Source organism: Emys orbicularis, chromosome 23 (assembly GCF_028017835.1).
Source record: "Emys orbicularis isolate rEmyOrb1 chromosome 23, rEmyOrb1.hap1, whole genome shotgun sequence".
NCBI classification, from domain to species: domain Eukaryota; kingdom Metazoa; phylum Chordata; order Testudines; family Emydidae; genus Emys; species Emys orbicularis.
Window position 1 is genome coordinate 11,703,053 of NC_088705.1, and position 70,683 is coordinate 11,773,735.

At 46.3% G+C, this 70,683-nt stretch overlaps 2 protein-coding genes and 4 non-coding genes across 7 annotated transcripts in view; all 6 read left to right on the forward strand.

Annotated features, from left to right (window-relative positions):
• Window positions 1–9,959: 9,959 nt before the first annotated feature.
• Window positions 9,960–42,313, forward strand: PHACTR4 (phosphatase and actin regulator 4). 2 transcript variants are annotated; one of them, XM_065421676.1, is made up of 13 exons: window positions 9,960–10,374; window positions 21,750–21,926; window positions 22,488–22,568; window positions 25,975–26,139; window positions 26,258–26,626; window positions 31,636–32,218; window positions 33,213–33,439; window positions 34,808–34,964; window positions 36,473–36,528; window positions 37,743–37,804; window positions 38,818–38,955; window positions 39,789–39,865; window positions 40,567–42,313. In XM_065421676.1, the coding sequence occupies exons 1-13, from the start codon at window positions 10,329–10,331 to the stop codon at window positions 40,580–40,582; spliced, it is 2,154 nt and encodes a 717-aa protein (XP_065277748.1). In that variant the 5' UTR covers window positions 9,960–10,328; the 3' UTR covers window positions 40,583–42,313. The 2 variants fall into 2 exon arrangements, with proteins under 2 accessions (XP_065277748.1, XP_065277749.1); XM_065421677.1 differs by lacking the exon at window positions 22,488–22,568.
• Window positions 42,314–45,419: 3,106 nt separating this feature from the next.
• Window positions 45,420–45,623, forward strand: LOC135893946 (small nucleolar RNA SNORA73 family). The gene has a single exon (XR_010562341.1). It is a non-coding gene; the product is annotated as a small nucleolar RNA SNORA73 family (small nucleolar RNA).
• Window positions 45,624–48,009: 2,386 nt separating this feature from the next.
• LOC135893962 (small nucleolar RNA SNORA73 family) lies at window positions 48,010–48,216 on the forward strand. Its single transcript, XR_010562356.1, has one exon. It is a non-coding gene; the product is annotated as a small nucleolar RNA SNORA73 family (small nucleolar RNA).
• Window positions 48,217–49,185: 969 nt separating this feature from the next.
• Window positions 49,186–49,392, forward strand: LOC135893961 (small nucleolar RNA SNORA73 family). Its single transcript, XR_010562355.1, has one exon. It is a non-coding gene; the product is annotated as a small nucleolar RNA SNORA73 family (small nucleolar RNA).
• Window positions 49,393–50,264: 872 nt separating this feature from the next.
• On the forward strand, window positions 50,265–50,471 carry LOC135893960 (small nucleolar RNA SNORA73 family). The gene has a single exon (XR_010562354.1). It is a non-coding gene; the product is annotated as a small nucleolar RNA SNORA73 family (small nucleolar RNA).
• A 16,167-nt stretch (window positions 50,472–66,638) lies between these two features.
• RCC1 (regulator of chromosome condensation 1) overlaps window positions 66,639–70,683 on the forward strand; it is an 11,366-nt gene continuing 7,321 nt past the window's right edge. Inside the window, exons 1-2 of the mRNA XM_065421755.1 lie at window positions 66,639–66,674; window positions 69,356–69,440. Coding sequence (XP_065277827.1) covers window positions 69,368–69,440 — 73 coding nt within the window. The 5' untranslated portion in view covers window positions 66,639–66,674; window positions 69,356–69,367. The remainder of the gene's footprint in view (window positions 66,675–69,355; window positions 69,441–70,683) is intronic.

Here is a 70,683-nt window from a genome sequence, read left to right on the forward strand (position 1 = left end):
TTCTCCCGGGGGTAACCTTAGGCTAAGTGACTTGTCAAAGGATATAGAAGATTTGGTGTCAGATGGTGTTGAACTCAGCAGCTCTTGACTTTCACTGCTGTGTGCAGGCCACTAAACACTGCCTCTGTCAGTTTAAAATACATGGGGAAGTTCTGAGCCGAAGCCAGGAAATGATTGCAATAGTATTATTTGTTATCCTTGACAGTTGTCTCCATTGGTCAGAATTCAGCCCGCTCTGAAACCAAATGTAATGTCCTGGAATAAATAACCTGTCTGGTTGTAACTCCCATGTTGTCTAGATCTGCACTGGGACAGAGTTAGATGGTGGGGCATCCACCAGCGCCTTGTTTACACTAAAGGTTTGTCTTCACGTACAGTGTGACAGCGGCGCCGCTGTAGCCCTTTAGTGAAGTTGTTACTATGCCAACGGGAGAGCGTCTCCTGTTGGCGTAGTTAATCTGCCTCCCCAAGAGGTGGTAGTTAGGTCTTTGGGAGAAGCTCTCCCAGTGACATAGCACTGTCTACACTGGGGGTTAGGTCGGGATAACTGCGTTGCTCAGGGGGGTGGATTTTTCAGCGACGTGGTTATACTGATATAGGCCGCTAGTGTAGACCTGGCCTAAGGCTCCCACTGTTACTGCCAGCAGTAGGAAATTGTAAGAGACGTGTATTGTGGACAGAGGCTATGATTTTCAAGGGGACTGAAGGGGGTCAGGCACCCAACTCACATAAGACTTTCACTCTTTTAGGTCTGTTTGGAAATCCCAACCCAAGGGGATATAGAGAGTGGGGATATCAGAAGATGTGAGATTAAGCAGCACTTTAATCAAGTTAGTGAGGCATTTGGCTGCACACTTATCCCTCACACTACTGGGCAGGAGTGACTGGTGGCTGTGCAGCAGTGTTCTCAGTGAGGGTCCCTCATGCTCTCTTACTAATCACTCTTACACTTGTATGTGTGGTGCTCTGGACACTCACCATCCAAGTTGGTCCTTAATTGTTTTATAAACTGTATTAATTTGAGTGGCTAGATCATCTCCTTAAGTGTTATCTAGTTCCTCAGGTAAATATAGAGTGGGACCTGTATTAACTTGAACCACGAAGTTGATAAACTGGAATGGTTCCTTTTGGAGCCGTGTCCATATTAGTCAAATATTTATTCATGAATTGTTTCAGAAGGCATATTTGTGCAATAGACAGGGAGATCAAACCTGTAATTATGTGCTAGCTTCATGCTGATGGAGATTCCTAGTAAAACATACTTCACTTACGGAAGGAAGCTTTTAAACGTGTTTGTGGATCTAAAATACTATGCTGTAGTTGCGAAATTTCAATGTTTAGAGACGTTTTGAGTTACATGGGTGAAAAAGTATCTTCCTTCCCGAATTTCTGACTCTCTTACAAGTGATGGAGTTTAGCCAAGTCTATTTGCAGTTCCTTTTAAGAGTGAAACTGTGGTGGGGAATGTTGGTTTCTCTTCCAAATGTGTGTGCCCCAAATGATCAGAAGCAGACCCTGTTTATGCCTAACTTGTCTTGCATTTTAACAAGGGGTTCCTAGTCTAGTCAATTAAAATAGAGCAGGTGCCATGTGGAAGTTGGTTGTACCCCAGAAGTTTAAACTAAAGCGCTTTTATCCATTTCTCTAGTCAGAGCCAAGTAAGTGAAGGATGGTAAGATTCCCTTGCATTGTCTGGTTCTGTTTCTCCATGTTTTATTAACTTACAAAAAGAGTGTAATTTCAGTATATCAAATTCTCGGTAACTTTAGGAATCAGGGATAGCAGAGCTTCCGTCTCTGAGGTATACATATAACAAAGGCACTTAAAGTTAGCAGAGTAAATGCTGTAATGTTTCATGGGGTTGACCCTTTCTAGGGCATTGCAGCAAAAGGGGAACCTAGGAAATAAGATTTTAGTTTGTGTAGAAAGCTCTTCCCACCACTCTTCTCTCTGTTACCATAGGCAGTGGGGGGACGCATTCAACTCAAGCTGATAGTTTGCCACCTTGATGCACCAGACTAGAGTAAAGTTAGTTGGGATGGTATCTTAAGTACTTCAGAATGATATGCAAGAGCAGGCCACAAGCTGTATTTATGCTAGGGGTAAAGCTACAGTTTTACTATGTTTAGAAGTTTACAAAGGATTGTAGCCATAAACATTACTAGTAATAATTAGCTTTTATAACTTCTGCATATCTAGTGCCTGGCCATATACTAGTCCTTTTACTATCCTAAAGGTTGCAAGAAAGGTCATGCAGCTTTGCTAAAGGAGTCCTTTTTTAGTTTTGCTATTTTTCTGCATTCGACTCTAAGCTCTTCAGGACAGGGCTCACATACTTTGTGCTCAGTAAAGTGCCTACCATAAACTGGTGATCTAACCCTATCTGGTTAGCATGTTCACACTGTTTTGCAGCAATTATTCCTGTATTTGGCCAGCCGAGTGTTGGGGTAGGTCCACACTACCCGCCCAATTCGGCGGGTAGAGATCGATCTTCTGGGATCGATTTATCGCGTCTCATCTGGACGCGATAGATCGATCCCAGAAGCGCTCCCCCGTCGACTGCGGAACTCCTGCTCGCCGAGAGGAGGAAGCGCTGTCGACGGGGCAGCCTGCCTGCGCCGTGTGGACCCGCAGTAAGTAAAACTTAGTTCGATCTAGGAAACGTCGACTTCAGCTACGCTATTCTCGTAGCTGAAGTTGCGTTTCCTAGATCGATCCCCCGCCCCAGTGTGGACCTGCCCTTGGTATATGAATATATTTTGGTCTTAAAAGGAAAGAGAATGTATGTTAGATGCATGCTACAACTGTTTCTCATACTATTCCCCCTTCATCCCAGTGGTTTGCATTAGGAGGAACTAGATGACCTCCTGGTTTCACTCTGCATATTTTGCTTCTGACAGCTCTTGCTCTTTGAGAGAGGAGATGGTGGTTTTAAATGAGTAAAACGGAGGTGGGGGCGGGCAGGGGAGGGTTAGAAGTTGTGTATAATTTTCAAAGAATGGAAAACTTAAAGGTAACACATGTTTCCATATTCCAGTTTGTGGTGCCCTCCAGTAATGCAACTCGAATGTGACAGATGGGCCCCCTACACCGAGTGTCAGTAGAACATGCTGTCACTTCGCTGTTTGTGTGGTGCTTTGTTGGAATGTATCTGCTGCTGTTCTTTCGTCAGCTTTTGACCACTATTTACTTTAACCCTATTTCAGAATGCTCTGAGGAGCGGTTGGAATCTGCCTAGGAGAGTCCGTGGCCTAGAGACCGTATAGTCATGAATCCTTGAAATTATCATGACTTAGCCAAGATGCGGCTGGATCTCAAAATTCGAGGAAGGAGTGCTCTATTGTCCATCACAAATATTTAGTCCATTTTAACTAGGATGGCTGGAGAAGAATGGAAGAAGACATGAGAATCAGGCCACATAACATCTGCTCTTATTTTGAGTGGCATTTAATAAGTAGAAACAGGCTTATGGCCGTACAACCACGGACTTGGCACCCAGGCATCTATGCACAGAAGTGTCATGTAAGCATTTTAGCTGGGATTGTGACAGGGGTTTGCAAGCATCCTTGGTGCTCTAGCCACCTGATCAGCATCATTCTCAGATGTATGGCCTACCTAGCACTGGTATCCAGTATGTGTTAAGTAGAAAGCAGCAGGACTGTGGCTATCCTCAACTCGTTGGATCACAACGTCTCCTCCCTTTCACTTTGAGATCAGGAAGAAGCTGGAATTTTTGAGTAATCACAGGATACAAGGCCAGCAAACTGCTCGAGGAAATAGGAGTTTCCCAGCTGGTAACTGAATAGGAAGTTCACAAGGAAAGCAGGTGACCAGTAACTGGCTTACTGCACTGACCTCCTAGTGTGCTTCCAGCACAGAAAAGTATGATCAAAGTATCCAAAATCTAAACGGGATGCCAGTTGACTTGTGAATAAACCCTTTCTGTTTCCACAGAGGGTAATGGGCTGAGCTTTCTCATGATCTGGGAGAAGAGGAGGAGGTCACATGCTGCATTAACTGTTGTGACCTTTTCGATTTGCTACCCACCTTTCCAACCACTCACTTTACATTGGTCGGTCAGTCATAGCGAATACCTTTTCCAAATGTTTGTGCAAAGTGTAATGGGAAATCAAGTCAAAATGTCTTTCATAGCACATTCGAGGAAGCTGGAGGTTGAGCCTGAGACTCCCAGAGACCATGGCAACTTTTACAGGTACTCAGCACTCTGGGAGTCTTTGAGTTAATTCATTTCTATGGATTCTCCTAGCTATATACAAAATCCTGCAGACTGGCTAGCATGCAGTGACAACTTTGTCCTTCAGTTGAAGTGAACAATGATGGGGGGGGAAGACGGGGTGTGTGTGCATGCACGTGTGTGTGTGTGTGTGTGTGTGAGAGAGAGAGAGAATTAAACAGAGAAACTTCGTTAAAATATGTTCAGTGTGTTATCACTTCCCCCTACTGATCTTTCCCCTAAAAGGATGTTTATAAATCCAGTATTGTTGCCTTATCTTTTTAAAAATTAGTACCTTTACCTTGGGGTAAGATCCCTGTTTTTTACCTAATCTCCCTGTAAGGTATGTTGTTGCTGACAAGCTCTGAAGGAAAACACCCAGTATCGTTCGTTGGTTTTGAATGGACAGCTCAAGCTTGTGTGGAGTGAGTAATGCAATCCTCTCTTCTTTAACTCTGCTAGGGCTGAATCATGGAGCAGAACGTTCTGAGTCACATGACGGTCAGAATCTAGAGTGTGAATGCCTGTGTTCACATAGAGTAGCTAGTGCTTGTGATCATGATGAGTTTCAAGCTGTAAAGGTAACTCTGTGACCTGTCTCAAAGTAGAGATACGTAACAACCAAGTTCTCAAGTCAAAGTGGTTTCCTTTATATAACGCCAAATAGGCGGCTTTCTGTGGAGGATGTCCCCAGTACCTCTCTGCAGTCCACACCTAGCCATAGTTTGCAGCTCTTTGCTGGGTAATCAATATACTCCTATGTTTGGGAGCAGGTATCAACACTTCCGCTCTGGGAAGCATTACTATGAGCAGTGTTGTCATCCTCCTTGATTATGATTTATAAGAGCTAGTCTACGCACAATTTTTGTACTATTTTAACTAGATTGGCGTAGAAACTATATGGAAAAAGCTGTGCCAATAGAGGTACCTTTATATTGTTCTCACTGCCATCTACACTAGGGAATTGCACAAATGTAGCTAGATCTCTCTTCTTCCCCCCCTCCCCACCCCCACTGTTGCTGGAGGCTCCAGGGAAGTTTCATTAGACTCATTTTTGTTTATAAAAGGGCTTGAAGGTTGAATGTTGCTGCACAATAGCTACTTTTGCTGTCCTGTCACTTGAGACTTTATTGGATTGAATTCAGTCCTGCAACTCCCACTCAGTCACCAGGCCTATAATTTAGGCCATGTCTAAATTGCAAACTTTTGCTGATGGAAGTGACGTCCGCGTGAAGCCGTCGCAGTTAGCACGCCGCTCAGATGCGTGCGTACTTGGCTCCTTGTGTTGATGCTGCACATACTCACCAGGAGTGCTTGTGTCGATGTGCAGTGTCGTTATCCCAGTGTGCAACCTGCCATTGTCCAGCACTCTCTCTTTTGGGGAGTTTTGGCAATACATGGTAGGGCAGAAATGAGTCTCTCGGGCTGACTGGGAACAAGGGGTCAGCTTCCCAGCATGCAACAGTCTCCATCCCATAATGTCATCTATAGCCCATAATTTGTATGTCTTTTTTTAAAAATCCCACTAACCCGTGCAGCCCTTCTAGCTGTCCTCCATCTCTTACAGCAGCATGGAGCCTGCGCAGCTCTCTGCTATTGTCATAAGTGTTGCAAGCACAGGGGTGCACGAAGGTTGATTGCGTGGAGGGCAGATTGCCGTGGGACATAGCGAGAACAAATTAAAGATTGTTTTGTGGCGTTCGTGGAGCAGCTGCAAATGGTGAAATTGCCGCATTCGGGCCGGAGAGATTAGCATTGACTAGTGGGATTGCATCATAATGCAGGCTTGGGATACTGAGCGGTGGCTGCAGAACTTTCAGATGCACAAGCCCACGTTCCTGGATCTGTGTGTGGCTCTTGCTCCATCCCTGCAGCGCAGGGAGGCTGGAATGAGAGCGGCGCTGACTAAGTGGAGAAGCGAGTGGTGATCGCAGGGTGGAAGCGTGCAATGCCAGATTGCTACCGGTCAGTGGGAAATCATTTTGGAGTTTGGAAAATTCACTGTGGGAAAGGAATGGAACATAACATAGGAAAAGAACATTCTTGTCCGTTTCAGGTACACATGCAGCAACCATGGCTTTCACAGGTCAGGGTGTGTGACGCTGTGGTTGTCCTTAATGTCCCCCAGGGTGGAGTGGTCGGGGTAGGGATGTGGTCCTGTGCCTCATGGAATGTTGAGGTGTGGGTGTAGGGAGGTGCTGTAATGGAGTTCTCCATGGCTCGCAAAGGGAGATGAGCCTGTGATTGAACCTGAAGTCCATAAGAGTCTGCAGCATCTGTGTTTGCTGCCGGAGAAACCCCATTATGTCCTGCACTTTTCTTCTGTCTGCTCTGTCCTTCATGCAGTCTGCAATATCACCCTCCAGGCTCTCTGTTCGTGGTCTGATGCAGCACTGGCTTGCATGATCTCGCTGAACATTTCATCCTGTGTCCTCTTCTTTCTCCTTCTTATCTGGTCCAGGCGATTCCAAGAGTGTGGAGGGAGAGCCCCTCAGAAGTGCCATGGTAGCAGCTACAGATAAAAAACAGAGGTACCATTGTCAGGATAGTCACAACAGAAAGCAAAAGCTAAGATTCAGGGGGGGAGGGATAGCTCAGTGGTTTGAGCATTGGCCTGCTAAACCCAGGGTTGTGAGTTCAATCCTTGAGGGGGCCACTTAGGGATCTGGGGCAAAATCAGTACTTGGTCCTGCTAGTGAAGGCAGGGGGTTGGACTCGATGATCTTTCAAGGTCCCTTCCAGTTCTAGGAGATGGGATATCTCCATTAATTTAATTTAATTTATTTAATTTAGCTCGCTTCCCTTGCTCCCCTAAAGTTTGACACAAGATCTGCTTACTGACGCTTCTGCTTTGGAGTGCTTGTGCATGGTTCCACTCACCGCTCCAGCCATGGTGTGTGTGGCTCACCATGGGCAAGGGAAATGAGGAGGGAATTGCTTGGTTGCATGAAACTGAGTACAGTATAGGGCAATGGCAGTACAGTACATCACTGTAATGGAAAATACATGGACACACTTACCCAAGGTTCCTTCCCCTGCATCGGGCTTGCTTGTGCTTGACTTCCAGGACTAACCGTTGTGTGGGGGAGTCTCAAACAGGTCCTGGCTTGTGGCATATCTGGACACCAGCCAGGTTTGGTCAGCTGGGCAGTTGCACGCAACAATGGAGGGAGCATCTAGATGTGCTCGCCAAGTGGGGCAATCCGGGGGGGGGGAGCATTTCAAAAATTCATGGCTCTTTAAAGGGGCTTCCAGTCTCCATGACCCCAGGCAGTGGATTTCACAGTTGTGACCAGAGTAGTCAATATCAGGCATTGTGGGACAGCTGCTGGAGGACTGTTACGGTCAACATAAGTAACGTGGCATCAACACTCACACTGCATGAACCTCAGTACATGGACCATGGCTCAGTGCCACTTGGGGAGGTGGTGTAATGGGGCACTTACATAGGTGGGAGACACACTTAAGTGTAGACACGTGCACAATTAGGTCAACGGAAGGTGGCTTACATTGGCCTAACTTTGTGTTGTAGACCAAGGCTGAAGCTATGCCCTGAATATGGCCTGTCCTTTGTCTTCAGTGTGCAGGCTTTTCTTATTTTACTTCAAATGGGAAGGGAGCATTGGTTCTTGAATCCTGCCACAGACCCTACCCCACAGCTTGCTAAAGTGAGACTAGATCAGTGTTTGGTTCCTGTTGCATTTTTTCCATCGCTGCGGGGATATTCCTCCCAGACCTTTCTCCAAGCCAGACAACTCTCCTCCGCTGATTCAGAGAGAATATGCAGCCCTGTTACCTCTGGACTTTGTCTCCTTCACATAGCTGTGTATTTAAAAGGATTTCTGCATGTTTCAAAGTAAACAGCTCTTGCGAGAAGTGGAGCATCTGTAATTCAGAGGACTTTAATTGCTCATAATATGGATTCAAAGTTCTGTAAAGACACAGTACTTTTGATCCTGTCTGACTCGGCAGCAAGAATAACCATGATACATTTAATTAGAGTATGAAGATAAGAACGGTGCTTTCAAGATTTTGAAGCAATTCTGTGGCGGGGGGACGTTTAGACGTGTGTCTGCAAATCCATTACTCCATTTGGTTTTGTTGCTGCCTTGAAACTGGCCATGGAAACAAGAACCATTTGTTCAGCAGGGACAGTTTAATGCAAAGCGCGTTACATCTACAGGTAGAGCAAAGGGTGAGCACTTCGCTTTGTGCATGTTTTACAGCTGTGCTTAAAGGTGGAGGAGTGAATCTAAAGGTCACATGATTTCACAGGTAACTTGTCAGCATAGGCACCAGAGGTGCTACCACCTTTTCCCACATGCATTAATATAACTTACTTGGTGACTTTTTATTATAAAGCATGTCCCAAGCTATATACAGGCCAGCCAGTCATTGTACAGTACACTGGCTCAATATACCCTCAAGGGTAGCAGAGCAAACACCTGCTCTTATCTAATGCACTAATTTGATCTGTAATATCCATTACGTACCCAGCTACTGATTTGACAGACTGAGCCCTCACTTGGAAAATGGCTATGTCCTTCGGCCACCCGAATCGGCTGCGCGTGACCAGGTCGTGCATTAGGAAATGTGATCACTTTGTCAAGCAGAGCGCTGTGGAGGGCGATTTCTGTTCCGTGAAATAGAAGAGCTGTGATGCAGTGGGCTGTCCATAGTGGACGTTAGTGGTGGTTAGAGCTAGACTAGAGAGCTGGATTTGGAGCAGAATGCTACATTGCAAGACAGTGCCGCAGCAGACTTTGTTAGAGACACTGTCTGATTAGGTGCTTAAAACAAACTCCCTCACCTATGTTACAGATGTCATTTTGGATTATTAAAACAGAATTTTTAAAATAGCATTCACTACTGCTTGGTTTCAGCATTTCGCTCCCTTTGACCACGGAGAATTTCAGGTCGTTTTCATTTTTTTGCTTTCCACTCGCTATTGTGATGCTGCAATGTGGGAATTTTTGTGGGTTTTACAAAAATTGTTTCCATTTCTATTAATCATAGCTTTTTCTGCAAAGAAAATCTAGATGTGGAGATTCTTCTGGGTGAGAGCCGATTCCTTTCAAGGGGCCCTGTCACATTAGGCAGGCCCCACATTTTGGTTTTGGTTACAAAACAAACAACCCAATTATATTTATTATAATATAAATGTATTTAAACTCCAGATGAAAGATTGTTTTGTTGCAATGCAAATATCCCCTTGCAGTGTTTGCAACATAAACATCTCAGCATCGTTCTAGTGCATGAGAACCAGAATAGAGACTCATTTTGTTTTACTGCCCAAACAGAAGTTACAAAAAGTAACCAAACAGCGTAAGTAATGAAAAGAAAACTCAGCTTTTTACAATTCATTAGTTCTGGACATTTGTAACACAAATGTATAGGTTTTTTTTTTTTAAATATGGTCTTAACCTTCTGATGCTCCTTTAATTTTATCACATACCAGGCTTTTGTACAAATATCAGTTGTCTGTATTGTTGTAGCAAAAGGGACTTGATGGGTCCAAACAGCTTATTTTGGTTCATATTTTTTAGGCCCAGGTATACTTGTAGGATCTAGTTGGTTTTGATTGGGAAGTGAAATGGCTGCAAATACTGTTTGCAAACTGTTCTCTGGTAAAATCTCCCTCTCCCCTCCTTCCTGTTTCTCAGCCTCTTGGTGCGTTCCTGCTAAACTTGATGTAAGGAGCAAAGGGTGTTGATTCTTTGGACTACGCAGCTAAGCGGCTAGAGTGTGGTTGGCAGTCTCCTCCCCTGCCTGAGCTTCAGCCCTGGCTAGTGTGCACTCTGGAATGACAGGCATTCCTGCTTGAAGGGAGCTGGCATGGACGCTTATTTATGAGAATCACAAGTGCCTGGGCCTGGGATACAGGAAGAACAGGAGCTGCGGTGGATTGGCTGACACCCAGGCTATTTCCTGAGTTCTGGCAGTCCCCCGGTCGCAAGGCTCTGGATTTCCCCCCACCCTCCAGTGTGGATTTATCTCTTTTAAAAAAGGCTATCGTACTCTCCCAGGGTAGTGGTGTGTGGTCCCCCCGACCCCCGCGCCGCCTTCAGAGAGCTACTTTGAAAAGAATCTAAGCATGGGGCAGACACTGTTCTCGAGACCAGTAAATCCAGCTGCATTCGGTGAGTAATGGAGGGCAGGAGAAGTCTAACAATCTCTGGCTGGGGCTGAGGCAGGGATTGCAGGTGAAGCTGTGAAGTACACAGAAATGGAATGCTAGGATTGTGAAACCTGCATAGATCGCATTAGACTTGGGGAAATGTCTGACTCTGAGAAGAGTAACTAGAGGGGAATTACTTTGTCTCTCTCCTTTCTCTCTTTGCTGTGTTTAAACTTATTTACTATGCAACACGTTGTCCTTGCTGATCACCGTAGTCTGGTTCTGTGCTGCATTCATTAAGGAACGATCTCTGATCTTGCTGTCAGGTGCAGGGACGCCGGTTTACAGAGCCCAGTAAAATTCCCCAGATTTGACTGCAATTAAACATTTTATACAGCCGCAGTGTGGAAATGATGCAGAATGGTCAACTTGTGTATGGCATCACGGAGCTGTTGGGGGCACCTTTAATATTTTAAAAAATGGGGTCGGCAGTCTTCTTTCTACTTGATTCTATCTCTGCCATTTCTTCCCTGCTTTATACAGAGGGACGTCTGTGGTCTTGAATTCTGGGGTACTGATGCTCCGACTACATGGAATGGACAAGTCCTGATGTACTATGGCTATCTAGCAATTAATCACAAGTGCCAGCCCAGTACTTCACATTTTGAAAGCAGAATTTGATTACTTTGCTGTAGACTAATGAATTTAGCATGGTATTGGGAGTCTGTCGTGGGTTCGATTCCTGGCTCTGGGAAAGTGCTGTGTGACTTAGGACAAGTCATTTCAGCTCTGTGCCTTTATTTTCCCGTGTGTGAGAGATAGGGCGAATGCACTTGCCACATTTCACAAAAAGCACTTACATATGTGTAAATTATTCATCCCCTTTCCATTAAATCAGTTTCTCAGTCTTATAACTTTGAATGTTTCTGGTGCTTTTTAGGGGAATAATTCGCTTTAGGTTAAGATAGTGATTTTTTTCCCCTTCTTACCGGACTTGTTCAAGAGCTGCTAAAAATAAGTCGTGTGGGGGGCAGTAAAACTTCAATCTTCTCTGCTGTCAGTGGAGATTAATAGTGCCTTCCCCTTGGATTTATGAGGTGTTGGAAGGCAGATCTATTCAGTCTTGGCTGGGCTGCCCGGGCGCCGGAAACTTTGGTAGTTTTTAGTGAGAAAGAAGGGTGACGCTGTCCTCCCCTGCCCTCAAAGTCTGTCTTCTCCACCTGATTATGTGCCATCTATAGATTCCTCTTATTGCACAACTTGAGTAAAGGTACCAACCCATTGAATAGATCCTGAATTTTTATGGGACAGCTCTCGCGGGCTCTCTTATATTAACACAGACAAGATGTTCTTTCAAATAAAAATCCTGTTAAGATGGCATTGGACAGAGATGTACAAAAGGCAGGGAAGTTAAAGGCTCGCACTGTCCTTACTTTGCCCTGTTATGGTGGAAAAGGTTGGGGAAATGCAGTATGTGTTGTGACGGGAGTCTATTGTTGCTTTTAAGGTGAAAATTGCTTTTAAGGTCAAGACATCTTAGATATATATATATATATATATATATATATATATATATATATATATATACACACACACACACACACACCCTCTCTCTCTCTCCCCCCCTTCTCCCCCTTGCTCGCTCTCTCTCTTCCCCTCCCTCCCAATTCTTATATCGTTTTAATTTAATAGGAAGGTAGAAACACCAAAGTGGTCATCAAAATGGCATCCCCATAGTTAACCGATGGCTACTAATTTTTTTTTTTTGAATCATATTTGCTTACTTTCCTGAAAGACTTAGTTTTGCTACTTTCAGAGACAGCACATCTAGGACAGAGGAAGATAGATACTACTCTGGCTTGTACAGCAGTAGCTGATTTTAACAGTTAAGCGTTAACAGAACTGTTAACTGAAGTCCTAGCTGCAAAATCACTAAGTGATGGCGTTATGCTAGACAGGTCTCCTAGATTCCAGGGTTACTTTGCAAGGCTGGCATATTTCTACTTGTAAACTAAATGGTCTTAGGTCTGTTCTACACAACGAACTTTTGCTGGAATAGCTGTGTTGGTCTGGGGCATGAAGAAGTGTAATCCTGACCCTGACTGACATCAGTGTACCAGCAAAAGCCCCTAGAGGAGATGAAGTTATACCAGCAGGTTTGCTGGTATAGCTTATTTTTCTTGGGGAGTGAGGGGGTGGGAGTGGAGTAAGCGATACCAGAGAAGCAGTTTTGCCTGTGTAAATGGCATCCACACTAGAAGTGGTTTGTCAGTGTAGTAAGCCACTATAGCCTTCCAGGTGTATACCTGGCCTCGCTCTGGAGTCATTGAGGGATGATAAATGGTGGACCCGTCTTCTGAGGGGTTTTTTGGCTGTGAAAGGCTGGGATGTTTTGTGTATGGTGGCCTGACTTTCTGGAGTGTGGATATAGGGAATGGGCTAAAATGCTATCAGAATGTATTTTTCCTTTGTTGTTTCTTTTTCCTGCATAATGGAAATGTTTATAACTGGTCCTAAAGTGTGACATCGGACCAATCTGGTGGCAGTGCTTTATGGTCACGTGGGAGTTCATCTTTGGAAGGTTATCCCATCAATCTGACTTGCTCAAGTGTGTTGGGGGTGATGTTAACCTAGAGGGTGGTGCGACTGACTGACTTTCCTTGCATGATCTGAAGAAGAGCTCAAAAGCTTCTCTCTCACTAACAGAAGTTGGTCCAATATTCCAGATATTACCTCCACCACCTTGACTTTCTTTGGGGATTTCAAAGGTGCAGAAGACCTCTTGATAGAGTCAAAAAGCTTCCCACTCCTGGAACAAATGTACTTAATATTCTGTCAATATGTGGGGCTATTTAATGTTCCAATAGAACTATGCATATCGTTGATGGTTGTAAGGAAGTTACCGCATAAGTGCTGTAGCCAGTTTTCAAACACTTTTATTCAGATGACAAAGGCCTTAGCTTACAGCATGAATACATATGTCCCTCAAATTTAAGGCTTTTTTAAAAAGTCTTTTTAGTCCCATATAAAAAAATTAGAGCATATGAGGTTAAGTGCACCGACAGCAGTGCTGGAGCCATATCCAGGAAAATTAAGGGCAAGATGCATTGGTTTCTATAAAGAAATATGACATGAAAAAGATCAAAATGCCATAAATTTAGGCCTGGTTTACATATAAACTTGAACCAGTTTAGATAAAGCAGTGCAAATCTTCACGTAGACACTTACTTTGAATTTTAGATTAAATATGTTCTACTTAAGCTAAACTGAAATAAATCTGGTTTAACCTGAAATAAGTATCCACACATGGGCAACACATATAGGAGGCTTGGGGAGGCTAAGACTCCCCAAAATAAAGAAGGCTGCCCATGCAGGGGACAAATGCTGGATGCGGGTCGCCTCCCTTTGGAGGTATGCCGGCCTGCTGCCTTTGTACCCTGGGAGCAGGAGTGCTGGACGCTCCCTAGAAGTGTGTGTGTGTGGGGGGGGGGGGGGGCACCCGGACCCAGCCCCTAGCCCTCCCCTCCAAGACCTGCCCTCACTCCACCCCTCCCCCTGTGGTCCTGCCCCGACTCTGCAGCGAGGCCCCGCCCCTGCTCTGCCTCCTTCCCCAAGGCCCTGCCCTCTGCTCGCTCTTCTCTGCCCCTTCCCCCTGTTGCTCACCCTTAAGGCAGGAAAAAAGGTGGGAGGGTATAGCCCTCCCACTTTTAAAAGTGATGGCACCAAAGCTCCCTGGCCTCCCCTGTTCTGGTATCCCTGGCCATGGCCACATCATTTCTTTCCTGCCGTAAGGGCGAGCGACGGGGGTAGAGAGGAGTGAGCAGCAGGGCCTTGGGGGTGGGGGAGAGGCGGAGTGAGGGCGGGGCCTCGGGGGAAGAGCCCGAGAGGGGGCAGGGCCTTGGGGTGCAGCGAGGGCATGTCCTTGGGGTGGTGCAGGGGTGGGCCAGAGCGGGAGAGGGGCCACGATCCGGTCGCTGGTGGCCCCACAATTCTAGAGAGCTTCTGGCACTCCTGGGAATGGCCTCCCCAAACAAAAAACTCATGTGCCGCTTACGTATCCACACAGCCTTTTGCATAGGTTTAAAATACCCCCTTAAATTGAATTTTTGCAACTCTGCATGTAGACAAGCTCTGAGGCTCACAAACAGAGGACTAATCTATAGAATTATCTGGGGGAGTTCTCTAAGAGCAGAAACTCATCTGGTGATTGGTAGATTGCTTGCAGTAACTCCCATAAATAAAAAGAAATTTAACCACTTTTATGTGAAAGGTAATCCTTTAGCATGAAGTGGTACAGGCCAGCAACAAATCCATGAAAGGCTAAATGCAATGCCAGCTCCCAACAAACCATCGGTGTTGCGAAATAAAACCCTGATATCCTGGGTTTGAGGTTATTTCTTAACAAAAGCAAGATTCTAACACATTCCATCTAGCCTGGTTCTTCTTATGACTCCCATCGCTGGTGCATCATCCACCCTGTCACTCAGTGTGATCATCTCAAGAGTGTGTGCTCACTAAGTTCCCGTCTAACACTAGTGTCATAAGAAAATACGGATAGCATTAACATTTCAGCAGGAGGACTGGGAGAGCCTCCCTCAGTCAGGCAGTGTCTGAGACACCTGCCTTGTTCCTCTTTCACACACTACTCTGCAGAATAGGTGGGGGAAGGAGCATGTCCTCTGTATTTAATCTAAAACAGGGGTTCTCAAACTGGGGGTCGGGACCCCCCAGGGGGTCGCAAGGTTATTACATGGGGGGTCGCGAGCTGTCAGCCTCCACCCCAAACCCCGCTTTGCCTCCAGCATTTATAATGGCGTTAAATATATTAAAAAGTGGTTTTAATTTATAAGGGGGGGTCGCACTGAGAGGCTTGCTAGTCGAAAGGGGTCACCAGTACAAAAGTTTGAGAGCCACTGATCTAAAATATGGTAGGAGAAAACAGTATACAATCTGTTCTGACTCTGAATGTCTATGAAAAGTTTCCATTTTTCTTCAGTGGAATCTGGAAATACCTGTAACCTCCCTCAGCTTCATCAAACTTCCTGAACATTTAATACTCTAGTGTGACTCCTACACATCTGGGATGAAATTCCTTGAGAAGATTTCCTTATGTTCTTCAACCTTGTACACTGGCAATGAGCTCTAAGTTGGGTTTGGACTGTGTGGAGACTAAATTAAACTGGCTTTAAAAAAAAATCACTAAAAACTATGCCAGCCTAACATCTCTACCTAGCTTAGAGCTCTTTTCTACCTCTCCTTGGCTTGTGATTTTTGGTGTTTCTTGATCCTGTATATCAGAGGCCCCGGTGTTCTGAAAGATTATCCGGGTACCTATTGCCATTTTAAAGAGGGATGGGAGGGGTCTATGAATGTCAGCTCACAAAATCAAGGATTCTGTTATTGAGGTTTTTGCCTGAAGACTCTCCTATTCCCTTTTTTAAGGTGGGTGCATAGTGCAATACAAAAGTGTGTTGCAATGGGCGTGACCAGATTACACCATTTGAGGGATGATGCCTATTTTTAATAAAACCCAGAGATCCTTGCTCTGTTGCAGGATTTCATCCATCAGGATATCTGACTCTCCATGGGGACTTGAGGCAAAAACGTTGCCATCTTTCCCAGAAATTCCATCACCAAGCTTCTTGGGAATCAATGACACATCTACAGGAAAACATTAAGTCACTAGTTGACTGTGTTGGAGGCAATCAGCTTGGAGTGTGTCAGGAAATCGAGGCCTTGAATATATAAGAAGCTAGCTCCTGTCAATGACATGGTTTCTGTTGGATGAAAAGTACTGTAGGCAGCTTAAGGGCATCTTCATCTTTTAGCACAGCTCTTCTATGTCTAAACAAAATGCAGGAGGAGAAAACAAGGTTGAATCAATTTTAAAATGCCAAGAATAAAAGAGAACTGTAGGACTTCAGTGCAGACAAAAGTGTGATCACGTCTGTGCATCACAAGTGCCCTCGACAAAATTGCTTTTAACTTTAGAGAATCTCATTCATGTGTTTTTACTTTTCTTTAAATGTGCTTCAGATTGGAATGTCCTAAATTTCAGCAGGAAATGGTTGTGTGTTGCAGGGAGAAAGGCTTAGGATGCTTTTGCAAGTGCAGTTTAAGTGCACCGGGAGGGACCAACGTGTGTGTTAAACATGTTGTCAAAAGCTCTAACAATTTGCTCTTAACAGTGCACCGGGAGGGACCAACGTGTGTGTTAAACATGTTGTCAAAAGCTCTAACAATTTGCTCTTAAAAGAATTCTATCAAGTGGTTAAAATATACTTTGTGCCCATCAGGCAAGACTGGCCCACGTTTTAACATGGGCATTGGGATTGCTGTGATGCTAAAACGTGATCCTCCTAAGCACTGTGTCAGCTGTGCGTTCGACAACAGTGAATGTGGACTTGAAGGGCCAGCTGCCTAAAATGTGTGACTGAAACGGGACACTAGTTTTTTAATGGAGGTGCAGCACGAACGCTTGGGTGGGAGAACATGCTGGTTTGAAGTTGTAGCTTTCTTCAGAGTTGTGGCGTGAAAGAACAGCTTTGCTATCACGAGGCAGTCTTACCCAGACAGAGTATTAACCTGTCGTGAAGCATTTGATAGAAAGTGCGGCAACCCTTTTACGCTAGATCTATACAGTTATTCTTTTCGTTAAAATTGGTTAAACAAGGTTCTTCCTAAGGGTGTGGATGAGTATGCGTGTGTGTCAGAGGTTCTTATTTGAAATGGTCTTGACTGGGTAGTGATGATACTTAGAGCCCTGCATGGATACAAAATTTGTATGCGCATCTAATCCGCGATCTGCAAAAATGGTCCGCGGATATCCGCATCCGAGTCTCTCACCTGCCCCCATCTGTATGGCTTGAGCTTGCCACACAGGTGGGTGAGAACTGTGCTCTGGGGAGAACTTTGGAGGAGCCGCTAGAAGTTCACACCCCTAATTTCACTAATTTCCCGTTCCTATTTCCCCCAGTCTCTTTTCCAAAGCACTAAATTGCAGCTCTTTAGCACAGTTCCCCAGCTGTATGACTCAGATAAGGAGGGGTGTGTTCTCTTGGACTCATCATTATAAAACAGCCTACAGACCTCCTACACTTCATTATGCAGCAGAATAAGGAGAGGCCGTGAGAAAAACCACCTTGTCCAGACAACTGTGGTGGAAGACTCAGTGGGTGCCAAAATCTACTCCCCTTGTGCCATTTTCAGAAATTTGTTCACTGGTCCCGACTGGAAATGTGCTGAAACTGAACCCTCGCCTGAGTCCAGATTCTTTCCTTGGTCTTCCAGGGGATTACCCACTGATAGAACAGTCACTGAGTAAGCGAGGCTACTTGGAATACATGTCACTCTAAAGCATGTCTGCAGCAGCTGATCCACCCTGTAATTAAGAATGCAAAGTCAGTATAGCTTATAGTGGCATCATAAGACTGCTGTTTTAAATGGCTGTGTGCACAGGCTCTTCCTTTCACAGTCATTAATAATTAGCGCTATTGGGGAGCATGGCACTTTACAAACCCCAGTGTAAGTGGTCATTTCCTGGTGATGCTTGCAATCTAACTTTGAGCCTGTATGATGAGTCATGTTTCAGACAAAAGAGGAAGGGAGCTGCTCTCATGACATAAATCGTCTCCTGACAGACAAGAATTCTCAGTGAGAGGTTGCTCAGTACAATGCAATGAGCTGACACTGATGGGAGAAATAGTGTAGAGTTTGACTTAAGGTATTTGGGATAGCCAGAACTGAATGACGTGACAGAATTAAATAGTGGATAAATTCTACCTCCATGCTTAAGCCTGTTTGGATTTGTGCTGATTTAACTTGGTTTTGGCTGCTCAGTGTCAAATTTGGAATCTTGTTGGCATCTAGGATTTTGGTCCATCTGCTTGCTTCGCCATGCCCTCCCTCTGATCCCCCCAGAGATGGTTGTAGAAGAAGAGCAGATATGGTCCTCCTGCTAATTGGAAGTGGAGAAATTGCAGCTTTTTGAGCTATGGTCTCAGTTCATTAATCTCTGGACCTGACAGTTAGCTTATTAAAAGAAAACTGAGCCCATTTTGCTTAGTGCAGCACTCTGAAACCTCAGGGGGCAGAAAGCGCTTGAGCTTACATTTCTTATACCGGTCCTGACTGGAGATGTATTTGAAATGAGTTTGACACCGGTCTTCCGTTATGCAGGTATTGCATCGTCAGTCTAGTGATGGTCACCCACCATAGGCTCAAATGCCTTCATGGCACGTCAGTTCCAAATTCAATTCACAGTTTGTTCCTGGCAAGAATTTCTGCTTGCCCTGTGAACTTTCAAAACGCTCTGCTGAGCAAAGTGAATGCAGCTGTTTAAAACTACACTCACGGCTCCAGGACTAATGCTTCGGTCTCTGAAGAAACTGCCTCGTAACATCCAGGCAATCTATCTTTGGTGTTAAGTTTAAAAGTCCAATCTGATTTTCCTGTGACTAACCCAGGTGAACATGAATTAAACTAAAATAGGTATCTTGTGTGCTTGCTTTTCATACAGGTGTGGGACTACCCTAGTCTGTTTACATACTTGCAATAATTCATCAGCTTTGTTTGTAACTGAATCAAGTTTTGAACTTACCTACCTTTCTGAAATGGCTCCTAGCTGTGGCTATGGCCTCAGCTCTTCACTGAGGCTGAGTGAATCAAACTTTTCTAACTGAGAAGGTAGATCATTACTGCATCGAAGCTGGACTCCAGTGAGTCAGGAGGAAGAAATCTTTATAGAGCCGGAAGAATCATGCCTTATAGGTAAAATCAAATTGACCCATGTTTGGGCCTAGGATGTCAGGTTCTAAAATACGTTCCAACTAGTTCAGGCAATGAAATGTTGGGAAATGCCTTTATGTTGGTTGATTTTCCCTTTTCTATTGCTGCCACCTCAGATCTTCATGAAATTGACTCCTATGCAAAACTCTTCCTGTTCTATCATTTCACATCAGACTATTTTTGTCAGTTTGGTTTCTGATCATTTATCCCACTATTAGCAGCCATTAAAGAGCATCCTGTCTTTACATAGAGTCCTGCATGTCCCTGTAGGATTCACTGAAATACTCTTCCTGTTCCCTCTGCGTTATTAAAACACGTTCTGTTGTTCCCTTCTCCCATTGGGGAGGCCTGGTTTTGCATCCTATCACTTCTTCACCCAAGAAGTGGCCACCAGGGGCCCTTCAGCGCTGCTCTTTATGAGCAATATTGCATCACGTAGTAACTTTGCCTGTAGCTGCCTGGGGAGCAAAAGATTCGGACTGTTGCTCTTGCATACCTAATCTTTTTCTATGAGTGTGTCTACACTGCAGGTGGATATGTGGAGCGGGGAGTGATTTGCAGTCCATGTACACTAACCGGTGCTAGCTTTAATCTAATTAGCTCACTAAAAATAGCAGTGGGCATGCGGTGCCACAGGTTACATAGGAAAGTATGTACCCAGGGGGTCACGTAAGCTTATGCAGTCCACACCCCGGCTGCAGTGCAGACATACCTGATGAACAGTGTCATGGCGTGAAGATCCAAGTATCTGTCAATGAAACCCTAGTGAAATACAACACGTTGGCCTTTCCTATTTTCTTCTCTCTTTCTCTGCAAATTTGATCTCCCACATATTGTTAAAACATGTCAAGTTCTGACATCTGGTACTACGTCTTCTGGACGGTGTTACATAAATGTTATGATTAAATGTAGGATACTCTATTTGGGGTGTGCTGGACTTAGAAGTTGGCTCTTTCCAAAACCCTATAGCCCTGGGTGATGGGATTCTCGGTTTGAACTTCCTCTATGTGAATAGCAGATGAGTGAGTTGTCATCGTGGGTCAGGGGTGCTGCCTTTTCTGGAGACGTGTCATGTAGCCTAGTTTGAGATTGTATAGCTCAAGGACTTCACGAGTCCAAAAAGTTTGCATCAAACTCCAAAAAGTGTTTTTATTTACAGTTGCTCAGAAAATAAGGCCCACAAGTGTGATTTATAGCCCAGTGCATACACAATAGAGTCCCCAGTGTATTAGGGTATGCGGTTCATTCTAGTATTACAAAAAGCTTTAGGCCTGGTCTACACTAGTAAATTAGGTCTGCATAACTACATTGCACAGGGGGGGGTGAAAACTCCACACCACTGAGCAGTGTAGTTAAACCAGTCTAAGTCCCCATGGAGACAGCGCCATGTTGACAGAAGAATTCTTCCCTTGACCGAACTACTGCCCCTTGGTAGGTGGATTCTGTAGGCTGATGGGAGAACCCCTCCTGTCAGCGTAGGTAGGTCTATGCTATAGTGTTTTAAGTGTAGACAAGCCCTTAGTAAGGCTCTCTATTCCCAATACTGGGTACCATCCCGGTGTCCTGCAGAGCGACTTGGGTGCTCCCAAGTCACATCTAGCTAGAGGCCAGGGATTCTCAGCCTATAAATTATGACCATGAAGTAGGTCACTAGCGATCTTCGATACGAAGCAAGGCTGCTGAAAGTCCCAGCTGGCCTTTGTGGATTGTGAATTCCCCCTTCCCCTAGTAAGTTCCAGCAAAATTGCCAACTCCAGGCAAGCAAGAAAGGTGACTGGCATATCTTGATGTTTTATGTTCAAATCACTCTTCACAACTTGCCTCATAAGGAGGCTTTTTTGATACAGAACTATGTTCCATAAGTATATCCTCTCCTGCTGCGCTCTCCTGGGAATTCCAGTACAGTAGGTGGAGTGCAAGGTTTCATTGTGTTGCTTTCCTGAGTTTTTGTTACTCTTGGCCCGGTACTGTTAGCTTGTTATGGGGGTGGGGAGTGGAAATCAGTTCTATTGTATACAGCCGTTGAGATGGGCTGATAACTTCAGTAGGTTCTGTCTAAATACAGTCATGGAAGTCTGCCATGCTATAGTACAGAAGGTATTTTATTCATGTAACTACTTGTGTCCGGAGCAGTTGCTTCCAGCTGAGATCAAGAGACTGCAATAAAGCTTTTTGTTTGTGCTCCCAGGGCTAAATTATAGCACTGTACAAATATTAACTAAGTCACAGTTAGACTTGCCTCCGAAGAAGTGGGCTGTAGCCCACGAAAGCTTATGCTCAAATAAATTTGTTAGTCTCTAAGGTGCCACAAGGACTCCTGTTCTTTTTGCAGTTGCACTTGAGGGATTTTTAACACATCGCAGTATGTCTTTAGCCTGTTAGCACTGAAAACTTCACTCGATTGCTTCCCTACTCCTGTTCAATACTGACTGGTTATGTGAAGGCATGGAGTCTTGCTATCTCCTCTGCATGAATTTGCATCACTCACTGCTTATCACTTTCCCGGTATCCACAGGTGGGTTGGCAGGGGACTGGCTGGGTGGGAAAGGAGGGACCTCACGACTGTTTCACTGGAATAGATCCGTGACTTTGCTTTTTCTTTCTGTGTAGCTGAGGAAGTGGATCATCCACCATCTGACATGGGGATGGGGGCTGATGTTCTGGAATCTGGAGACACCACACCCCCCACCAAGAGGAAAAGCAAGTTCTCCGGCTTTGGCAAGATTTTCAAACCTTGGAAGTGGAGGAAAAAGAAAAGCAGTGACAAATTCAAGGAGACTTCAGAAGGTAACGCATCAGGCTTGGTGCTGGTCTTGAAGTTTGGTTTAAACACTTTTCCCCACTGGGGAAGCACATGCCAACTTGTTTCATCCTTTGCAATTAGCCATCAGAGCAGTAGCAGCTATGGGTGAGCTGCAGAGGCTGGCTGAAGCCTTGCGTCCCAGTGCTGGCATGTTTGGGATCAAAGCTTAATTCTTTGTCAGTGATGGGACAACAAATTCACTGATCAGAGGCCTCAGCCACTGGCTTCTTAAAACTTCAGCTTAAACATCTTTTAACTGTAGAAAACAATATTCGGAAGAGTTTTAAAGATGCAAGATTCCTTAGTTGAAAGGAACGTCTCCAGTGAGGCTTAGGTTGGAGGAATGACTGTTCACTTCGCTAGCATTATATTCTGGTGTGTGAATATAGGTTATTTTTAATTCCCTCCCTCTTCTTCCTCCATGCAAAATGCAGCAACTTGAGCCAGTTTTATTTCATCCACAGAGCCAATACATTTAAAACCCATTCTTTTGAAACCCTCCTCTTGCCCTGTTTTCTGAGTGCTTTTTTTCAATTTAATATCAGTTTTAGAACGAAAGATTTCTATGCGAAAGCCAAGAGAGGAGCTGGTTAAAAGAGGGGTTCTGTTGGAAGACCCTGAGCAGGGTGAGTTTGCAAATGAACCTGTCATCCGCCTATCTGTGTTCTGTGTAGCTGGTCTGCCGCTGACATAAACCCATCCTTGTTGTTGCACCTTTAAAAAATAAAATACAGTAAGTTAAAGGCTGTTTGCTAAACGTGCCCTCCCGTCCCTTGTCTGTCCTTTGCACACGTTCCCTGTCTGACTCCTGCACCTAGCTAGGAAAGCAGTGTAATGAAGAAATTCCTAAGATAAGCATTCCGTGTTCTTATGCATCTTCCTGTCTGCTGCCGGCAGGGGAATTCTGTGTCGCTTCCTGTCGTGTCTGTCATATTTGTATCTCTGCGCAGATTTGTATCTTTGGTACCATCCCTCCATGCTCCTCTCCTTCACATTCATGCTCATTATAATCTCCAGGTTGTTCTGATCATGTTTCAGTTTATATCCTAGCCCCAGTGAGAAATAGCCTATCTATAATGTTGAATTTGATTTGTTTCTAGGGCTGCAAGGCCAAATGAAAGGAAACAAAAATTCAGTATGGCCTTTGAGCTGCTTGTGTAGAGGCATTCCATCAAGGAGGTGATAGGTGTCTTTCACATGCCTCTGAGACAGGCCTGTAATGGTGCATTCGTTTCTGGGCTCCTCCTTGTCAGAAAATTGTAGCCAAACTGTAGGAAAAGCAGCAAAAAATGATTAAAACAACCCATGAGGAAAGATTCTAGTGAAATAGGGTGAAATATGACTGAAATAGTCCACAAGTATTTGAACCTTGTGAACACCAAGTTAAGGGAGGAATTTTGTGTGTTCAAAGGTGTGTAATGAGAGGTCATGGGATGAAACTGAGGAAGCGAAAACGTAGGTTGGATATAAATTTCCCCGAGAGAGAGCTGGCAGACGGGGAGAGTGTTCTGAGGTGTAACAAGGGGGTGGCATGCAGGAGTGTAGGTAAGAGGTGGAATTTTGTGTTTTGGTTGCAGTCACATGACCGGGGTTAGGAAGTGGAGAAGACAGTTACAATAAGATTAAACAAAGTGCTAGAAATAAAATGTGGGACCAGGCAAGCCCTGTCAGGTGGACAGATTTTAAATCACAGAAATCTGAGATTGACTCACTGATATTTTTGTTGTAAGTCAGTGGGAGGTTTCTACAGTTGGTCGCGTTTTAAATCCTGCACTGAGAAGATCAGTGTATTTTCTGAAAGATAAGTGTTCTGGAGAGAGCAGAAAAAGTTTTTACCCACTTGTATACGCTCTGCTGGCTTGTGGGTTCTGACATTCAGGTCTCAGTGGCTCATTTTAATAAACTTCTTTGCTGTCCTTAATTCAGTTCTACACAGCTGCATTGTGTCTAGTATTCACCTTACAAATTGCAAACAGTGCAGGCAAAACTCTAAATTGTAACATAAATAAAGGAGAGCAGCTGGCCGGGATGTGAAAATAGCTGGAGTTGTGGCAGATACAGGAGGGCTGTGTGGGGAAGAGGTGTAGAGAAGGTGGTTTATCCACAGTGGGGACATAGGGAGTGAGTACCAGATGAGCAAGGACAGCAGACAAATTCCTTGAGGCAGGCTGGCTCAAGCTCATGGAGGGCTTTAAAAGCAAAGACGACCATTTTGAACTAGATTTATGGAAAGCCACTGGAATTGAAATGGCTGGGGGTGAGAATGAGAGCGCCAGCCGCAGCATCCTGTACATGCCAGAACCTGGAGAATATGAGAAGGCATAAGGAGAGAGTTTGAATAGCTGAGGCGGGGCAGGGGGGTGTAATATCTAGGGAACTGTCCAAGGGAGATGATAGGCAGATTTTAGGACAGCGTTTCCCTGTGTGAGGGAACTCGTACGGAAGGCACGAAGGACTAGTCAGATGGCCATCCGGATTGTCCTCCAGAGTCCTGGTTTCAGTTTTAAAATTAGTCTCATGTTTGCAAAGAAAACCATAAAAACACTAAGGCCATGTCTACACTACTGGCGCAACAGTGGCACAGCTATGCTGCTGGAGTGCCATGCTGCAGACGCTTCCTACAACGACAGAAGAGGTTTTGCCATCAGCATAGGTCATCCACCTCTGAGCAGTGGTGGCTAGGTTGACTGAAGAATTCTTCCATTGATTTAGCCATGCCTATGCTGGGGGTTAGGTTGCTCAGGGGTGTGAAGAACTGTAGCTATGTCAACCTAACTTTTAAGGGTAGACCAAGCTTAAGCAAATTTAACGAACACGGCAACATCTGCCTGAGTTCTCAGAGAGCTTGAAACAATAGCTGAGAGTGAAAAACGTGTCCCATCAATCAAATGGGTGACAACTAAGGTTAGGTCTACACTACAGCTTATGTCAGCAAAACTTATGTCACTTGGGTGTGAATAAATCACCCCCTGGAGTGACCTAAATTACACCGACATAAGCACTTGTGTGCACAGCGTTATGGTGGGGAGAGCTTATGTAATACTATATGGCAGGGCTGAAAGGGTGTGCGGCTGGCTTTGTTTTCCTGAAGAAATGCTCAACTTTCAGAGTTTAGGGAACACTGCTCTAGAAGACATGGTAAGAAGTAGTGAGGATTAAGGTTGACGAAGGGTATGAAAACGCGTGCTGGACCTAAATCAAAAAGGAAGGTAGGAGAGATGGGACTTCATTTAAGGAAACTCCTCTTCTCCATTGTTCAAATGTTTGGGGCTGCTCATCATTCTCCAGGGCAAATGCTGCAGGAATGCCATGTACAAACCAGTATGGAAGGTATCCGTGCCCCGGGAACACTGAATGAATCTTGTCTTCAGAACAAATCTATTGTACATTCAGTGGAAACCTGGCCAGCATTTTGAGTTCTGTAACGTAGCAGAGTACAGGGATTCATTAGAAAGCCCTTCAAGTAAGCTGATGCAGAAGGCTACAAGAGCTTGATTGCAACTGCTGCTGGATTGCTGATCATGGGATAGTGCTGGCCTTGAAGGCCATCCTATCTTTGAACCTTGTAAATATGTTCCTTTGTAAATGAGCCCATTGTATGGGAGACTGATGGGGGGAGGGGAGGGGAATAAACAGATTGTTGGAATAAACCAGAGTTACAGGAGATCAGGCCCTATACTGTCTTTAGCACATTGTTGTTGAAATCAAGAGCTCCAAACTAACTTGGTGCTGATGTTACCATGTGCCATTTTATGCAGAAAGTAATTCTAGGACCAGATATTCCAGAAGTAAAAGGAGTGTTGTGGATACTTGCAGATTTTTAAATAGACAGTCATTGGCAATCTGTTGCCAGTTCACTGCCTACCGATAGGTGTGTATCATCAGACTTCAGATCATAGAATCATAGAAGTGGAAGGGACCTTGAGAGGTCATCTAGTCCAGCCCCCTGCTCTCATGGCAGGACTAAGTATTCAGTATCTTTTGCCTTTTCTGATGGTTTTCTGTTCATTCCTCACCCCCATCCCCTCACAGATGGAGAGGAACCAGACAAACTCAGCCATACTGCGTTGAAGAATGGGCATACAGTCCCCATTGGTGGTTCTGGGATGTCAAACCTGGCCCACCTGGAGGAAGAGGTTGGGAAGAAATCAAGTCTTAGAAAGTCTGTTCCAGTTGAGGAACCAAAGAAAAGACCAGGTAGGAAATCAGGCTTGCTTCAGTTTCTCACAAAGAAATATCTGTTTTGAAGTCTCGTCTCCTGGGTCCCCTCATTCACCAATCTCTATAAGCACTTGTTTTGTGTTTCATTTTGCAGGCTCATCCAGTAGCAATCCCAGTTCAGAAATGGAGCCTCCTCATGAGCCGCATGCACCCAAACAGCCTTTGCTTCCTCCGAAAAGACCCTTATCCTCTTCTCAGGAGGCAAGTGATGTGCAGGCGAGGGATCCTGTCCCTGCCAGCCGCACTACAAGGACTGCATCCTCCTCTACTGTTACTGCCGCCACCAGCATAGCAAAGACGGTCAATTCCACAGTCGCCCCTTGCCCAGCCCCCAGGACTGTGCCCCCTGCTCTTGCCAGCACTAACACTACTGCTACCACAAGTACAACCAGCGTGGTGCCTGCCAAACAGCCCCCCATCCCGCCCCCGAAGCCGGTGAACAGAAATAGCAACCCTTTAATAGGTAAGTGTCTGCCTCTTTGCAAGTGGCTGTCAGTCAAACCTAGGAGGCTCTTTCGTTCGTTCTTTGAGATTGCAAACTCTGTTTGGAAGGGAAGATTTGTGTTGCTGTGTTAATACAGTAACATGTCTCGAATGCCTGTGAGCTAATCAAGGATCTTCAAAGCTTGACCACTGGACAGGCGTGGAAACTGGGTGAGCTCTGTTGGTGCTGGTCCCATCAGCACAGGGCAAATGTTAATTACTTTCAAGTGGCACTACAAACTGAACAATCTGCCTAGCACAGACGTATCCAGCAGCTGATCAAGAGAGGCAGTCTCTCGTTTTTCTGTTAAGGGTAGTGATTGAGATTAAAAACCACTGTTGTAATAAAGTGTCTTTAATCTTCGACCAATGTGGGAACTTATCAGCTGTGCTGGACTGGAAGGCTTGGGATTGTTAGTGGGTCTTAGAAGACTTTCACCTGTAAATCACCAGTTTATATGATCAGTGGAAGTTTATGGTTACAGCCGTTTGGTGTCCTAATGAACTGGTAAGTCCCAGTGGGAAATACTCACATGACAGATCACTGTGGTATTTAGCACGGATCGGTGCCATTGCTGCCAGTTGCAGCAGCGAGGCAAAGGACTCGGAGTGGACTGTGGAGTCTGAACTGCCCCCTTACTACTTGAGGTGCTTCCTCAAAGTGCATTGGCAAGGCAGGGATGTTGGGGAAGCAGGCCCCCCTTGCTGCTGTGGATAAACGGAGAAATTCGGGCGGCAGGGCTGCTCATCTGGCAAACCCTAGAGCACTAAAATGTAAATTAAGAGCTGATTCTTCCCAGTGCCGGTTAAATAAAGAATTCAATGCATCTATTTTCAAACCTGTTTTAACAGAACATGTTGGGGGGAGTTTCTTGCCATGCAGTTAGCCCAATATTAAGTATTGGTCTCAGATGCCTTGGTTAAATCTTGAATAAGGCTTGGTCTACACTTACCCCCCAAGTCGAAGTAAGGTACGCATATTCACGTAGCTGAAGTCGACATACCTTACTTCGAACTTACCGCGGTTCAGACGCGGTCCACACGCGGCAGGCAGGCTCCCCCGTCGACTCCGCGGTACTCCTCTCGCCGAGCTGGAGTACCGCAGTCGACGGCGAGCGCTTCCTGGTTCGATTTATCGCGTCCACACCAGACGCGATAAATCGAACCCGGAACTTCGATTGCCAGCCGTCGAACTACCGCGGTAGTGTAGACATACCCTAAGTCACAAGTGAAATGTGTTAAGTGGACTGAATGAAGCTGTTAAAGGACAATCCCCATCTCATAACCACTGCACAGCTCTGTCTCTAGTCTTTGGACAGGAGCAGCAGGGAGTGCCACAGATCAGGACTGAGATGGATGGGCAGAGCTGTGGAATGAATCCATCTCTAGAATAGTGGTGGCTGGGCTTATGCAGGTCTTGTTTGGGAGGCACTGGCAGAGCTGTATAGAGAAAGCCAGTGCAGGACTATCTGCAGTAGGCTTAGGTCAGTGCTTTCGTTTCCACAAGCAAATAACACGACTTCTCCAGACTAAAAAATAAATACGAACCAAATCATTCAGTTTTTTTCTGCTCTGGGATGCTCTCTGCTCTAGCAGGTTTTACAGTTGAACTTTGCCTGGTATTAAACTGCTGTTTGCCAGATGACAAAACTAGTCTGACTGTTCCTGTTGTGCATGCAAGGAAATACCTTCTTTGCTTGCTTAAGCTGCTTGCACACAACATGGGTGGTATTTGAAATGCCCCAGCACTAACTGCAGATAGCACTGAGAAAAAAATGTAATGAAAGACAGCACAGTGTCATCCTGCTGCTATCTCCAGGGTAGGGCCTCAGACACCTATGGCAGAGGGTGTGGAGGGAGTGAGAGGAGTTGTAAGTAGAGCTGAAGAGCTCGGCACCTGTTTTGCTTGCTTTGCCTGTTGAGAATCCACATCCAAACAGCAACCGATTTCACAACTGGACTCTGTACAGACCTACATTTCAATGCTCAACACGATGCTGTGGGTTCTGATTCAAAAGGATTGAAAGCAGGATTGGAGTTAGCCATTCTGCAGTATCAAGCCTGCATCGTTTCACTAAAGGGTGAAATTGAAGGACGTATGTTTGGATGGTGTAAACACCAAGGAGGGGAAGAAAATATTTAACACCTAGTAAAGGTATAACTAGGAACAATGGATTTGAATTAGGCAAAGGAACATACAGCCTGAATGTCAAGAAGTGTTACCCAATGGTGAGATTGGGGAATAGGCTCCCAAAGGAACCGGTGAAAGCCCCATTGATTGACAGAATAAAAACTAGGTGACAGAGCACAAAATGGAAGGGAACGGCCCCACACTGGAAAGAGGTGAATGTGGCTAACGTAACCGGTCTCTTCCATCTTTCTCCACATCTTTCTTGAAATGCGGTGCCCAGAACTGGAGTATTGTGTCCAGTTCTGGGCACCGCATTTCAAGAAAGATGTGGAGAAATTGGAAAGGGTCCAGAGAAGAGCAACAAGAATGATTAAAGGTCTTGAGAACATGACCTATGAAGGAAGGCTGAAAGAATTGGGTTTGTTTAGTTTGGAAAAGAGAAGACTGAGAGGGGACATGATAGCAGTTTTCAGGTATCTAAAAGGGTGTCATAAGGAGGAGGGAGAAAACTTGTTCACCTTAGCCTCTAAGGATAGAACAAGAAGCAATGGGCTTAAACTGCAGCAAGGGAGGTCTAGGTTGGACATTAGGAAAAAGTTCCTAACTGTCAGGGTGGTTAAACACTGGAATAAATTGCCTAGGGAGGTTGTGGAATCTCCATCTCTGGAGATATTTAAGAGTAGGTTAGATAAATGTCTATCAGGGATGGTCTAGACAGTATTTGGTCCTGCCATGCGGGCAGGGGACTGGACTCGATGACCTCTCGAGGTCCCTTCCAGTCCTAGAATCTATGAATCTCTGCTTTCTCATTCCGTACGTTAGGCTCCTATGCCGCTGGCCTCTTAAACGACACTTCGTGGCAGGATAGGGCTCAGGAAATGCATAACGAACTTTTACCCAACCGCAGTTCACAGTGTATGCATGGATTCTGTCAAGGCCACGCCAGGCAGGGGCAGCTGTGTCGTTCACAGCAAAGTGGCTAATTTAGCCTTTACTAGAGTAATATGTTGGCTTCTATGTTGGGTCAGAGGAGTTTGTACTGTCCTGGGTGCAGTGAAACTAATTTTTAGCCCAGTGAGAGAGACCCCTTTGCCTTACTCGTGAAGGGAGACAGATTGGATTCACAGCACCCTTGCAGTAGGGCCTGGTCCTGTGGGTGCTCTGCTTCTCTAACTCCCTTTTATGGGAGGTGCTGGCTCCTTGGCTCCTCTCAGAATGAGGCTCTTAGTACCCAAACCTGATCTCTTAGGGCTGATCCTGTGTGGCTTTGAGCAGCACTGAAAGCAGAAGTCAGTGGGAGCTGAGGACATTCAGCACTAGACAGGATCCTGGCCTTAATCTGTAAGGGAAAAGTCTGTACATTCTAAACATCTGGAAAACGTGTCCACCTCTGTATTACTGTAGTCTTCCCAAAAAGCACAATCTCCTCATCCCTTGCTGCCTTTTGTGGTTCTGCAGCACCACTGGACTAGTAGCTCGTGTTCCAGATCTGGGGAATACGTTGATACAGATGTGACGGTGGTGGTGAAAACAAGCAGACACAGACGAAAACTGATGTTTTCCAAGCAGTTTGGTAGGAGGGAAATTAACCTTTCGACCCTAAGAAGCTGCTACTGCATAAATATTAAAGGCCAAAAAGCCACTGCCGAAGAGCCTGGTGCATGACTTTATTAATCCCACTCCCACCTGCTCCCGCTATTATGGCAGTGGGTCCTGTGGGACCCACGGGATCCCAGTCCCACTGCGGGACTCTGCACTGCAGCAAGAGTCCAATGTCCTTTTTAAACAGTGTGTGTTCTCCTGTAGGATGGAAGTGACATACCAAGTGTGAGGTCGCCAATTTTGGGAGCCACTACTGAAGACTATATTTTCTGGATGGGGTACATTACATTTGGGCCCCAGCCCTCTTCCCCTAGTCACATTGTTCTTGTCATTCTCTCCTTGATCAGCATCAAACAGCACAGACCCCTGCGTTAAGTTCAGGCCTGCCCCACAAATTGGGGAGGGACTTCCCCAGCTGTAGATTTCATGGGTCCTATAAACCCTTCTGGACGCATGAGGATTCATGACATCAGCTCTGCCTTAGATACTAGTGACCACAGTAGAACCATAGATGAGGGGTAAGCTGGTAACGGGGTTTATGGTGACCCAGTGTTGAGTCCACGTGGCGTAGGGAAAGCACTTTCATGCTGGCGAGGAGTGGCTGGCAGTAATGTTCTCTGTGGCTAGCTCTGACAGCTAAACTGAGTGTGAGCATGTTAGCGTTTCAGTCCCACTGACTTTTGTCTTCAAATAGCAATACCCTAAAAGTGGTGTATGAAGGGAAAAGCTGTAAGTCCAGGGTTTTGTTGGGGATGTTGTATCAGATTCCGTTGTTGGGTGATGGCTGTAAGTGCAGACACACAGTGCCCTGGTTGCATTCATTCCTTTGCTAAGTGAGCAGCATACTGATCTGCATGTCCTGCACCTGCCCAAGAAATGCTGCCATTCCTGGAGCTGGCCCTACTGTTGCACTCTCACCAAGCCAACCTTCCATGCAAAGCAGCGAGACGAGCAGGAGCTCTTCCAGCCTGCTCACTCTTGGCTGCTGTCCTGACTTCTTACCTTAGTAGCTAGAAGAGCAAGTGAGAAGCTTTGCCACCCAGTTACCTCTGGCATCTGGCTTTAGGGAGCGAGCAGCTGAGACTGCAGGAGGTCATGCAATCTGATCACGGTCTCAGTGGGGCAGAATCTGCCTGCTTCTAACCACTGGACCCTGTAGCCTCCTGAGTGCTTTCTGGGCTCAGCTAGTGGATGAGTGAGGGGTCCGGGGCTATGGCAAAGCCCTAATAAAATGTGGGATCTCTCTTCTCTTCCAGCTGAACTGTCTCAAGCAGTGAACAGTGGTATGGGCTCATCAAAGCCTTCCCCGCCCCTACCACCCAAGAGAGGCATTCCATCGAACATTGCACCCTCGCTGGAGTCAACTGCTGCCTCGAAACCACCAAGCGATAGGGTAGTGACAGCTACTCGTCCCGCATCGATACCAGTGCATATCACCGTGTCTCACCCACCACCGTCGCCTTCTCCGCCCTTGCCCAGCCACGTACCTCCCGAGCCCCCGCGCACGCCCCTGTCTGCCTCCAGCCCTGCGATGGAACCCCAGCTCTCCTTGGAACTGCCCAAGGAGACCCCTCCACAGGAAGATCTCAGGTCACTGGAAGTGCCCAAGCGGGCGACAGAGCAGGGGTTCGGAGAACCTCACGTGCCAACGCGGCTGCCCCAGATCCCACTGCACATCCGGATCCAGCAGGCGCTGACAAGCCCCCTGCCCGTTACCCCACCTGCAGAGGGGTCGCACAGGGCTCACTCGCTGCTCTTCGAAAACGACAGCCTCTACGAGGACAACGGCACCCCGGGCCGGGCCAGGTCGCTGCCAGTCACCATTGAGATGCTGAAAGTGTGAGTACAGACTCTGTGCGTGCAGGAGCACTGACGGGTAGGGGGGCAGACAGGCACACAGCAGCCTGCACTGTGGAGTGGGAACGCTGCGCTCCACGTCCTAGGGCAAGACCCATGATTGTGGAAAGTGCCCCGGGAATTGAGTGTTGGGAGAAGTGGTGATCACCTTGGTACCCTAGGCAGGAAAATCAAAAACAGTTCAGAGGAATCTAGGTATTTAATTGCACTGACAAGACAAAGTGAGATCCTCAGTTTCTTCATTCATCCATGACCTGCTTCTGATGACCTAGAGAGACTGCTTGGGATTTGATGTGGTAGTCCCCCACCCCACCTCACACTCTCACTCACACATACTCTCTCTGCTTGGGTTCGGCAGCAGGTTTGAGCCCTGAAACCCCATATGGGGTTGGCTGGGGATGGGGGGGAAAGGGGTTAGCCTCAGGTGTCTCAGACAACGCATCTCCTTGAATTGGTGCTTGCCGAGCCAGGCGTCGTTCCGACTCTTCAGGAAGGAGGGATGAGGCAGGGATTATGGCATGGACCTGCGAGCAGAGCTCCTTCAACCTGCCACTGTTTTGGACTAGCCACGAAGCACCCAAGGAAGCTTCTTGACTTGGGCTCCTTCACCCCCTAACTCCCTTAAGTGCATTTGAAAATCCCACCCGTAATCTCTGTCTCAGTTGCTGCAATTCGTGAACGTTAAAAGCATGTTGACATCCCTGGAGGGAAGGTGCTACCGGAGGGTAAGGAAGTCTGAATACTCTTGCTCGTAGCTCAGCAGGGCTTCCACGAAAGAGTGTGGGGGTAAAAGGGGGGCAGCAGCCCCAGGCAAACAGCCATTGACTAGGAAAGGGTTACAGCGCTAGAGACCTACCTTCCGTAGATAGGCTTCCATTGAAATTGTCCCCGGGGGCTGGGGATGGAACAAATCCCTGACCTCAAAGTGAATCTTTGTCATTGTTAAAAGAAATAATAATTGTGTGCGTTTTGTTAGTCCAGATGATGATGAAGAGGAGGAGGAAGCAGACCAGGAGGGCGAACGGAGTTCAGGTCCTCACGTTTACATTGGAGATGCACCATCTGTCACGATCATTCCTAGGCTAATGCCACAGCCCCTGCAGGAGGAAGAGGAGGAAGAAGAGGGGATGAGTGATTCGGACTCGGAGGGACCCATCCTGTATAAGGATGAGGAGGATGAAGAGGAAGATGAAAGCCATAACAGTAAGGTTTCACCGTTGGGAGGCCAGCTTTACTCCTACACACACAACCGCACTTAGACACATCAAGAGCCAAACCAAAAGTCTGGTCAGTACAGTGTTGGCCTCTTGGCTTCCTGACAGGCTACATATCCACAATGTGCAAAGCAACGCACACCGGCAAACATAGTCCCAATTGTACATACAAAATGAGGGGGACTGTTACCACTCAAGAAAGAGTTCTTGGAGTCATCGCGACTAGTTCTCTGAAAACCTCTGCTCAGTGTGCAGCAGCAGTCAAAAAAGCGAACAGAACGCTAGGAACCGTTACTAAAGGGACAGATAGCAAGACAGAAAATACCATAATGCCGCTATATTCATTGATGGTACGCCCACACCTGGAATACTGTGTGCAGTTCTGGTCGCCCCTTCTCAAAAAAGGTACAATTTGGAATTGGAAAAGGTACAGAGAGAGGCAACAAAAATGATTAAGGGTATGGAACACCTTCCATATGACAAGAGATTAAGAAGACTGGAGCTGGCCACCTTAGAAAAGAGACAACTAAAGGGGGGCGGGGGTGATATGAGAGTGGTCTATAAAATCACCAATGGTTTGGAGAAAGTGAATAGGGAAGTGGTGTTTAGCCCTTCACTTAACACGAGAATCAGGGGTCACCCAATGAAATTAATAGGCAGCAGGTATAAAACGAACAGTCCTCTTCACACAAAGCACAGTCAACCTGTGGAACTTGTTGCCAGGGCATATAGTGAAGGCCAAAAGAATAACTGGCTTAAAAAAAAAAAAGTTAGATACGTTCATGGAAGATAGGTCCACCAAGATGGTCAGAGATGCAACGCCATGCTCTGGGTGTCCATAAACCTCTGACTGCCAGAAACTGGGACTGGACAACAGAGGATGTATCACTTGATAATTGCCCTGTTCTGTTCATTCTTTCTGAAGCATCTGGTACCAGCCATTGTCGGAACACAGGGTACTGGGCTAGATGGACCATTGGTCTGACCCAGTATGGCCGTTCTTATGTTATGCTCCCCCTTCCCACACTCCCTCAAATACCCCAACTGCCAACCAGCCCATGTATATCCCTGCCTGATGGGGAAAATTCCAGCAGGAGATGCCACCAAAATAGGAACCACACACTCTTCCAGCTCCCTCTCTCTAGCCAGGATGGCGGTACTCCTTTTACCATGCTGCAGGCTGTGCTGTAGCTGCATTATCTTCGTGACACTGAGCTCCCGCCAACAGGGGAGCTGTGGTACTTGACCATTGTGTGTGAGAGACGCCAGGCTGGCCTGTGGGTCTCACCGCTTTTTTACAGCTTGGGGGCACAGCTGTCTTTACTCATGCAAGGATCCCTTCTTCCCTTTCCCACAGGCGCTCTAGCTAACAAGGTGAAGAGGAAAGATACACTGGCCATGAAACTGGGCATCACGGCCACCCAGGAGGAGCTGGAGGAAAAGAATGCTTTCCCTCGGAAGAGCAAGGAGGAGTGGAATGAAATTCGGCAGCAGATTGGGACAGCGCTGATCAGGTATAAAATGCAGAGGAAAAGAGAAATCCTCTCAAATCTTTGGCAGAACTAAGGGTGAGCCAAAAAATCTGCTTGCCTGAAATGTGGCAACAAAGAGGCTTTTTCTCTGCTGCCTTGGGGCTGGGGTGCTAGGCTTGCGTATCATTTCCCTCTGAAATAATGTAAAGACAAGCAGCTTACATTTCACACAGGACAGTTTCCACTGTTTGGGAGGGAAGCCATTTGAGCTGGAAGAGCCAACTCTTCCTACCCCCATAGCCTGTCAGACTTCTCATTTCCTGGATTGAAGTGTGCTGGTAAAAAGAAAGTTCGAGGGGCCACATTGAGCCGTGATGTGAGCAACTTGACAGATGTAATTTGGAAAACAGGTGCAAGTGGCAAGATCGTCTAGCTTGCTGTAAGTAGGCATTCTGTGGGTGGCACTGGTACTGCACTTCCTGAAGTTAGAGGGTACAACTCCCTTACCCAAGGGCTGAATTTGGCCTGGGGAGGAGTGGGTGTAAACTAAAAGCAGGGCTGCAACGTGTCTTGCCCTGGAGGGACACACCGGGAACCCCTCTCGTGTTGCCCACAGCTGAGTTGGATTCCCTCACATCCAGTTGGGATTCCTGTGCATTGATGTTTCTGGGCTGCTTCAGCCCTTGCTGTGCTGGCAGTTCTAAGAACAGGAATTGCTGTCGATATCACGGTACCTGTCTGGCAGCAGCCAATACCAAATGCTTCAGAGGCTTCTTTGCTTCCACTCACTGCTCCCTGTTCCTCCTCCTCACCTCAGCCCCTGGGGAGAGAAAGGAGGCAGCCAGATACTTGACCAACCAAACTAGCCCACTTCAGCAGCTTCTCACCTCCCTCCGCTCCAGACTGCAGTTGTGCACTCATCACCAGCCTGGCCAGCTTGGGTGCTCTGCTGCATTCAGACAGCACGAGGGGGCAGGGGAGATAGGCCCCTGGTTACCAGTGCGCTAGGTGTGGGGTCAGCTTGTGCCACCCAGTTGTGCCCCCACTCCTTGGGGTGGAGAAGGAAGAACCAGTGACCTGTTTCCATGTGACAAATATTGCAAAGTGGCAGCTGTGCCCTGCTTTATCTGACATCCTCACGCGGGCTGTCTTCCTGCTTCGCTCCAGCCCTCCCATACGTGAAAGTTAACATGTTTGAAGTGCCCAACAAATACAGGTGCATTAGAAGTTACACTGTGAGACCATTTACACCCAACTTCTGACCAGCTTGTCCCTCCTGTGTTACTTACACCACTGCTGTCTGGCCCAGACAGCTCCATTGGAGCAGGACCCAGTTAGGCCAAGTTTGGTCTAGTGGATTCTACTGTCTGGGTGAAAAGTTGTGTTAGCGGGTGGAGGGCAGAGTCAGTAATGAAAAAGGGGAGCAAGACGATTAAAGTGAGTATTGTATTGACTCTATTCCCTGCTGCCTCCAAATGAGTGTTCGCGTCTGTGTGTCCTACGGGAATATGGCTGGGCAAGTGTAATGGTTTTTATCTCCTCTTGTTTAGGCGACTAAGTCAGAGACCAACAGCAGAAGAGCTGGAGCAAAGGAACATACTTCAGCGTGAGTAACAGCAGCTCTAAAGCTCCCAAACACTTAAAAGTATTACTGGTTTTTTCTTTGTTTCATTAATTTCCTCGTAATGCTTCACTTTACTCCAGATGTACTGAGATCTCCTGGGCAAACTGGCTAAATACAGAAGGGCCTCTGCTTGGCACTGTGGTGACAGGGCATTCTGTGGCCTGGCTACACCATTGTATAAAAACAGCTTCATGAGATTTCCCAGTTACACTGTTACCCAGTAGAAATGGTTTGAATTATGATTAATAAATGGGACTCCATAAAATCCAGAAGCCTGCAATAGAAGGCCCTGCTGCTCAGTCGTAGCATCGCGGGGGTGCAGGGGCAGAACGTATGCCTTCAGCAGTTTTCGAGCAGAGTTTTGGGCCCGTTTACAAACTGTGCTGAGCTAGGGTTAATACACTGTTCTGTATCCCTTCTGTGGGGTACCAGCAATCGCTGCCCTGTCTGAAGCTTCCTGGACAAGAGTGTGAACACTCAAGTAATTTACACCTGAAGGATTGTGAAATAACACGCACAATTTCTTCCCATGAATTTATTAAAGAAAAAGTGTTTTGCTTGGGTGTAAACATTCGACTGCAATATGTGCCGCCCACCGATCACTGCATCATGCTATGGCATAAAACCCAGCAGGTGACAATGGTCTGTCTAGCTTTGTTGCCCATGATGAATGCAATTAGAGTTAACAGTGTAAATGGTGAAAAGAGACAAGACTTAAAAAATCAACTCTGGAAAATAAAATGTCAGCTTAGAGATGAATTTAAACAGAAATTTCCTTCTCTGTATTGCTCTTTAACCATTAGCATAACAGATTTAGGGGAGGGGGGAGGGAATTTTCAAACACCCATTTTAAAATGTGACTTAGGCCCAAAGGAGCCAAAGTCGCTCAGGTGCTTTAGAAAATTTTACCCAGAGTCCTCTGCTAGCCTGGAGAGGGCTCTGGTTAGCTACTGAACCATCCTGAGGTAAGGCCCATTCTGCCATTCATAGTCGATGGACTGTTCGATGAGTAAGGATGTCTGGTTCAGACCCTAGCGCTCTCAGCATGCCTGCAGTTACTGCGGACAGACGGTAGGAGATGCAGATATTCCACTGATAAGAAAAGCTGGTTTTCTGTGTTCAGGTCTTGACCGTGGTTTTCAACGAGTGGTGGTGACACTGCTTTAAATGAAACATTTTTTTTCCCCCCTTGCCAGAAAAAAATGAGGCTGACCGGCAGGCTGAGAAGCGGGAGATTAAACGCCGCCTCACCAGAAAGGTACTGCAGTGCTCCATGTGGTGTGTCCCGTCTCTCTGATCTGTTGTGGATGGTGGCGGTAGTAAGTGCCCAAGAGAACATAGAGGGATGGGGGGAGTCATAAGACTGCTTTGTGGTTATCCTGAGCACCCTCTGACTGTAGCAAGCTGGGAATTGGTCTGGTCAGTCGAGGTATTCCTACTGCACCTTTCACTGGGGTGTCGGAGTTCCATATTAAAACAGCAGCGGCCATGGTTTTTAAACTGGTGGCCTGAAATCAAGTTCCTAAATAAATGCCTGGGAGAAACTGATGGGAGCTGCAACTGATTAGCCATTGTCTTCAGTGGGATTTGTGCCCAGCACCTTGGGAAAAACAGGCCACTTCTATTTGGGTCCTTAGACATGGACTTCGGAACCTAACTTTAGCAGCCAGGTTCGAGAATTGTGGACACTATTTCCAGAATGGGGTGTGAAATGGACAGACTATCCCAGATTCTAATGCTGTGTCTCCCATATACCAACGGGATTAGCTGTTGATCCCAGATGGGTCTAGCCCACGGGGACAGGGTTAACCTCGTCCTATACTTGTGGCTGGGAGGGAATTTTTACAGAGCATATTGATACGGAACTTGAGTGAATGTTGCCATTCCCTGGGGCAGTAGGGGGGAATCGCACATTAGAATCAGGTTAGGGGTGTATCCTACACAGTCAGTTTCCTGCAATTGCTGTATATTGCTGTATCGAGGTCCTCCCTTCCATCTGTTCCTGTAGCTCTCATTTGAAATGCCATCCTGGCCCTGTGCGCTTTTTACACTACAAATCCTACCATAGACTCACGTCACGGATGAGGCGATTATTAACTCTTCATTCAGGACAATACTGAGGTGCTTTGTTGCATTCCGCATCCCAAGCAATGATCTGTGGCTAGTGATCTCTCTCATATGCAGGATAAAGATCAAATGGTGGGGTCTTTGGCTAGAATGCACACTGGTGACAAGTACGGTTGAAGCTGATTTGTCTCCTGTTGCTTTCAGCTTAGTCAAAGGCCTACAGTGGCTGAACTGCAAGCTAGGAAGATCCTGAGGTTTCATGAATATGTGGAAGTGACAGATGCTCAGGACTATGACCGGAGAGCAGATAAGCCGTGGACAAAACTCACACCTGCTGACAAGGTAATGGGGAGAACACTCTTCCCAACCCTGGGAGCCTCAGGTTCGATACCCTACGCTCAGGGATGTGAGCAGAGTAAACTTGCTCTTCTTCCTTTTGCTTCAACTCTTCCATGTGGTGGGACCCTGGTCTCCCTCCCCTCTCCTGAATGACTCATCCCAGCTCCCTAGCCCCATCCTGTTGAGTACCCACCCGCTACCAGCACGCCAACAGTTTCCTGTTCTCTACACACAAGGCCCGTTTGGGCTCCATGCCGCTTCCTCCCCATTCCCAGCCCAATCTCCCTCTTTTTGCTCTGGCCTCTGATCTGAAGGAGTGGACAGGAGCCAATAGCAGGAGGAAGCAGGGTACAGATGCTGGGAAGACCCAAGTAAGAGGGGGATGTTCTTGGCAGGCTGTGGCTGGCCTGATCAGGATCGCTGCAGGAAAGTCTCAGTCCAGTTCCATGCACCATCATCCCTTAGGAACTGGGCAGGCCTCAGGGTATCAAGCATCTGGAGATTAGCCAGTATTTTCGGGTTAACCTGAGCCTTGAGTGGGGTTGCTGAAGAAGAAATGGGGGAGCTGCTGAGTTTGATCTCGAGTACCTCACTTGGGTTACAGCTGTCTACAAGCTTCCTCTTCAACGCCGAGGAAATGGAGGCTGTGGGTAGTCCTGTCCATTTCAAAACTACATGTGCCCTTCATTTTATTCATTAAAAGTAATTGAGATGGTGCGGACCCAGCCACAAGCAGATTTGTACATGCAGCACATCCTGGGTCTATGTAAATCGTCGGGGGGGGGGAAATATACAGTGCGGGTGAGCTGAAAGGATTTATTTCCCCCTCCGTGCAGGCTGCCATCCGAAAGGAACTGAATGAGTTTAAAAGTTCTGAAATGCAAGTCCATGAAGACAGCAAACACTTCACACGGTGAGTGAGACGAGACCCCAGGCCTCCACACAGGCCATAGCTGCTTCTGGTCTTGCTCATAAAGCTGTGCTCCGAGCCTCTTAGTCCAAGAGCAGGTCTGAGCTTTAATATTGAGTAATGAGCTTTAATCCCGCCTGGGAGAAATAACCAGAGGCAGCTGTCACAGACCTTTATCTTCACTTTCTCCAGTGTTGGGGGCTGCTTGGGTGCACCTGCCTATAAATGGTGGGCCTGGAAACTGGGTAATGGGTTATTGAGCTTTTCACCTGTACATTGTGGGTTCAAATCCCGGTAAATCAATAGTGAGCAAAAGCTGATACACCACTAACCGGCTGTTAACTAGTATGTGAAACAAGTAGCCAGGTGCTCATGTTACAGAAAACACCATCACAATTCCCTCCGACTCGCTCCACAGTCTCTGCGTAGAAGTGAATGGAGAATGAAAAGCTGCTCCCCCCAGGCTAGAGCTGGGAGTGTTTTGGCTTGGCAGTGCAGGAGAAGTTCTTTCTCTCAGTCCCCACTGGGGTGGATTGGCGTGCAGGGACGTGAAGTGCCTCTAAAATTAGCACTGAGAGCCCAGTGATTTCACACCGTCAGTGCGGGGACACTACCAATTTATTAAAGACAGCCTGATATTTTAACATCCATAACACTTCCTTCCAAATTCCAGGTGTGACACTAGTTTTACTCTTCTATTTTAGGTTTCATCGGCCATGATCCTCCAAAAGAGGGAGTGAGCGAGACCAGAGGAGAGAGAATTGAAAGCGCATGCTATCTCCATCTCCTGGACAATATAGTGGGAGAGAACCTTGGGGCTCATCCAAGCTTTGCCTTGAAAACATACCCAGAAAAGGGCTCTGAGCTGGGGCGCAGGGGGATCCTATCTGAATGTAGCATTTCACTGGAACAAACGCATCTCGAGTGCCATCAGGCTGGAACTGAACACTATACCTCGCATGATACAGCAATACTCCCCATGGCATCCAGGCATCTCGGCTCGCCTTCCTGGGGACCACACCCGCATTGGAACTGAGCTCTTCCACCACTCCCCCAGCTCCCTTTATTGCTCCCGCGGGATGGGCCTGTTCTCCACTGTAAATAGTCCTTATGAACTGGTTGGAAGTTTCTCTTTTTCCCTTTTTGGTAAGGGGGAAAAAATAATCTAAGCTCTGATATTCCAGAGAGCTGGGAAGCATGTGTGTATATTTGCTGTGTACAAAGGAAACCTTTTACAAAAATGCTGTCCTGGCAGGAAACTGACATGTGACTATTTTTGGTTTTGCTTGCTTCTTTTTAATGTACTTAATATTCTGAATCACTACTGACCAATGGTATGTTGCCCTGGAAGGGAAATGTATAGATCTTAACAACATATGCTGCATCTTGTAAACTTAATCTTTTATTTTACAAAAACCAAACCCACGAACCTGCTCCTGTGCTAACAGACCTTGTCTTGAGACAATTAAGTCTTGTTTAACAGGAGCTACAGACACAGGAAATGACGGTTGCCTTTTAAAGTTTTGTTTTTAATTTCAGGAAGTTGTGGCATGTAATAAGTTTTCTTTGATTGTGATTTCCTCTATTTTTGTTTTTTACTCTCCCAAATCAGGGTGAAACTTGCCTTTTCCTATTCTCATAGCGAAACCTACTGGAAATTCTGAGAATTACACTGTGGAGGGGAAGAGGTTTTAAAAAGTGACCTTAAAACCAGTCAGTCTTCTGAGAATGTTCTCTTATCAGTTCTTACTGAATGTTTTTAATGCTGACATAAGCTACTGCTGTAGTGATGTGCACAGCACTTGTCCCTTGGGGGTGAAGTGACACTTGGAATGAGGCAGGGGAGATGTTACTCAAGAATATGGGGGATTGGGGATTTTACCGGGGGGTGGACGGTTCTGTATTGTTGGATCACTGGCGTGTTTTGTTCGTGGCTTATTCACTCTCTTTGCTGGAGGTCACTCTCAGCTTGTGCCGACTAGCAGTCAGCATTAGTGTGCTTGAGGTCTGCACTCATGAATCCTATGTATGCCTGCCTAGTGTGGAGGCCTTTTCATGTTCTTGGTACTGCCCTTCTTCCATGATGTGCCAAGTATCTGCTGGGCCAGTCCTACGGGGTGTAATGTGGCACCCTCATCTGCTGCCTTCACACCCCAGGAGATCCAGTTAATCCTTGTTTCATCTCAGTCTTCATACTCTTAGTGCAAGGAGTCACTGGGGATAATTTCTTGTTTCTTCAGGGTTCCCTCACTGTCCCCCAAAACAATGATTCACAAGCAAGAGGCAAAGATTGAAGTTCCCTTTATAGAAAACAATATGGAACTGGTGCATTGTACTTCCGGATAGCTTCCCTGATGTACAAATTCTCTGTAGAGTAAATGATTGCATTGTATATCTGTCTTCCTGTTGACAAATTTTAATTATTAAATAAAAGTATTTTAGGACTTTTTTGTAAACAAAACAACTTGTCTTTCATTTTGTGCCACTAGCAGGAAGGTGAGAGATAATGGGGACCACTTCAAATCCCAGCTGAGGCAACACAGCCTTTATCCTCTTGAGGAGGAGCAGTTAAGTTCTGAGCGGTTTTATTCTTTGCAGGTCTGTCAGATGAGACCATGACTAAGGTCCTGTCCACCTTAGACTGAAGATCCTCAGGATGTTATTTGTAAGGACAGGGAATGTTGTTGTCCTAGTGCCTCTGACCAAAATTTCCTCTCACCTGCATTGTACAGCAGACTGTGTGCTAGCTGGCTGCTGCCCTCAAGAGCAATAGCATTTCTGCCATGTTGCTATATAGTAGGTTAAGGCCTTTTGAATCTTAAAAGATGAAATACTATATAAATATGATATTACGGTAGCTTGTGTGCTGGAGTGTATTTGCTTCTGTGGATTTGTATATGAATGGGCCTGGGGAGAACCATTAGGTTAGTGAGGTCCATCTACTCACAGGATTTAGGGACCTGTTTGAAGTTCTGTGGGATGAAATAGAGACTGATTTCTGCCAGTGCGCTCTTACTGAGGCCTGGTGACGTCTTGCTTTTTGGTATCCACTGCTGACTTTGTCTCCAAACCTTTAGGCCTGGTCTACGCTACCCAGTTTTACCCAGGGCTGGCCCTAGACAGGGGTGGCCAACCTGTGGCTCCGGAGCCACATGCGGCTCTTCAGAAGTTAATATGCGGCTCCTTGTATAGGCACCGACTCCGGGGCTGGAGCTACAGGCGCCAACTTTCCAATGTGCCGGGGGGTGCTCACTGCTCAACCCCTGGCTCTGTCACAGGCCCTGCCACCACTCCACCCCTCCCCTGAGCCTGCTGTGCCCTCCCTGCTCCTCCCCACAGCCTCCTGCTCCCCAGGAAACAGCTGATTGAAACAGCTGATCAGGAGGTGCAGGGAGGGAGGGGGAGGCGCTGATTGGCTGCTGGTGGGTGGGAGGCACTGGGAGCAGGGGGGTGCTGATGGAGGCTGCTGACGTATTACTGTGGCTCTTTGGCAATGTACATTGGTAAATTCTGGCTCCTTCTCAGGCTCAGGTTGGCCACCCCTGCCCTAGACCAAATGGTGCCCCAGGTGAGGAGTGTCTTCAGTGTCCCTCCCCCCCCATTTGTTAAACTTTTGAATAAATTATTTTTAGTGCATTTGTAGCCCATTTCACGACTTTGATGCACGATTTGCATGCATTTTTTCCCCGTCATAAAAGACGATACATTTGCATGCTAGAATCTGTAAACCTGTATTTATTCATGCCATATATAACCAATAAAAGTAGTTTCCTCTAAAAGAGTGGTTCTCAACCTATTTACCATTGTGGAACGCATCCAGTACTACCTGTATGGCTCTGAGGATGTCACATGGGCCGCAGCTCTGTGCTGATTGGGCCGCGGGCCACAGGTTGAGAACCACTGCTCTAAGGATATAGAAACTTTTTAATTTTAAGGATAACTGAAATGTACTAACATCAAGAAGTTGAACTGTGCATCAACATCAGGTGGACCAGTATTAAATAGTGTTACAGGAAATGACAGCCTTAGCATAGGAGTACTTGTGGCACCTTAGAGACTAACAAATTTATTTCAGCATAAGCTTTCATGGGCTACAGCTCACTTCTTCATGCCTTAGCATGTTAACCCTGGTTAACCCACCCCTTATATAGCTGCTAGGGCACGACTGACAACGTTCTAGGCGGTTCAAGGAAAATGTCGTTCTCCGTCCTCAGAAAGTCTGGAAGGTTCCATGAGATTCTACAAAGGTCCAGAACGTTCTAGGAGGTCAGTGAAAAATGAATCCGCAGATGGAATACCTGAAACATTTTACTTCATTCTATTTCCCCTTTCGTGGTTAACACCAAAAACAGCCCCCCAAGCCCGGGGCCCCAGGCTCGGTGATATTAACAAACGTGCAAATTTCACTTTTCACAGCATTATTTTTATTACCCAGTCCACACAAAAAGGAACCCTCCCCCCCCCCACTAATTGCAATGATTTGGCTGGGTAGAGGTGCATGTTTGTTTGTCCTAAAGTTAATTTATTTTAGGGGAAAGTCTGTGGGGCTACCAGCAAGAGTTGGTGGCCACACACTGAGGCCACGCTAGGGTGGCCAGATGTCCCGGTTTTATAGGGACAGTCCTGATGGGGGGGGGGGTATATATAGGCTGCTATTACCCCCCACCCCCGTCCCAATTTTTCACACTTGCTGTCTGGTCACCCTAACACCTAAAAGTTTGTTGCAGGAGCCCCTGGCTGAGGCCAAGGGTGACCCCTCCCCCTCTCTGTGTGGGCCTGCCTTCCCCTTCCCCCATTGCTGGCCTCGGGCAGAGACAGGGCCCCCTTGCAGGGGGCGCCGCCTGGGTTTCCCGCCCCCCGTGCCGCCCTGGGGATTACGCATGCGCTTCAGGGAGCCCCTGCCCCCGACCAGAGAGCTATGACGCAGCGCACGCGCCGCAGGCTGTCGCTCACCCACGAGGCTCTCTGCGCCTGTGCCCGCCCCGAGCGACGCAAGCCCCCCCCCTCGCTGTTTCCGGCTCACCGCTGCAGCGCATGCGCTCTGGACCAGCACTTCCCGTCGTGCCCCGGGCACTATAAATTCTCGTTGCCCCGCCTCCTTCGCTCTTTTCCCTCGGAGCGAGGTGGGTGGCAGGAGGGGAGCCGGCCTGGCTGGGTCAGCGGTGCGCGTGCGTAAGTAGCAGAGATGGGCGCGTTGTGGGAGGGAGAGACGGGGATGGCGGCCTAGCGGGGTCATGATTCCTTTCCGGCCCATGGCGAGGGGGAGGCCGGGCTTGGGGCCAGGGGGTTTAGTGCCGCTCTCGGGGACGGCGGCCGGCGGGGATCATGATTGCTCGCGGGCCCGCTTCGCTGATTGGGGGTGGGGGGGATTTGCGCCTCCGCCGGGGCCTCGGGACACCCCCGCATGCAGAGCAGGAGCCCCGGGCCCTGCAGGGGTGGCGAGGCCGCAGCCTGGGCCCGCCCCCTGACTGGAGCCTGGGGCTCAAGCTCGGCCCGGCCCTGGGGCCTCTCGCGGGGGGAGGGGGAGGCCGCGTGCTGGGCCGGGCCGGTTCAGCTCCCGACATGGGCACCCGGGGAAGTTGCTCTCTCCTGGCTGCCCGTGTGGCGCACGGGGGCGCAGGCCTTCGGGCTCCGTGACGCGCGGTCCCCTTCCACCGCGTTGGAGAACCAGCCGGGCCTCTGGTCTGCAGCCTGCAGATTCCGACTGCTTCTCTCAGTCCCCGGCCTGTGACCGAGGAGAGAACCCATGCGGGAGACATTGCAGGACCCAGTGGCGTCTGCTCGCTGGGACGCCACGTTCTGCAGCCCCGTCAAACTCCCTTGGCTCCCTTCTAACAGCTTCTTTCCCTGTTCTGTTCCAGCAGCTTCGCAGGCAGCTCCTGGCCCACGAGGTGAGGACTTGTGTCACTTATGAGTTTGTATCAGAGGGGTAGCCGTGTTAGTCTCGATCTGTAAAAAGCAGAGAAGTGGGCATTCACCCACGATAGCTTATGCTCCAATACATCTGTTAGTCTTAAAGGTGCCACAGGACTCTCTGTTGCTTTTTATGATTTTGTGTGTGTTCATGAAGGTACCCTTCCACTCCCTAGGATTGTTTTCTTGCACACTTGGGCTGGGTCTGCATGGTAGCCCAGTTGACCCAAAATAACATGGAATCCTGGAGATGTAGCAGGCTCGGCAAGGGTAGCAACGTTTAACTAAACCTGAACCACCCCTGATAGAAAGCTGTAGGTGGTGATCCTACTTTCTCACAATAGAGGAGCACTCTGTTGTGTGTCTGCAGGATCAGGGTTTTGGGGGAGCATGGAGTTGTATATTTGAAATCTTGTGTCAATAACAGTGTTCTCAATTTAGTTGGTGTTGGTTCTGCTTTGAGCAGGGGTTGGACTAAGATGACCTCCTGAGGTCCCTTCCAACCCTAATATTCTATGGTTCAATGCATATATGATTTTGTATAACAACACTGCTCTACAGCCAAAATGCTTCTGAAATAAATGTAGTCAAACTTTACTAATTCTGGATCACTGAGAACGAAAATGATGCTTAAAATTGTTGATTGGCTCTAGTTTTCAAGATATGCTATTGGGTCAGTATATACGACCCTTGACTTGGGAATGGCGGAGGATAAGTGAGTTATAAAGGGAAGGGATCTCAATTTAAACCAGAAATGACTAAAATACATCTTTGACTGGATCTATGAATAAATCTATGACTGGGTTTGGACAGTACTTGCTTTTTAGGCAAAACAATGAATGATGCAATCTGCAGCTGGTATTGCGTCATACATGATATGAATTGCATCATGTTATTCCTAGGAGTCATGGATGATGCAATCATAACGAAGCTTACATCACTCTGCTGAACAAATTGCCCTATATCAGGTCTAGAAATCATACAGTGTCGTGCTCTCTTATTTGTCAGTGTTTGATTTTGCAAAGGGACACATTTCTGTTTAGACAAAGTGAGCAGAGATGCCTCATACTTGTGTGAACAGTGCAGATAACTTCTGCTATGTTTGTGGTGAAGTGACTTTTGCATCACAAAAGCGCAGTATAACCACTATGGTTAAGAAAGCCTATCACCTTTATTTTGGCTGCAAAATTGGAGATCAGGACAAGAGGTGGGCCCCACACATATGCTGCAACACTTGTGCAACAAATCTTCGCCAGTGGTTGAACAGGAAAAGGAAATCTATGCCTTTTGCAGTGCCAATGATTTGGAGAGAGCCAACAGATCATACCAGCAATTGTTACTTCTGCATGTTGCCTCCAGTTGGGAAAGGTGTGTCAAAGAAGAAAAAGTGGACTGTGCTTTATCCAAACATTCCATCAGCTATACGCCCAGTACCCCACGGAGAAGGACTGCCGGTTCCTGATGCACCAGAATCATTCTCACTTGAGTCAGACGAGGAAGAGGATGAAACTTCTGGTCCTGAACCATCAATGTCACAGGACCCACATTTTCTCCCATCCTCCTCCTCTGAACCACACCTCATAACACAAGGTGACCTGAATGACCTTGTCAGGGATTTGGAACTACCCAAGAGTAAGGCAGAGCAGTTGGGCTCCAGACTACAGCAGTGGAATCTCCTGGCAGGTGATTTTATTTATATAACCCTTTTGCTGATTTTTAAAGTGTTACATAAACAGGACAGGTGAAATATTATCATGTAAAGCAACCATAAACACACGAAAAGACCTAGGTTTACAATTTATGATTAAAACTCTACTATCTACACAATATACATAGACATAAAATGTAAAAACTTAAATATCTTAGAAACAGTAGCCAAAAGTATGTTGTAGCTTTGCCTTTTCAGTGACTGACGATAGATGTTTGTTTTGATCCATACAAATTTCCATTTTGATATAGATCAAATATGAATTCTAGTTCACCTACATCATCCCATTTCAGTGTTTATAAAACAGCCTTTGTGTGGTCCATTTGGTCAAAGTTCAGTTTTCACAGCATTACCCATGGTCTGTCTTACACATTTGTGTAACTGATGCATGGTGTATACCCATGCTTTGCATTGTGGGTTTTGGGCGACTGCATTGATGGGGTCAGAATTCAGTCAAGTTTAGCATCTGGGAGGCTAAGTGGGTGGGTGGTTCTATTGTGTATGGACTAGAGTACGTTATTTCAATCCAACGTGGGCATCCGGAGAAGTTGCTCTCTCTTGGCTCTGCCCGTGTGGCGTACGGGAGCGTAGGCTTTCGAGCTCCATGACGTATAGTCCCATTCCATGACGTTGGAGAATAAGCTTGGGCCTCTGGTCTGCAGCCTGCATATTCCTACTGCTTCTCTGAGTCTTCGGACTGTGACTGAGGAGATAAACCATGCAGGAGACATTGCATTACCCAGATGGCTTCTTCACTCTGGGGAGCCATGTTCTGCAACCCCATCAAACTCCATTAGGCAGACTGAGCAGGGATTCACTCAGTTGTTCTAACATGTTGTTTGCTTGTTCTATTTCAGCAGCTTTGCAAGCAGCGCACGCCTGCCCACAAGGTGAGGACTTGTGTCACTTACAATTTTCTGTGTGTTTATAAAGGTACCCTTCCACTACCTAGTATTGTTTTCTTGTACGCTTGGGCTGGGTCTGCATGGTAGCCCAGTTTACCCAAAATAACATGGAATCCTGGAGATGTAGAACGCTCAGCAAGGATAGCAAAGTTCAACTTACTTGTAACTAAACATGAACTACCCCCTGTTAGAAAGCATAGGTGGTGATCCTACGTTCTCACAGTAAAGGAGTACTCTGTTGTGTGTCTGCAGGATCAGGCTTTTGGGGGAACGTGGAGTGGTATATTTGAAATCTTGTGTCAACAACAGTGTTCTCAATTTAGTTGGTGTTGGTCCTGCTTTGAGCAGGGGGTTGGACTAGATGACCTCCTGAGGTCCCTTCCAACCCTAATATTCTATGGTTCAATGCATATATGATTTTGTATAATAATTGAAATTTAGAAGCTATGTTGTAGCTTTGCCTTTTCAGTGACTGACGATAGATGTTTGTTTTGGTCCATACAAATTTCCATTTTGACATAGATCAAATATGAATTCTAGTTCACCTACATCATCCCATTTCAGTGTTTATAAAATGGCCTTTGTGTGGTCCATTTGGTCAAAGTTCAGTTTTCACAGCATTACCCGTGGTCTGTCTAGCACATTTGTGTAACTGATGCATTGTGTATACCCGTGCTTTGCATTGTGGGTTTTGGGCGACTGCATTGATGGGGTCAGAATTCAGTCAAGTTTAGCATCTGGGAGGCTAAGTGGGTGGGTGGTTCTACTGTGTATGGACTAGAATACGTTATTTCAATCCAACGTGGGCATCCGGAGAAGTTGCTCTCTCTTGGCTCTGCCCGTGTGGCGTATGGGAGCGTAGGCTTTCGAGCTCCATGACGTATAGTCCCATTCCACGACGTTGGAGAATAAGCTTGGGCCTCTGGTCTGCAGCCTGCATATTCCTACTGCTTCTCTGAGTCTTCGGACTGTGACTGAGGAGATAAACCATGCAGGAGACATTGCATTACCCAGATGGCTTCTTCACTCTGGGGAGCCATGTTCTGCAACCCCATCAAACTCCATTAGGCAGACTGAGCAGGGATTCACTCAGTTGTTCTAACATGTTGTTTGCTTGTTCTATTTCAGCAGCTTTGCAAGCAGCGCACGCCTGCCCACAAGGTGAGGACTTGTGTCACTTACAATTTTCTGTGTGTTTATAAAGGTACCCTTCCACTCCCTAGTATTGTTTTCTTGTACGCTTGGGCTGGGTCTGCATGGTAGCTCAGTTTACCCAAAATAACATGGAATCCTGGAGATGTAGAACGCTCAGCAAGGATAGCAAAGTTCAACTTACTTGTAACTAAACGTGAACTACCCCTTGTTAGAAAGCATAGGTGGTGATCCTACTTTCTCACAGTAAAGGAGTACTCTGTTGTGTGTCTGCAGGATCAGGCTTTTGGGGGAGCGTGGAGTGGTATATTTGAAATCTTGTGTCAACAGCAGTGTTCCCAATGCATATATGGTTTTGTATAATTGAAATCTAGAAGCTATGTTGTCGTCCCTTTGCCTTTTCAGTGACTGACTATAAATGTTTGTTTTGGTCCATACAAATTTCCATTTTGAGATAGATCAAATATGAATTCTAGTTCGCCTACATCATCCCATTTCAGTGTTTATAAAACGGCCTTTGTGTGGTCCATTTGGTCAAAGGTCTATCTAGCACATTTGTGTAACTGATGCATGGCGTATACCCGTGCTTTGCATTGTGGGTTTTGGGCCACTGCATTGATGGGGTTGGAATTCAGTCACGTTTAGCATCTGGGAAGCTAAGTAGGTGGGTAGTTCAGTTGTGTATGGACTAGTGTAAAACAGTGCTAGAGTACGTTATTTCAGTCCAACGTGGGCATCCGGAGAAGTTGCTCTCTCTTGGCTCTGCCCGTGTGGCGTACGGGAGCGTAGGCTTTCGAGCTCCGTGACGTACAGTCCCATTCCACGACGTTGGAGAATAAGCTTGGGCCTCTGGTCTGCAGCCTGCATATTCCTACTGCTTCTCTGAGTCTTCGGACTGTGACTGAGGAGATAAACCATGCAGGAGACATTGCATCAGTTAGATAGCGTCTTTATTGCCAGGCCTGTGGGTATGAGTGTTAAAACACACTTCAGTAAACTGTAAGGAAATCTGATGTAATAGGGATGAATCGTCAACTCATCTGCGAACTTTTTGTTTTCTTCTAGCTTCAGATGCTATGGTGCATCAGTTGAAAAGGTAAGTAGTGTACAGTCCATTACTTGTTCATAGACATGTAGATTTTCTTTTAGTTTTCTGCTATCAAGAGCTGTATGGAATCAGATGTAAAATACCTTAGTTCAGCATAGAAGTTTCACGTCACTGTAGCTATCCGGAGAAATTACTCTGTTTGGCCAACAGAAGGTAGCCTTCAAGACTTGTAGCTTCTAAGGCCTGGTCTACACTACGCCTTTAATTCGGATTTAGCGGCTTTAAATCGAATTAACGCTGGACCCGTCCACACAACGAAGCCATTTAATTCGAATTAAAGAGCCCTTTAATTCGATTTCTGTACTCCACCCCGACGAGCGGAGTAGCGCCAAAATCGAATTCGTCAATTCGAATTAGTGTTAGTGTGGCCGCAATTCGATGGTATTGGCCTCCAGGAGCTATCCCACAGTGCACCATTGTGACTGCTCTGGACAGCAATCTGAACTCGCATGCACTGGCCAGGTAGACAAGAAAAGCCCCAGGAAAATTTGAATTTCATTTCCTGTTTGCACAGCGTGGAGAGCACAGGTGACCACAGATACCACAGATACCTCAGCTCATCAGCACAGGTAACCATCAAAAAAGAGCACCAGCATGGACCGCACGGGAGGTACTGGATCTGATCGCTATATGGGGAGAGGATTCAGTGCTAGCAGAACTTCGTTTGAAAAGACGAAATGCCAAAACTTTTGAAAAAATCTCCAAGGGCATGATGGAGAGAGGCCACAATAGGGACTCAGATCAGTGCCGCGTGAAAGTCAAGGAGCTCAGACAAGCCTATCAAAAAACAAAGGAGGCAAACGGTCGCTCCGGGTCAGAGCCGCGGACATGCCGCTTCTACGCCGAGCTGCATGCAATTCTAGGGGGGGCCGCCACCACTACCCCACCTGTGACCGTGGATTCCGGGTCGGGGATAGTCTCATCAGCTACACCTGAGGATTCTGCGGATGGGGAAGAGGAGGAGGAGGACGAGCTTGCAGAGAGCACCCAGCACTCCGTTCTCTCCAACAGCCAGGATCTTTTTCTCAGCCTGACTGAAGTACCCTCCCAAGCCAGTACCCAAGACCATGACCCCATGGAAGGGACCTCAGGTGAGTTTACCTTTTAAAATATAAAACATGGTTTAAAAGCAAGCGTTTTTTAATGATTAATTTGCCCTGAGGACTTGGGATGCATTTGCGGCCAGTATAGCTACTGGAAAAGTCTGTTAACGTATCTGGGGATGGAGCGGAAATCCTCCAGGGACATCTCCATGAAGCTCTCCTGGAGGTACTCCAAAAGCCTTGCCACAAGGTTTCTGGGCAGTGCAGCCTTATTCCGTCCTCCATGGTAGGACACTTGACCACGCCATGCTTGCAGCAAGTAATCTGGTATCATTGCCTGACAAAGCCTGGCAGCGTATGGTCCCGGTGTTTGCTGGCATTCAAGCAACATCCGTTCTTTATCTTGCTGTGTAATCCTCAGGAGAGTGATATCGCTCATGGTAAGCTGGTTGAAATACGGGAACTTAATTAAGGGGACAGAGGTGGCCGTTCCTACTGGGCTGTTTGCCTGTGGCTGAAAAGAAATCCTTCCCTGCAGTTAGCCAAGCACGGGGGGGGGATTGGCCCTGAGCTTTTCGCGTTTGGCTAGCAGGGATCTTCCCTGTTACCAGCCACGTGGTGGGGGGAGGGGTACATTGATCATCCCAGGGAATTCGTGGCGGGGGGGTTAGTTTGGTTTCTGCAGGGATCTTCCCTGATACCTGCCACGCGGTGGGGGGAGGGGTACATTGATCATCCCAGGGAATTCGTGGCGGGGTGGTTAGTTTGGTTTCTGCAGGGATCTTCCCTGATACCTGCCACACAGTGGGGGGAGGGATAAAGCAATCATCCCAGAGAATTGGATGGTGGGGGGGTTAGTTTGTTTTCTGCTGCTGAAGGTTAACAGGAAAACCGCAGCAGTCAAAAACTTCTCTCCTTTCTTTCAACCCTCCCTCCTCCGTCCCGAAGGCTATCTCAGATAAGGAGGCGTAGAAAGAGGACGCGAGACGACATGTTCACAGAAATAATGGAATCCACCCGCAATGAAAGAGCTCATTTGAATGAGTGGAAGGACACTGTATCTAAATTTAGGAAAGATGCCAGTGAACGTGAGGTCTTGAGGGACGCTCGAGATGAGAGGTGGCAGGCTGCAACGCTGGGGCTGCTGCGTGAGCAAACGGACATGCTCCGGCGTCTGGTGGAGCTTCAGGAACGGCAGCAGGAGGATGACAGAGTGCCGCTGCAGCCGCTGTATAACCTCCCTCCCCCCTCACCATGTTCCATATCCATATCCCCCTCACCCAGACGTGTAAGAACGTGGGGGGGGGAGGCTCCGTACACCTTCCCATTCCACCCCAGTGGACAGACCAAGCAAAAGGCTGTCATTTTTTTAACCATTTTTTAATGGCCTTTTCCTTCCCTCCTCCCAAACCCCACCCGGGTTCCCTCCCTCTTTTTATAATCTATGAATAAAGAATAAATGATTTTTAAACGATAGTGACTTTATTTTGGTTTGAAAGCAAGCTGGGGGAAGGGGGAGGGTGGGTTCCTTACAGAGAATGAGTCAATAAAGGGGGCGTGTTTTCATGAAGGAGAAACAAACTGAAATTTCACACTGTAGCTTGGCCAGTCATGAAACTGGTTTTCAAAGCTTCTCTGATGCACACTGCTTCCTGGTGTGCTCTTCTAATCGCCCTGGTGTCTGGCTGCGTGTAATCAGCAGCCAGGCGATTTGCCTCAGCCTCCCACCCTGCCATAAAGGTCTCCCCCTTACTTTCACAGAGATTGTGGAGCACACAGCAAGCAGAAATAACAATGGGGAGATTTCTTTGGCTGAGGTCAGAGCGAGTCAGTAGCGATCGCCAGCGACCTTTTAAATGGCCAAATGCACATTCTACCACCATTCTGCATTTGCTCAGCCTGTAGTTAAACAGCTCCTGACTCCTGTCCAGGCTGCCTGTGTATGGCTTCATGAGCCATGGCATTAAGGGGTAGGCTGGGTCTCCAAGAATAACTATTGGCATTTCAACATCCCCAACGGTCATTTTCTGGTCCGGGAAGTAAGTCCCTGCTGCAGCCCTTTAAACAGAGTAGTGTTCCTGAAGACGCGAGCATCATGAACCCTTCCCGGCCAGCCCGCATTGATGTTGGTGAAACGTCCCTTGTGATCCACAAGTGCTTGCAGCACCATTGAAAAGTACCTCTTGCGGTTTATGTACTGGGTACCCTGGTGCTCCGGTGCCAAGATAGGGATGTGGGTTCCATCTATCGCCCCACCACAGTTAGGGAATCCCATTGCAGCAAAGCCATCCACTATGACCTGCACATCTCCCAGAGTCACTAGCTTGTGTAGCAGCACCTCAGTGATTGCTTTGGCTACTTGCATCACAGCAGCCCCCACAGTAGATTTGCCCACTCCAAATTGATTCCCGACTGACTGGTAGCTGTCTGGCGTTGCAAGCTTCCACAGGGCTATTGCCACTCGCTTCTCAACTGTGAGGGCTGCTCTCATCCTGGTATTCTGGCGCTTCAGGGCAGGGGAAAGCAAGTCACAAAGTTCCATGAAAGTGCCCTTACGCATGCGAAAGTTCCGCAGCCACTGGGAATCGTCCCACACCTGCAACACTGCGGTCCCACCAGTCTGTGCTTGTTTCCCGGGCCCAGAATCGGCGTTCCATGCCTATAACCTGCCCCATTAACAGCATGATCTCCAAAGCACCGGGTCCCGCGGTTCGATAGAATTCCATGTCCATATCCTCATCACTCTCGTCGCCGCGCTGCTGTAGCCTGCTCCTCGCCGCCTGGTTTTCCAGGTTCTTGTTCAGCATAAACTGCACGATAAGGCGCGAGGTATTTACAATGTTCATGACTGCTGTCTTGAGCTGAGCGGGCTCCATGCTTGCCGTGGTATGGCGTCTGCACTGTTCACCCAGGAAAAAGGCGCGAAACGGTTGTCTGCCGTTGCTTTCAGGGAGGGAGGGGGAGGCTGTACCCAGAACCACCTGCGACAATGTTTTTTTGCCCCATCATGCACTGGGGTCTCAACCCAGAATTCCAAGGGGGGTGGAGACTGCGGGAACTATGGGATAGCTATGGGAAAGCTACCCACAATGCAACGCTCTGGAAATCGATGCTAGTACGGTAGCTTGGACGCACACCACCGAATTAATGTGCCTAGTGTGGCCGAATACATTCGAATTTATAAAATCTGTTTCCTAAATTCGAATTATATAAATTCGGATTAATCCCGTAGTGTAGACATACCCTAAGGCATTTGGGACCGACTGGACCTGAACTTGTGTGACCATGGTGTGGTCGTCAAATATAGATTATAACCTGCTGTGAGGAAATTGAAACTACAAAAAACTTGCCTTGCTGAAAAGCATGAGAATCTGGGGCTTGCATAAATCACTACTGTGGGGCATTGATTACACACTGGAATATATATGCTCAGTTTGTTTTCATGGTGTTTAAATTCATTGAGGATGGATTAAGGTGACCTAAAAAGTAATCTCTAATTTTTGGGACTGTCTTCTCTACTGGAAGTTTTGGGAGATTATGAGGCTGGCTAGTTTTGGGTACTGCAGCAGAACAGTGGAAGACAGGTCTTAGCTTTTTGGAAATCATTTGTACTTTCATGTGTGCATGGGAAGGGGTGGGGGGGAAATAAGGCACAGGAAGTCCTTCAAAACTGGGAATAGAATCCTGGTCTCTTGGTTAGTCATAGGCTTTAACCATGACCCTGTCCTGTCTCTCACTAACACTGATATTTTGTTTAAAATACCTAGGAAAATCCAATAAAACAAAACCACTGACCCCTAGCTTTATTCTTTCTCCAGGTAAAATGAAGAAGCAGCTGGATAACAGGGTTCACTCTTTCAGGTTCCATATTTGAGTTCTCTTTTGGATCCATTTTCCAACAGGATCCCTGCAGTTCCTCTTCACATTCCTGCCTGGGTCTCCTATTCTTTTGACTGGATAGTATCTTAGTAGTATATTTTATTCCCTTTTGTTGATGTTTAGTTATTCTAATGACTTGGTATGCTAACTCCTAAACACCAGGATGTGATCTCATGGTTAAATTATAGAAAACAAGTCAGTGAAAAGGTTTAACACGGGTATGCAAAGGAAAAAATGTAGATGTGGTCATATGTTTTGCACAGATAGAAGAGTTCTGGTTTTACTTATACTCCTTGAATAGTGCTTTGTATAGTCTCCAGGTAGCCTAACAAATGGAATAGGGCTGCATTTACTTTGGCAAAAATGGGATTCGTAATTCACCACAGGGTGGATAAAAATGATTTATTTATTTATTTTATTTCTATTGTAATTTCTCAATCTGTTAAATGAAATCTGAGTTTAATACAAAATATGTTAAGGCCTAAATTTAAAATAATCTCAAACATTTTAATACTGAATCCATAAGTCTCTATCAAAAGTTTTAAAGGCTGCTTTCCTATGTAAAGAAAGGAACAGGGGAGAATCTTGCTTCTGACGTCAAGCTTTATAGATTGGCACAATCTATAAAGGCACAATAGATCGTGTACTGTATTAAGGGCTTGTTTTTTTTTTAATAAAAAATAAAATTTATATGCTGTTTTGTGTGTTTGTTAAAATAATTTCAGTTACCATTTAAAGCAGTTTGACACAAATCTTGAATACTTAATTAATAAATACACAATTTATTAATATCACCCACCATTTGCTATACTAAAAATTGACTATAAATTACTAAAAATCTGAAAATATTAAGCTATATAATTGCTTAAATACGTGTTTACTTATAGTGTACTGTTCTAGTTAGGGAAAATGATGGACCATATCTGGCGTAAAGGCTTTTCTATTTAGTTTTAAATCAACATGTTTTAATGGTTATATCAACTTTCTTTAGAAAATAACTGAAATACAAATGGAAAGATTGATTAAAATCAGTGATTTAAACAGGCTTTCCACTGGGTGATTTAAATCATGCTTTAAATTGCCTTGATTTAAATCAGTCCACCCTGCCACAGATACCCCCAGGTGTAGATCTCACTGGTGGCATTAGTGGTGGAAATTGATATACAGAGGACTCAAATATGTGTAAAATTTCATCTCACCCTGTTCTGTAACCTGTTCTCACTACATTTTCCACAATTGCTGCTACTCGTGGTGAGTCGCATGTCTTATTTTTGTCAGTAGACTTAACTCAGGTTTGCCTAGACCAGGATTATTCTGGTGTCGTGTTACAACATGTTGGATAACGCAGTGGTTCTCAACCAGGGGTCTGTACCTCCTGGGTGTCCGTGAGTAGGTTTCAGAGGGGCCACCAAGCAGGGCCAGAGTTACTCGCTGGGGTGGGGCTGAAATCAAAGCCTGAGAAACATAGCTTTGTAGGGGCCCTAGGCAATTGCCCTACTTGCTACCCCTTAATACTTGCCCTGGCTTTTTTGTGCAGAAAACCAATTGTTGTGGCATGGCAAATATGTTAAACTGCACTAATTACAGCCTAGGCTTCAGCTTAGTACATGCCTTTTAGGTGTGTGTCAATTCTACAGCGTGGGCCATATTTGTGCAGTTTAATGTACTCCCCCACATCCTATATCATTTGAAAGCTTATATTTAGATGTGGAGCTGTCAAGCGGTGCTGTTAGCCTGTAGGTGAGGTGAAACAATGGTACCTAAACGAGTGGCATTTTTGAGACAAGGTAGATGAGAATCTTTTCTTGGTGCAACTTCTGCATGGTGAAACAGACAAGCTTTTGAGCTACACAGAGCTCTTTGTCTTGAAAAGAGGTCTGTGTAGCTCAAAAACTTCTCTTTCACTAACAAGTTGGTCCAAGAAAAATTACCTCCTCCACCTTGTTTCAGTATCCTGGGACTAACACAGCTACAACACTCAAATTTTGCACAGTTCCAGAAACACTTCCAACAGGCCTGACTACGGTTTTTACTGTTCATTGCAACATCTTAGTGTGGTATTTATCAGTCTAACCCACCCAGTGACAACGTATTAAGACTTATTGGGTTTGTATAGGCAAATATTTTCATCAGGAATGATGATGCTGATTAATATCTAGTGAAAATGGTGAATACCTCTGATTTTTCAAATGAAATTGGCTGACCAGATCAGTCCCCCAGTAAAGGTTGTGCATGAGTAGCAGTAGATAGATTCTTTTGAGTACAGAAGCAGGAAGCCTGAAGTGCTAAAAGAGTACTCAAGGAAGACCAGACCATTGCAGAGAAGCTAAATACATTCAGTTGGTTTTCACTGCAGAAGATTTGGGGGAGATCCCTGCACCCCAGCCATTCCTTTTTAGATAACAGATCTGAGGAATTGTCCTAGATTGAGGAGTCAGTAGGGGAGGATCACTAAATTCAGCCTTTGTACCACATGACTGGAGGATAGTTAATGTAAAGCCTAATTTTAAAAAATGCTCTAGAGGTGGTGCTGGCAATTACAGGCCAGCAAGCCTAACTTCAGTACCAGGCAGATTGGATGAAAGTGTGATTAAGAACAAATTTGTCAAACACATACACACTCATGTGGGGGAAGTCTCAACAGGACTTTGTAAAGGGAAATCATGCCTCACCACTCTATTACAATTCTTTGAAGGACAAAGGTGATCCAGTGGATATAGTGTGCTTGGACTTTCAGAAAGCCTTTGACAAGGTCCCCCACCAAAGACTCTTAAGCAAAGTAAGGAGGCATAGCGTAGATGGAGCTACTATAAGGTGGGTGCATATGGTGGTTGGAAAACTCTTCCCAGAGCGTAGTTCACAGTCAAGCTGGAAGGCCATATTGAGTGGAGTCCTACAGGGATTGCTCCTGGATCCAGTTCTGTTCAATATCTTCATAAATGATTAGATAATGGCACAGAGAGTACACTTATAAAGTTTGCGGATGATACCAAACTGGGAAGGGTTGTAAGTGCTTTGGATCGAAATGGTCTGAAGTAAATAGGATGAAATTCAATAAGGAAAAATGCAAAGTACTCCACTTAGGAAGGAACAATCAATTGCACACATGTGAAATGACTGCCTAGGAAGGAGGACCGTGGGAAGGTACCTGGGTGTTGTATAGCTTGGGAAGGTATCTGGGCGTTCTATAGTAGATGACAAGTAAATGAGAGTCAACAATATAACAGTGTTACAAAAAAAGCAAACATTGTTCTGGGATAAATCAGCAGGAGTGGTGTAAGCAAGACACGAGAAGTAATTTTTCTGCTCTACTCTGCACTGATAAGGCCTCAACTGGAGTATTGTGTCAAACTCTGCACCACAGTTCAAGAAAGATGTGGACAAATTAGAGAAAGTCCAGACCAGCAACACTGATTAATGGTCTAGAAAACAACCTGTGAGGAAAGATAGAAAAAATGGGGTTTGTTTAGGCCTGGTCTACAGTGGGGGGGCAGGGGATCGACCTAAGAGACGCAACTTCAGCTACGAGAATAGCGTAGCTGAAGTCGACGTATCTTAGTTCGACTTACCTCACGTCCTCACAGGGCGGGGTTGTTTGCCGCGGCTCCCCCGCCGACTTTGCTTCCGCCTCTCGCCGAGCTGGAGTTCAGCAGTTGACGGGAGAGCGATCGGGGATCGATTTATCGCGTCTACACTACATGTGATCAATCGATCCCCGATTGATGGATTGCTACCTGCTGATCCGGCAGGTAGTGTAGACGTACCCTTAGTCTTGAGAGAAGACTGAGGTGGGACATAACAGTTCAAGTATGTAAAAGGTTACAAGGAGGAAGGTAAAAAATTGTTCTTAACTTCTGAGGCTAGGACAAGAAGCAATGGGCTTAAATTGCAGTAAGGGGGGGTATAGGTTGGGAAAGTCCTGTCAGGGTGGTTAAGCACTGGAACAAATTGCCTAGGGAGGTTGTGGAGTCTCCATTATTGGAGGTTTTTAAGAACAGGTGAGACAAACACCTGTCAGGAATGGTCTAGCTATATGTAATCCTCCCTTGAGTGCAGGGGACTGGACTAGATGACCTTTTGAGGCCCCTCCCAGTCCCACACTTCTACAATTCTATAGGATAAGTGAGAAGGACCTCTCATGGGTCAGTAACTGATTAAAAGAAAACAAAAGGTAGGAATAAATTATCAGTGTTCAGTAGTGAGACATAAATAGTGGGGATCTGTACTGGGACCTGTGCTGTTCAGCATCTTGGTAAATGATTTGGAACAGGGAGGTGGCAAAAGTTGTAGATGACACAAAATTACTCAACATAGTTAAGTCCAAAGAAGACTGCGAAGAATTTCAAAAGAATCTCTCAAAACGGAGTGACAAAATGGCAGATGCAATACAGTGTTGATAAATGCAAAGTAATGTACATTGGAAAAAAAATAATCCCAACTATACATATAAAATGATAGGGTCTAAATTAGCTGTTACTACTCAAGAAAGAGATCTTGGATAGTTCCTTGAAAACATTTGCTCAATGTGCAGTGATGGTCAAAAAAGCAAACAGAATGTTGGGAATCATTAGGAAAGGGATCGATAATAAAACAGAAAATACCATAATGCCACTGTATCAATCCATTGGTACTCCCACATCTTGAATATTGCATGTAGTTCTGGTCACATCACCACTAAAAAGATACTAGAATTGGAAAACAGAGGAGGGCAACAAAAATGATTAGGGGTATGTAACAGTTTCCGTAGGAGGAGAGATTAAAAAGACAGACTGTTCAGGTTTTAAAAGAGATGTTTAAGGGGGGATATGATAGAGGTCTATAAAAGCACGAATGGTGTGGAGAAAGCGAATAGGAAAGTGTTACTTACCCCTTCACATAACACAAGAGCTAGGACTCACCCAGTGAAATTACTTCTTTACACACATACAGTTAACCTGTGGAACTCATTGCCATGGGATGTTGTAAAGGCCAAAAGTATAACAGGGTTCAAAAAAGAATTAGATAAGTTAATGGGGGATAGACCCATCAATGGCTATTATCCAAGATGGTCAGGGACACAACCTCGTGCTTCAGGTGTCCCTAAACCCCAAACTGCCAGAAGCTGGGACTGGATGACAGGGGATGATGGATCACTTGAAATTACCCTGTTCTGTTCATTCCCTCTGAAGCATCTGGCGCTGGCTGCTGCCAGAGACAGGATACTGGGATAGATGGACCATTGGCCGATCTTATATAAATGTATGTGAATTCATAATTTAATGCTTCTTCATTTGTATGCCTGTGTACATACAATGTAGCATCTAGTCTGCATGGCAGAAGGTTTTAATCTGTAATTGCATATGCATGCAGTACTAGTCTTTGAAATATTCTAGAAATTAGTTTTTTAATTCAGTGACACTTATGCACAGGTCAGTATTAGTGTTAGAGATGACAATCCACAGCATCAGTGGGGCTTCAGTCAAAGTGCTCACTAAGCAAAAATGGCAATTTTTGTATTAATGTAGATCCAAGTTAGCACAAGTCTATATACTAGTAAAAAATGAAAAATAGTGGTAGTGGTGAGAGCAATGCTAACAATATACTTTGGGAATTTTACCTGTACAGGGCAGTTACGGTATGTGAAGACATGGAGGATACAAGCCCCTTAAAGCTTAGATCAAAGAAAAAAAGACTGTCCACAAACTTTGAAAAATGTGTTGTTTGTCAAGTAAATCAAAAGAACGCAAAACTGTCACAAGCCACCAGTGCTGGCCAGAACTCTGTGATGCTGGCAGCAGAAGCCAGGAGAGATGAATTGTATTGGCGGCTACTGGGTGAGTTTTCCAGTTTAGACGCTGTGCCACCAATACTCTATCACAGGGGTTGCTTTCAGAAATACACAAGCAAGTCGAATTTGGCACAGGTCAGAGTTATGTTGAACCCAGGGAGGAAAACCGACTCTGAATCTGATCAGAGAGCATCATGCTCATCCGAGTCTATAGCCACCGGTTTAAGCACATCCTCCAGCGATTGGTCCTGTTGCACTGTTTGCCTGAGAAAAACACGTAAGAAAGACAAGTAACTTCATAGAATAGAAACATTTGAGAGAGCAGCCAATCTCAGGGAGGCGGCCCTTCAAAGAGGAGATGCTGACATGTTGCGCAGAGCATCGGTGGAAGACTTGATTGCTAAGGAGGCCGTTTATCACTCAACATGCATTTCTTCCTACTTGAGTAAAACCAATCTTAAAGCAAAACAATCAACAATACAGTCACCTTATGACATTGCATTTTATCGGCTGATTGAAGAGATAGACGATCTTATGGACAACAAGAAAGCTCTTCTCCTATCCAAACTGCTTCAAAGATACAAAACCCTACTTCCCTCAGAGATAGAAACCGCAAGCTATTCCAGTAGCAAATTACAGGCAAGATTAGTAAAACACTATGGGTCTGCAATTTCATTCCATGCACAGCACGGACAAGGCAAGTCTACCATTGTTCTATGCAGCGCGATAACATTAGCTGACGCTATCCAAGCTTCTAGTAACCCGAAGCAGGCCCTTAAATCATCCAAGTGTTTTTTGGATGGGCTTCCGGCGAGTGAACCTGATGATCAGCTTTCAAACGAACAAGTGGTTTTGTATAACGCTGCTTCAATCCTTCGGTCTGAAATAGCCAAAATGAAAGCCTTGGAATATTATCCAAAGACAGGTGATTGTAATTTACAGAGACCAGCTACTTTTGTGCCCCAGTTGGTGCAGGAATTTGTCCTTCGGCTGATAGATAAAGAGGCACATAATTCAGTCAGCAGTGAGTATCAGCCTTCAGAAGACATTCAGAGAAGGTGCCGCTCAATCGCCGAGTGCATAGTATTTAACAGTAACCCATGCACACGCCACAGAGATCATAATGGTGAACAAGATAGTGATGTTGACTAGAAATGTCACCAGCACTATTAATTGTCAATGAGACCTGTACAAATTTATTATTAGAGTTTATTTCACCCTTTAAATTGTTGTTGTGATGCTTTAAGGTCACAAATCCAATGTTGTGTCTTGAAATAATGCATAGAGTCATTAAACTAACAGAAACATGCAAATATTTCAAAGTGATCATTTTAGTGTGTTATTTCTGTAGTAATGGCACCGCTTGGCAGCTCCATGTCAGACCTCATCTTAAAATAGACATAAAAAGCTTTCAAATGATTTATTGTGTGTGTGCGCGCGCGCTCGCCGGCCGCTCACCCATGTCTACACTAGACTTCTAGATCACTAGCTAATGTGTTCGAACAGCATACCCATACTCCTAGTCTAGACAAAGCTTTAGTAAAACAGGAAAAATGTCAGATGTTAACTGGAAAGAAATAGAAATGTTCCAGTGGGCTCCCCAATCCAGGTCATACTGCGTTTTAGGTACTAGGAGAGGGTGGGAGGTTGGGAGCTAAGGTCCCACGTGTACTGTATTAAGGAAAGTCTGCGATATTTCTTCATAAAGAATCTTATGGACACTGAGGGGTTCAGTGGTATAACTAATAAAGGAATTGCTTTTAAACAGGGGTACTTGGATCTTGATATATCCTTCAGTGATGTGACTGGTTAAATGTTCCATTCACTCAGAGTGAGACTCAGGAACACCTGATGACTTCTCGTGTTTCATACAAATAGCTGTATGCACTTGAGTTCTCCCTGTGTCCTTGGATGTCTGGGGATTAACTCTTTCATCTCCAGTGGTATCAACTCTTCAGGACTAAATAGACCAATCTGAGGCTTCATTGATACCAAACTGGCTGATGAAAATTCCAGCAGTTGTGGTTATTGGACTTATGAAGCAACCTTACTTGTCAACTTCCTTAATAGGGCTCCTAGCCACCAGGTTGCCCAGGGTGAGCTTTTAAGAGGTCATTATCAGACCCAAAGTGTAGGGTTTACCAACTTTTTGTTGCAAAACATAGCATTAGTAATACCTTAATGAAAATATTTCTGCTAATACTGTGACGGAGACTTACATTTTTATTTCTCTGTAAAATGCCATGAATACCTGAAGAAGAGCTCTGTGTTGATCAAACACTTGTCCCTCTCACCAACAAAAGTTGGTCCCAAAAAATATATTACCTCACCCACCTTGTCTCTCATGAATACCGATGGCATCATATGACTTGAATGAAATAGTTTTTGGTGAGGGTTTGACCATCCCCCTGCTGTATGAGTAACCAAATTGTTGAAGCATGATATGAGCAATGGAAACTAATTTCCATCCTCCTCATATGCAATAGGGGTAGTTATGACATGAAACTTGTGCAAAACTAGATCTTTAAAGTAAGTTTTAATAGCTTGAGATTTTAATGGTGTGGGTAAGAAAAAATAGGGTTTTTGTCATGATAGTGACTACATGGGGATCTGAACTGTCAGGAGAAACCTGAAACAGTTGAAGACCACTTCAGTGCAGCAGGCTTTACACGGTTCGTTGCGTTCTTGTTTAAATTGCTCTCTCAAACTTGCTTCCTTCCATGCATATGATTTTCTATTTGTAGCACCATACCTCCTAGATGCCCTAGTTATGGACCGGGCCCCCATGGCGCTAGGTGCTGTACAAACACAGACCAAAAAGATGATTTCTGCCCCAGAAGGCTTACAATTTATACTGGTTTTCTCTGCCTAGGTTCGGAACCATTTCTCACGCTATTTCCTCCACACTGCCATGTAGCTGTCTTTAGATCACGTAGGTCAAAGTGGTTTTCAACCGTGCTGACAATTCATCCACATTACAAAATCTGTGTTTAAACAGGCAGGCGTCTGATCATGTCCTAACCAAGCTCTCGCCCTAGATCGTGCTTCCTTAACACAATTCGACATGCTGCTCTTATTTGCCTAGAAGATGTGAAGATTGTAGCTTCAATATTTGCAGAGCAGCCGGAGCATTAAAATGGCTTCCCTTTAAGTAAGCAAGGCATTTTGCAACAGACCTGCGAACACGGCCCTAAAGGGAAGCATGACTCCGCTCTGCAGTGCAGTGTGTGTAATAGGTTATGGAGCCATGTTGCCTGAACACCTGTTTGGACAATCCTTGCTACAGCCTCTGAACATATTGAGTTTCTGTTGAATTATGACTAATATGACTTTGGGCTGTTCTATTGCTTACCAAAGGCCTCAAGGCATTTTACCAGTTAGTTAATCCTCACAACACTCCTGTGAGACTGGCGTGTAGTTCCCGTATTTTTGGAACTAGGGGGAAGTGAGACATAGAAATGACTTGCCGATGCCGCAGTAATCAACAGGGGGTAGGAATTTTGACTCAGGAACATGGGACTGGAAGGAATCTCCTGGGTCACTGAGTTCAGTCCTTGTCCTGTCATCATCCCTTTAATAACTTTATCAAGATCTATCTTAAAATTAGTTAGGCTGTTTGCCCCACTTCTATTAGAAGGCTGCTGCAGAACCTCACTCCTCTGACGGTTGGACATCTTAATTTCCAGCCTAAATTTATTCATGGCCAGTTTAGACCTAGTGGTTTTCAACTCTGAGCACTAAGCATCCATACAAAATCTGTCAGTGCAGCTCTACATTTTACAGTCTTAAGGGAACTCAACCGGCAATTGCAATGCCTGCTGTGGGGAGTGTGAGGCTGTGCCACAAAAACTGGTGAGCAGTTTGCCCCAACACTCGTGAAATAAATGCTTACACTGATTGTTTCACATCTTTCCTCTTCCCCCTCCTGACAGGAAAATACTGTTATACAGGATTAGGAGAGAAATGGGCTATTGCAAGCCAAATTACTGTGATTTCCTCAAAGATGCCATTTTTATGCTGTAAGATCTCAGCGCAGGGATAGGGTTATAGTTTGTCTTGCACCAGAATAGTAAAGGAGATGACTTTTTAATGTGAATGACTGTCACAAGAAAATGTTATATAGGGCACCCACTATGCTAGGAAAGTTACATGTGTGACTTCCTGAGCTACCAAGGATAAATGTGTGCTCTGCATAAGGTGTGGAGTGGGAAGGAAACTTGCTGTTCTGTTTGTGTCATCCGTAAGCAACAAATGAACAGGAACTTGTCCTAAAAAAAGCAATTGAGTCAATCCTAAAGCCTACAGATTATAATTGCTGTTCTTGGCCAACCTAAAGTCCCAGGCATTGCAAAACTAGTGTAAACAATGCAGTAGTATAGTAAGGCATTATTGCCTCACAGGAAGCAGTAGGGTCCAGTGGACAAAACACCGAGTTAGGAAACAGGAATTGCTTCATGGATCTGCCATTAACAGTGGCGTTGGGACATCTGGGCCCTATAGAAGGCAGTTGTGGAGACTAGTTAATATTTCTACAGCACTATGAATGATAAAAATAATATAAATGTTTCCAAATTCCAGTGGGAGCATTTAAAAAAACAAGAAACGGTCCTTTTCAGGGTTCGGGCCCTGGGGACTGCAGGAGGGGGCTTGGGGAAATGACATTGATTAGAAGTTACAAAATGGTAAACAGCTGACAAACAAAACAAGTGAGCAAAATTGTAATTCTTCAAGTCTATCCCTTGGAATGAGGTAAGTTCTTTGCAGTACAGGTATGGGTCTTGGTTCCATGCACAGTGCAGCCTGTAAGCACTTTAATGTCATGTGTGTGATGAGTCCCATGGAGTTCAAGTACTGGAGCCTAAAGTTAAGCGTGTGGGCAGAACCTGCCCGCTCCTACAATTGCATCTGCACAAAGCAGATCCTGCCCCTGGGGCGGACCTTCGGGTCTGCCTGCGGTTCTCCAGCGAGGTCTGTCTGCCGGGCCAGTTGCAGAATTGGGGGCGCACAGAGCCAGGCCCAGGCCGAGTCCCACTGACATGGCTTATGACCCCCAACGCTGCACCCGGGGGCGAGCGCGGGCAGGACCGGGCCCGTCAGCGGGCGCCTTGCACCACGCACGCCCGCCCCCCTGCCCTGGCCCCAATTCACCCCGACTTCTCTCCCGCCCGGGGTTTATAGCGCCCTCCCCGGGGCATTTCCGCGCAGTGGCCAGCAGGGGTCGCTAGCACCATTTTCGGTCGCTCGCCGGGGCTCTCCTCGCGCATGCTCCGGCGGCAGGGGGGTGGGGGGGGCAGAGAGGACCGAGCGGGCCAGCCGGGGTGGCGGAGCAGCAGGGAGGTGAGAGCCCCGGTGCTGCTTCCCATCCCCCTTCCCCCCCCCCCCGCGGTAGCCGGGGTGGAAGCGGGGCTCCGGGCGGGGAGGGGGGAATGCACCGATCCCCGCCCCCGGGCTCTGAGGCTCCCCCCTCCCCGGTGGGGGGGCCGAGGCCTGGACCGGCCCCACGTGGCCGCCGCCGCGCGGCTGTGTCCGAAGGTTCCACGCGTGGAACGCCGAGTGTCAGCCCGCCCCGCGCTCCGAACGTTCGCCGGGAGCCGCTCGCGCAGCCCCCCTCCCCCCTTCCTCCAGCGCGGCGCTGCGGCAGCGCAACCACCGGCAGGGCCCGGGCCAGCGCGGGAATTTCAAATCCCGGGACGGGGGGGCAGCTCGCGCTCCTTGCCAGCGTGCAGCGCCGCGCGCGGGGAATTGTGCAAGGGGGGGGGGGGGGGCTCTGATAAACCTGGTTAATGGGGGGGGGGTAGTGGGTGCCGACCTGTCCTGACTCCCTGCAGAGGGGAGCATGTGGGGGAGAAGCGGCGATCAGGCCCTTGATTCCTGGGAGGGGTTTGCAGGTTGGGAGGGGGCGTGTGTAATTCTCTGGGTGTCTCCCGAAAGGAGTCTGCGGGGTGGCGCTGTCAGGGCTGGATGCGGGATCGTTGTGTCCTTGCTGATCCCAGGATATTAGCGCGACAAAGTGTGTGAGGTGCAGTAAATGACGCTGCCTCGCCCGCCTAGTCCTAAGGGTGTCATGTAGCAATGACTCCGCATGTGGGCAAAGGTGGGAGGGGTTGCACATTGCATTGCACTTGCTTGTTGCATCGTGGAAGCTTGGATTACTCGTGCACTTCTCCACATGTCATCTGAACCGCTTTCTTTTTGCACCATTTTCCTCAAATAATGGTCACTGTGGAGAAAGCATTATGGCCCCGTTCCACCCCAGATATAGCTGCATTTCAGCAGTGGGTGGCATGATTTTTGTGGTGTATGGAACTCGCATAGCCAGGTTAGTAAAATTGAGAACAGATTTTACATGGAAGACACCAAGTAAGCTAAAATGGTGCTGTATTGTCTTGCGGTGCAGGTGTCTTGGAGTATATCACTTTGCATATATAACCTTATACTTGAGGTCTCAAAATACTTTACAAACATGAAAGGGGATGCACCATAAAATGATTATATTATTGAAACCTTCTATTTTTCACCTGTGTTGTTAATAACATCTTACTTTGTTAAAACTGAGAATACTGGAAAAACTGAATCTCCTTTTCACCCTTTATTCCTTGTTTACATTCTGCCTTTTGCTTAGCCTGGGCAATGAAAACGGACTACCCAATCTCACTTGAATTTCTAGTCAGTTTCACTTTGTCTCTTACAGCTGGCACAATATTGCAGTGTTTGAGTTGTCAGCTCTGCCTGGGCCTCTTTAAACAACAAATATTTTTTGGAAATTTTAAAATACAGTTTTGGAAAACTCTTCAAATGCACCCTAAATGTTGGGGCTAAAATCCCGAAGTGTCACTTTAAGCGTTTTGTGACGGTGTTAAAGTCCAGTGATTCCCTCTTACAGCCCTTGCTTGTGTGTGTGTTATCGCACTCAGGGGTTCTCAACCTTTTTTGTTCTGAGGCCCCTCCCCAACGTGATACAAAAACTCCACGGCCTACCTGTGCCATAACTGTTTTTCTGCATATCCAGTAGATTAAAAACCAGGGCCAGCGTTAAGGGGTAGCAAGCAGGGCAATTGCCTAGGGCCCCATGCCACAGGAGGCCCCACGAAGCTAAGTTGCTCAGGCTTTGGCTTCAGCCCCGGGTGGTGGGGCTTGGACTTTGGCTTTCTGTCCTGGGCCCCAGTGAATCTAATGCCAGTCATGCTCTCTGGCGGCCCCACCAAAACCTGCTCGTGGCCCCCCAGGGGCCCCCGGACCCCAGTTGAGAACCACTGATTGTGCTTATTTTAGATAGGGTTGTAGGATCAGGCCATAAAATTATAACAAAAAATATGATTCTAGAAAGCAGAAGTAGATTCTTGAAGTAGTGGGCTGTTTGTTTCTTTAACATCACCTTCCTCCTGAATCTTCCTCTTACGCTTTCAGATGTCGATTTTCACATCTCATGGACTGTTGTAATGGGCTAATGGGTATTTTTAGGACTAAGGACTATTTGTGTCTCTGACCTCTCCTGTAGCGAGGGACCAGAAAGCAGTGTTTCTGGGGAATAGAGCCATGAAATAGTTGGGGGCTTTGATTTTCTAATAGCTTTTGATTATCCTCTGAAAACATATTTAACACTCTGCTGAAAGCTGAGAGAGCAGGGAATTGGGATTTCGGAGTGACCATTTGAATTGATCTCATCTACCAGCAGAGGCCTTGACGTGAAGATGAACGACTGGGAATTCGCAATTGCATCCGAAGTGGATTAGTGGGTAGAATGGAGAAAAGTAAATTAGAGTCTAAAAATTCCAGGTGGTTTTAGTGTAACAGTGGGATTTTAACAGTGGGCTAAGGTAGTTAGATACCCAACTCCCACTTCACTTTCATCTCCTAGAGACCTCTTGCAAAACCGCAGTGTCAGTGATTTAGAAAAGAGAGGACTGGGGAGAACTTGACAGTGTCACTTCCAAAGCTTGTGCTTTGCAATTTTCCTGCCTTTCTCCCAGACTCTGGGTTGGTGAATGTCTTAACGTGGAGTGTTTTCAATTGTTTAGCTCTATAGCAATATGCCGGGAAAGCGCGCTGCAAAGAAGAGCCCGACGCCAGAAGAAGGGTCTCCCGAGAGGAAGAAGATTAAAGGTAACGTGGCTTTTTTTCAGGGTTTTGCACCTTCCTCTGAAACGTTGAGGCTGGCTGGTGTGAGAGACGGAGGACTGGACTAGTTGGACCACAGGTCTGATCCAGTCTGACAATTCTTGGCCTTGTCTACAATGAGGATTTGCCCAGCTTTCAGCCATCGGTGCGTCCACACTGGTGCAACCCCTAGGTAGACAGCTTCAAGCCACAATATGCGCCAGTACAGTTTATCCCCGCTTGGAACCAGGATCACTGCTCCATGGATGTAGATTGTGGCTTTGTCTGTCTGCACTAGAGTTTGAACAGCTGCAGCTGTGTCATTTTGCTGAACACCAATGGCTGCAACTGGGACAAATCCCATTGGGAACAAGGCCAACGTGACTTTTCCTCTCCCTGTTCTGCAGTTTTTCTGGTTCTGATTGCACCCTATCATTCAATGGGTATTCACTGCTGGTCAGCATCAGAAATGGCATCTTCCAGAAGTGTTCAGTACTGTAAATTGCCCTTTTCCCGGAGCTTGACTCCCCGCACCCTGTGGGTTGTCTTCTATTTTGTACTGTGCGTGAGGTTAACAGGGACGGATGGCGAGGGTGCAGTTTGCACTTTGCAATTCTGCTTTACGTCAGGAGACTTTTAATTTTTTTTTTTTAAGGTCCCATTTTCAATTCATGCTTGGGAGGTTTCTGTGGATGAGAAGCGTCATCTGGCTGTGCCTTGGGACGCTGCGATTAGAGGTTCTCTTGCTTTCTAGTTGGTTAGTTCAGTTTGTGTGGAGGACACTGAGGACCACAGAGAACGCTGGGTGATGCTGCCCCAAAGCGACAGATTTCTTTACTCTTCACTCTAACTACGTGTGAACAGCTTTTATTTTTTTATTGTACTCAGGCATGCGATAGACTAAATTACAATCTAAAGTAAAGCTAATTTCACTCCCCACGCAGCCTTACTCTTCAACGTCAAGTATTCTCTGTCAACACCTCCTTCACACGCCAAGAAATGATAGAGGCTTAACATTGCTAGGGTTTTTTTTTTGACTCTCGCTTTAATAGTAGATGTAAGCAGGGGGTAGAGTTGTGAAAAATGTTGATGTAGGATAAAGCTGTTGCCAGCCCGAAAAGGTTGAGAAACCCTGGACTAAATAATAAAGAGGCCAAACACATCTAGAGCATCTGCCCTCAAGGATCTGAAAGCAGTTTGCTCTGAATCCTTCCACCCTTCTTTGAGGAGGGGGAGTTGTATTCCCATT

Bases quoted from the DNA above. Each gene is read 5' to 3' on its own strand.
- PHACTR4 (XM_065421676.1), top strand. From the start codon at position 10,329: ATGGGGCAGACACTGTTCTCGAGACCAGTAAATCCAGCTGCATTCG. The intron at 26,627-31,635 runs GTAAGTGTCTGC...CTTCTCTTCCAG, and splicing joins AAATAGCAACCCTTTAATAG to CTGAACTGTCTCAAGCAGTG. The intron at 37,805-38,817 runs GTACTGCAGTGC...TGTTGCTTTCAG, and splicing joins AACGCCGCCTCACCAGAAAG to CTTAGTCAAAGGCCTACAGT.